Source organism: Bidens hawaiensis, unplaced genomic scaffold, assembly GCF_021521415.1.
Source record: "Bidens hawaiensis isolate Kalapana, Puna unplaced genomic scaffold, B.hawaiensis_p1.1 tig00019448_1, whole genome shotgun sequence".
Taxonomy (NCBI): domain Eukaryota; kingdom Viridiplantae; phylum Streptophyta; class Magnoliopsida; order Asterales; family Asteraceae; genus Bidens; species Bidens hawaiensis.
In genome coordinates this window covers 211,136-283,224 of record NW_027492956.1, presented here as the reverse complement: position 1 = coordinate 283,224, position 72,089 = coordinate 211,136, and the positions used below count along the sequence as shown (strand labels likewise).

The 72,089-nt window shown below is 36.2% G+C and overlaps 5 protein-coding genes and 1 non-coding gene across 7 annotated transcripts; 3 read left to right on the top strand and 3 right to left on the bottom strand.

Annotated features, from left to right (window-relative positions):
- The first annotated feature begins 3,106 nt into the window (after positions 1-3,106).
- On the top strand, positions 3,107-5,392 carry LOC143558398 (GATA transcription factor 11-like). The gene is made up of 3 exons (XM_077047245.1): positions 3,107-3,118; positions 3,819-4,061; positions 4,732-5,392. The coding sequence occupies exons 1-3, from the start codon at positions 3,107-3,109 to the stop codon at positions 5,386-5,388; spliced, it is 912 nt and encodes a 303-aa protein (XP_076903360.1). The 3' UTR covers positions 5,389-5,392.
- Positions 5,393-9,909: 4,517 nt separating this feature from the next.
- LOC143558393 (uncharacterized) lies at positions 9,910-18,580 on the bottom strand. Of its 2 annotated transcripts, none has more exons than XM_077047239.1 (18): positions 18,440-18,580; positions 16,336-16,439; positions 16,114-16,200; positions 15,909-15,984; positions 15,320-15,394; positions 15,148-15,201; positions 14,704-14,880; positions 13,953-14,047; positions 13,641-13,846; positions 12,959-13,056; positions 12,607-12,710; positions 12,351-12,516; positions 12,141-12,263; positions 11,935-12,017; positions 11,177-11,321; positions 11,073-11,102; positions 10,893-10,969; positions 9,910-10,782 (listed from the first exon to the last, which is right to left on the bottom strand). In XM_077047239.1, exons 1-18 carry the CDS (start codon positions 18,476-18,478, stop codon positions 10,137-10,139), a joined length of 2,385 nt encoding a protein of 794 aa, XP_076903354.1. In that variant the 5' UTR covers positions 18,479-18,580; the 3' UTR covers positions 9,910-10,136. The 2 variants fall into 2 exon arrangements, with proteins under 2 accessions (XP_076903354.1, XP_076903356.1); XM_077047241.1 differs by having other exon boundaries at positions 9,911-10,782; positions 10,893-10,963.
- Positions 18,581-25,025: 6,445 nt separating this feature from the next.
- LOC143558388 (CASP-like protein 5A2) lies at positions 25,026-34,555 on the top strand. Its single transcript, XM_077047236.1, has 3 exons — positions 25,026-25,228; positions 32,881-33,013; positions 33,905-34,555. Exons 1-3 carry the CDS (start codon positions 25,026-25,028, stop codon positions 34,094-34,096), a joined length of 528 nt encoding a protein of 175 aa, XP_076903351.1. The 3' UTR covers positions 34,097-34,555.
- A 3,536-nt stretch (positions 34,556-38,091) lies between these two features.
- On the bottom strand, positions 38,092-43,732 carry LOC143558387 (vacuolar fusion protein MON1 homolog). The gene is made up of 13 exons (XM_077047235.1): positions 43,232-43,732; positions 42,350-42,429; positions 42,095-42,166; positions 40,676-40,817; positions 40,471-40,592; positions 40,244-40,376; positions 40,072-40,163; positions 39,625-39,706; positions 39,405-39,469; positions 39,032-39,307; positions 38,843-38,934; positions 38,646-38,710; positions 38,092-38,349 (listed from the first exon to the last, which is right to left on the bottom strand). Exons 1-13 carry the CDS (start codon positions 43,730-43,732, stop codon positions 38,254-38,256), a joined length of 1,818 nt encoding a protein of 605 aa, XP_076903350.1. The 3' UTR covers positions 38,092-38,253.
- Positions 43,733-67,673: 23,941 nt separating this feature from the next.
- LOC143558407 (U2 spliceosomal RNA) lies at positions 67,674-67,876 on the top strand. The gene has a single exon (XR_013139736.1). It is a non-coding gene; the product is annotated as a U2 spliceosomal RNA (small nuclear RNA).
- Positions 67,877-71,482: 3,606 nt separating this feature from the next.
- Positions 71,483-71,926, bottom strand: LOC143558397 (protein S40-4-like). The gene has a single exon (XM_077047244.1). It carries the CDS (start codon positions 71,924-71,926, stop codon positions 71,483-71,485), a length of 444 nt encoding a protein of 147 aa, XP_076903359.1.
- Positions 71,927-72,089: the final 163 nt, after the last annotated feature.

Genomic DNA, 72,089 nt, shown 5'->3' with positions numbered 1-72,089 from the left:
GAATTTAAACCTAATATTAAATCTATCAAATGATATCGACATGTGTTTCATATCAATCGAAAACCATAAAACGAATATCAATACCGATACCGGTACCGATCTTGTTTAGTCGGTATTGATTCGGTTAATCACTTTATGTTGTTAAGTTGACATTGATTTTACAAGATAAAAATACTTTATTTTGAATACAATATCGTTTTTACTAAAATTTATATCATGATATTGAACTGTAAATTTAGTTTTTTTTTAATTCTTTTTAAAAAAATTAACAAACGGAGATTATTAAATAGAATTAAATTTAAATGATAAATAAAATATATTAAATAGAAATAGACCTTCTATGTAGCTACATGGCAGATTCTTATTGGTGATCTTACTATTTATGACGTTGATATTCATTATACATATAAATACAATGTTTAAAATTCATTTAGAAATACAGTTGATATCCTCTACTATTTTTAACCACACCGTTTCTTTTGTAATTTTTATTCTACTTCGTTACATATATCACATATTCACATGTATCTTTACTGTTTGAATTTTTTTATACTTATCTTAAACTATAAGAAACCGACAAATAATATAGCATCTTTTTTTGGTTGAATCTTGTTTCTTTAAATAGTTCATATTTCCTTGTATAAATGTTTCATAGATAAGGGTGACACTCAATACATAATAAATATTCCGTATAAAATGAAAATCACAAACACCATATAAACACTTATTTTATGCTAAAATCAAAGTTTTTAAAACCGGTTTTTTTTACTGTAACAGGTTGGATTAAGAAATGTTAGAACCAGAGATAAACTTCAACTGAAAAGTAATCTAAAAGTTATTTCATAATAAAAAAGTAATCGAAAAAGGTTCCTCAATGGCAATATTAAGAATAACTCTATTCGATGAAATTATGCGAAGGTTGACTGTAACTGATCGAAAGCCACTAGGTTAAAACATAAAATTGAGAGGTAAAAGGTTAATGGATGGACTACTAAAAAGTCTTTGATCTATAGTGTAAAACCCAAAATTTTACCTTGGCTAAAATCGGCACAACTACACAAACCAGTAACACTGGTAATCTCGTCTCTTCAAACTATAAACCATTCGCCCAATTTACAGGGCTAGTGAACGTACTGGACTAATAAACGGCAATCAGACATAACCAGTGTTACCGACCAGTATAACCAGTCTTGAAAACATTAGTTAAAAACTTACAATTAGGAAAACGTTGCTTTTATTTGTCAAAATTGAAAACAAAAAACAGAAACAAAAAGCCTTTTTTTTTTTAAAATAAACATATGTACTTTAGAGTTTAGAGAAAGAAACATTTTGTCCAGTATTTTAATAGGGGATGTGATCCTCCTACACTATCCCCATATATTTATACGGCTCGAATAGACCTATACGGTCGTATAGGCTACGCATTACTGACAGGGGGGCAAAAAAAACAGCGTTTTTCAACCTATACGACCGTATAGACCTATACGATCCGTATAGGTATTAAATGGCTCGTATAGGGCTATCTGACACATCAGAACACCTATACGGTTGTATAGGGCTATATGTCCGTATAGAAAAACCATTTTTTTCAACCTATATGACCGTATAGACCTATACGAGCCGTATAGGTATTAAATGGCTCGTATAGGGCTATCTGACACACCATAACACCTATACGGCTGTATAGGGCTATACGACCGTATAGAAAACTTTTGCAGAAAAGCCTGCCTGCCTTTGACCACTGTTAACCACTGCCGTATAGGATTTTGGCCAAAACATACTGATAAACATCTAGTCTACATACACAAAAATAAAAGTGCACCCCAAAATACATCATGCTCCAAACACATGGTCTACATGCATAAAAGTAAACAGTTCACCCCAGAATGCATCAAGTTTTTAACACGTGGTTCACATACATAAAGTTCATAATAGTGCACATACTGAAAATAAAATAAGAACTACTGTGGTGGTGGCCCCTGCGCCTGTGGCTCCGGTGCCGGTGGTGAACCAGGTATATCCGACACCATGGGAACTGGAATGCACTCCTCCGTCACCTTGCGAATCATCCAATCGATCATCCACGTGACCCTAGCTTCTGTCCGTCGAGTCCTATACGGCCGTATAACCCTATACGCCCGTATAGGTCTATACTGGCATATTAACGTATTAATATTTAAAATTTTCAAAAAAAATCGTCTATCCGACCGTATAGCTCTATACGACCCGTATAGGTCTATACGACTATATAGGACTATACGAGGCACTACAAACAATGAACGACAATCTCCGACACAATCTGATGTTATTCAGGTGCTATACGACCATATAGTCCAATGCGAGCCTTAGGGCCCGTTCGTTTTACGGACTTTTTTTTAAAGGATTTGGAATTGTAGTTGGATTTGGAATGGAATGTTTGAGAATCTCTTTCATGTGCTTGGTTGGTTAATATGTATTGGAATTGGAATCTTCTTCATTCTCGGGTTTTTTTTTTGAAGAACGAGGACAACGAAGGAAACGTTTTAGTTTTTTTTACATTTTTCGTTTTTGATTTTATTTTGAGTTATGATTTTTTTTATTAATTTTTTTGAATTTTTTTTTGAAGGCGTTTTATTTTTCATAACAATCCTTTAAAATAGGTGGGATTTTGAAATCCCATGAAATGTGAGATTTGATGGGATTTAGTTTTCATTCCCATTCTTTCATTTAATGAAACGAACATATCAATTCATAGGATTTAAAATCCCATTCTTTAGAATTCCTTCCAAATCCTTGAAACGAACAGAACCAAATGTGATGTATGAAGATCCAAGGTGGTGTGAGAGGATCGGCAGCCTTTTAATAGTGTGTACAATTAAGTAACATAAAATGTGATCAGGTACAACGCGGACCTCCATGTGCTCCCATGCACCTTCACCCCTATTATTATTATTATTATTGTTATTATTATTATTAATATTTACTTCTCTTATTACCTCCATTTTCTCTCTCTCTTTCTCTTTCTCTTTCTCTTTCTCTTTCTTAAACCTAAATATTTACTTCTTCTTCTCTCTCACAAACCCACAGTAACTGTAAAGTTTATAAAACTCGAATGGTGTAATCCGCCATGGCCTCACAGGTAACACATTTAGGGTTTCCTTCTTTTAAACCCTCCGACGTCGTTTTATCCCAACACCGCCGTTTTATTGAACCGTCCGACGTCGTTTCACGATATTATTATTATTATCCCTACGTCGTCGTTTTGGTTAACGGCCCCGCTCTGTTACGACGCCGTTTGATAATTAATTTTGAATTCGGGTCGACGTCGTTTTGATATGTGGCGGCGTCTCCGTTACGACGCCGTTTTGTTGTTAATTTTGAATTGGAAACTTTGACTGTTGACTGTTGACTTTTTTTTAGGGTTTATCTAATTTCAAATTAATCCGAATTAAGAGGGAAAATAAGCGGAAAGTATTCAAAAGATTTTGTCTCCGACAACAATTATTATTATTATTTTTTATAATTTATATAATAATATAAGATTTTAGGGTTTGCTAATTTAAGGTTTATGAGCCCTAATCAAATTAATATTCATTCAATTTGGGCTTTAGAAAATAAAAGAAGAAATTATTAGGTATACATATTTGCATTATAAATAATTAAACCCTTACAAGATAAACATGTATCTTGGAATATTATTATCCTTTAATGCTGTATATAAGTTTTAATTGGTTGGTGTTATGTTATGTTATGTTAGCCTCTTTCACAAGACAAACCCACGTGCAAAATTCATAATATGTTTTATTTTGATTGTTTATTGTAATTGGTTTGTAATCCAGCATAATAATAATAGTAAGATGTGTTCAAGTGCTGCTGGGTATGGTCATGGGGTCTGTGTTGAAGATGATGATTGTTTGGGTGATTGGATTGATAATATTCTGGATTTTCCAGTGGAGCCTTTGGATGGAGACGGCTTTACCGGTGATTGGGCTTCTAAATTCGGTCCTATTCCGTCTGAGGTGCTGCTGCGGGAGACGTTGCCACCCGTTGGATTTGGTGCTTCTGCGGGATGTGGTGGTTCTGTAAGTGTTCTTTGTACTATAGGGTGCTTGTGTCGGGTTCAATTGTTGAGCCCGGACAGGACACATGTTTTTTGTTTTATCTGTGTCTTAAAGCATGTAACTTGAACATGACCTGTTTAACTGATTTATCTAAACGAGTCGATTAGGCTGGTGGGTTGTAAGCAAGTTGTAAGTGTGTTATCCACTTATTCAGGTTGGAGGGTTGTAATAAACGGGTCATAAATGCCCTGTATGCTAACATGTTGGAGGGTTGTAATGAATGGGTTAAACGGGTTGATGTGGTGATTTGTTTAGTTAAATGGGTCAAACAGGTTAATCTGAAGAAACATGGCCCGTTTGTTAAATGTGTTAAAAGGATTGTCATAAATGGGTTAAACGGCTCGTAAACTTGTTGGCAGGTTGATTTGCTTAGCTTAACAGGTTAAACAAGTCAATCTGAACAAACATGGCCCATTTGTTAAACGTTAAAAAGTTGTCATAAGCAGGTTAAACGGGCTGTAAACATGTAGGCGAACATGTTGGCGGGTTGATTTGCTTATGTAAACGGGTTAAACAAGTCAATCCAGACAAACACGAACTGTTTGTTAAACGGGCTGGATTTGACAACACAAAACATGTTTACTTATTGTTCTTGTTCTTATAATCTTATATTTATACTTTTTGTGAATTTTCTGTGCAGAATATAGGAACTTATGAACCAAAATTCCAACCTTTTATTCACAAAGAAGTCCCAAAACTGCAAATACAACCACAACCGACAAAATTTTCACTAGAAAATAAGTTGTATCGAATTCCAAAATCCTTTGAAGCGCCGAGCCCTGATTCGGTCCTTGAACGCCGCACGTCCAGCTCAGGCCGAAAGTCCGTCTCGTTTGGAACCGAAATAGCCATTCCCGTGAGGACCCGAACCAAGCGCCCACATCTCCATTCACGGTCAGGTTTGACTGAAAGTTCATGGTCAAAGTCACTCCAACAGTTTCCGTTGCAAAAGGTGCAGAAAAAAAGGCGACGGCTTCCTAATCCTCAACATGATGTTAACGAAGTCAGGAAATGCAGCCATTGTGAGATAACGAAAACTCCACAGTGGCGGGAAGGACCAATGGGCCCAAAAACGCTGTGTAACGCCTGTGGGGTCCGGTACAGATCGGGCAGGCTGTTCCCAGAGTACCGGCCGGCTGCAAGCCCGACGTTCGTACCGTCTTTGCATTCAAACTCTCACAGGAAGGTTGTGGAGATGAGACAGAAGGGGGCTATGGATGGTAATTATGTTATGAAGAAATCTTTGAGTCCAAATGTTGGCATTCTAGAGTCTAGGCTTTGTTCATGAGTAGTTTATTATTAATCAACTTATTTTGTTTGGGACTTAGAAATTTAGAGCATTGTTATGATTTTATTAAAGTAGGTTATTTATTTTGAATTTTCCTTGTTCAGAATATTTTAAAATGGGTCAGCATCATGGGCCTTTTTGGTGGCCCATGGACTTGAACAAAAGCATCCTTGAGCATAAAGTGGGCCATTTGTAGCTTTATATGAAGGATGAATCATAAAAACTTTTCAATAGAGAATAAGTCAAGACATCCTTGAGGGTTGTCTTATGCCATGTACCTGGTTTTTTGCCTCTTAACACCTTTTTTTGAATGAATGATAAAAGGATAATATGGACTTGAATATATCTAAGCAGTCTCTTGTCTTGATTTAAGTTAGTATTCGGGTATGTGGTGGAACTAATATATCATGTGTATTGTTGAATCTATTCTACAGGCCAATATTGTTTGTTTTGTTTACATAAAGCTTAGAGCATTCATATCTTAACTATCAAATTTGTAAGTGTAGTTTTTATAATTTAGGTAGTGGTTTAGGGTGTTGTATGTAGGGGTGGTCGGTATTCGAATCGGACTTGAATAACTTGAAATTCGATTCGACTCGCATTTGAATTTGAAGGTTTAATTTCGACTTTCAATCATTCAAATTCGATTCAGTTCGAACTCGACTTTACTAATCGAATTTTGAATTGAGTACGAATATATGATTTTAAATTCGATTTGATTTGAAATTCGAATTCAAATTATACATTTTATTTTTATTATATATATGCATACTTATGAAAACATAAAGGGAAAACACTATAGAATAGTAACCAACTTTCAAGTTTGTTCTAATTAAGTCACTCATAGTTTGTTTTGTCCCAATTAGATCACTCAACTTTTAATTTGTCTCAATTAGGTCACTTAAATTTCAATTTGTGTTGTAAAATGAGAAGGACAACTACCATATTATCGTAAGTGATACATTTACTGATAAAAAATAAAAAAGTGTTGGTTTTAATGTCATTTAAGTTGTTTATAAACATATAATATGAACGTAAAAAAGATAGTTGAGTGACCTAATTAAGCTAAATTTGAAAGTTAAGTGACCTAATTGAGACACATTGAAAGTTGAGTGACCTAATTAAGACAAAATTAAAAGTTGAGTGACCTAATTGAGATAAAATAAAATATGAGTGACTTAATTGAAACAAACTTGAAACTTAGTTACTATTCTACAAAGTTGTATACATAAATCTTTTTAAGTTATAAGATTAAAAATTGAAAGATTATCGTTTTGATTAATAATCAATGTAATTGAACATTACCATTTTGAATATTTAGGATGTGAATATATTTATTTTATAGACTTGTACTTTTTGTTTTTAAAAAACTCAAATCTATAGTGGTTTTGAAATTGAAATATATTTTTTAACTGAATTCCAATTCGAACTACATTTTCGAATCGAATTTCGAATGAGCTATTTTGAATTCGAATCGAATTTGTCGAATCCATTTCGAATTCGAATTCAGCTTCAAAATTTAAAAATTCGATTAATTCGATTCGAATAAATTCGAATATTCGAAATTCGATTCGTTGAACACCCCAGTTATGAGTAGATGAGAAAAATGCAGTGATTTTTCTGTATATTTGAAAAACTGTTGTTCACCCCTTTATAAACTTTTAATATTTGTCGAAAGTGGTTGTGAGTGAAATAGAGAGAAAAGATGATGATATTAAAAAATATTATTTAATTGAAAAAGATAGAAAAAATGTAATGCTTTTATAGTATAATTTTGGATTTAGAGATGGTAGAGATGATGAGAATGACAATACTTGGATTGAGAACTTCGTATGAGGTTATTCGTTATGGAATTTCTCTCATTCAAGTATGCAAAACCGTGTAGTTCTCATATTATTCACGACGAGACACTGAAAGTGCGTTAGAGATTTAAGTCTAAATGCCACTTTTTACCCATCATATATTTTTATGCATAACATGTGTGCAAACCAAGTGAGGTTCGTTGTTCAAATTTTTAAGTTTGAACCAATCTACAAAACATGTTTCTGAAAAAAGTTGCTACCTATCTTCATAAAAATAACCAACATGATAAACAACCCTATTAACTACATTCACTTAGAAGAAGAAGAAGAAGAAGAAGAAAAACAATACGAAGATGTATTTTAACATCCCTTTCAACTTAATTCTCAAAACAAATCAACCATAATTTGATATTAGACATTATACTAAATGCAGAAGCATTCATTATGTGAAAGCAAGACAGTGGCGATATGTATGCTCTTTTAATATATGTATATTCAAATCGGTTATGTATTACTTGAGCAACTTCTAACAAATTAACATAGATCGAAGCAAAAGCATGGTGCCGTCCCATGTTTCCTCATTTTATCCCACATTCCATATCAGCCTTTTCCACTTTTTCCCAGTTTCTTTTCATTTATTCCCAAAAGCATGCTGCCGTCCCATTTCTCTCTAGTTTTTCCCCTTTTGATTTATTTTTAGAATACAAATCCTAATTATTTTAAAGTTAAAATAATATCGGACAATATGTAAAACTAAAAATAAATTCTCAATAAAAATAGAAATTAAAATTACAATAACTTAACTAAATTTATTTTATTAAACAATACGTATTCATTAATTAATAATAAAAAAAATACATAAAAACAATATTCCTAATTCCATCAATTTTTAACTTTCGTTTTCACTTCTAGCGTGTGCTTATCACGAGCGTTAATTTGTGTCATCATACTTTCTCATTTCAAATATAGTTGGTCCGTGTTACGATATGTTGATCCTCCCTCACACAAAATAATTGAAAACCCGTTGCCCAAAACCTAACAGTTTTTGGTCCATGGGATCCAAGTCTTCGGAAACATGGACCCAGACCTTTGTCAACGTTACTTCTTCGTAGCTCCATGTTTGTTCGTGACGTTCTCCTAATTCTCCATTCAGGAATGGGATTTGATTGCTCCATATAGATTTTTGTAATTTAAGGGTAGAGAGTTAGAGAAGGTGGATATATGTGAAAATATTGAGTAAAATGAGTGAATAATCCGTTGTAACCATAATTCCCCAGTTTATAACGAACGTTAGCATCCCAACTATGAATTATCCACCTTTAGTCCCTAAAGTTTCATAAGTAACGAAGACTTAACCAGAACCCCTTTAAATGACTTTTACTGAATGACATAAAAGCCCCCTGAACTTTGTTAAACACATATAACCATACTAACTGACCATTGACTATAGTCTAGACCCATTGATATTAGACTATCTCCACCCCGCCCTTCCCTCCCCGCCCGAAATCCACCTCAGACACGCCCAAATCTGTCCCTGCATTGGAGGCAATTGTCCGATCTTCGCCCTACATTTATTATCTCCTTAAAGTTTGCATTTTCATTACTATTCAATGAAGTGAACACCCAAGTTTGAGTCCAGTTTTTTCTTAATATGAGTGAGTGATATCTTAGGATGGACTAAAAGAGGAAATGCTCTTAGGATTGTTATTTTAGTTGATTTATTACAAAAAGTTAGTGTGATTCTTAATCAACAATAAGAATTATAAATATTGAAGATCTTTGTGCATAAGAACAAATATTTAATTTCATTCTCAGACCATTTACTCATGTTCTTATCCCTATATTATTTAGCAAACTTCGGAGTGAAGTTACTATTCACTTTACATTATCCATAAATTATACATTCACACCATTAATCAGAACCGATACTAGTATTCGTTTTTATGATTTTCAATCAATTTTAAACACATGACATGTCCTAGACATCAAAAATTTGTTTTCTGGGTTATCCTTTTGTTGCCATAACAAGGACCGGTATCATAACTAAAAAAACCGACACTAACCGAATTCCCATCACATTGTACGGTCTACATCTTGCTGGTTTAAGTGCACATTAGCGGTGGTAATATTACAGTAGTGACACCCAAAGCCCCGGCAAAAATGAAATCACAAGACAGTGAAAGCAAACTTATATCATGCTTGTAGTGGGTGTTACAATACAAATAATACAAGTAAAACATTTGTATGAATCTAACCTTTTCTAGAGGTGCACAAACCGGGTATTCTTAGGAACCGAAACCGGGTAGGAACCGGAACCGGGTATAGTCAACAAAAGTCAAAATCGGGTCCTGGTAGGAACCGGTTCCGGGTATAGTCGGGTATTTAACCGGGTTTTGACCGGTTCCGTCGGGTTTTTTTCGGGTTTCGGGTAGGGTACAACCGGGTTTTGACCGGGTATTGGTGGAACCGGTTCCACTGGTTCCGGGTCGGTTCCAGTTCCAGTTTCTGAGGGAAACCCAAGACCCGGTCCATACCCGCGGGTAGGATCAGTTCCGGGTAGGAACCGCCGGGTCGGGTCCGGACCTCTAACCTTTTCACATTAATCATAACAATTTTAAATATTTAACAAAAACTGTTAAACTTATAGCACAAACATGAAAGCAACCAACACAAAAAAGAGAGATGAAGAGATTAATGACCAGAAAAAAGTACCAAATGTATAATTTGTTACAAAATAAGGAATCAAACCTCCCTATAATCAGTCAAATATAACTAGAAACAAGACCCTGAAAAACAATAAAAAGTCAAAATAATAATAATTATTATTTTAATAACATGGTCAACATTTCAAACAAGACCTACACAACTATGTCCATTTCAACAAAATTATACTTCACTTTCACTTCACTGTACACCACTTTAGTACACAAAAGCATCACACCATTTTCATTCAGAAACCGCAATCTCTTGATCGACCCGCCAATAATTACTATCATTAAACTCTTTCGACTCGTTATCAGTCTCCTTTTCACCGTCACTAGGTGTAATCTTTCTTTTTAGGGCACCCGCCTCCCCCACAACACCCTCTTTAAGGGCTTTATCCATCGCTTTTTCAGACCCGTCTACTTCCACCCCCACAAACTCCACATCTTCTTCAAACATAGAAGGTGTTGACCCGTTGGATTGAACCGATCCCGCCCCCACTGGAGTCTTGATGTCGAGATTAGGAGTGCTATCGTAATCTTCAAACGGATTCACTCCCGACCCCACAATGGGTTCGTTCCATCCCACCCATTCGGGCATGGGTCGGTCTGCAAACAGGTCTTCGTTGTCGGTTGACTCAAATTTGAAAAAGTCAGCATCGGACGCGCTTGTTTTCTCGTTTGAAACGTAATCATCACTGAACGGGTTTGGGCTTCGAGTTGGGTTAGAATTGATCTCATCTAAACCGACCACCACGTCATCGTCTTTACCCGGGAAAGATTCATCTAAGTTAATCTCGTCCATGATTTCAGGAGGTGACGTGGCGGTCATTGGTGTGTCACCCATTTTATCGTCTTGGAATGCGAACCAATTTGAATTTGTAAACAAACTGTTCAAGAAACCAATGAGTAAATGATTAACGTGCTATTACAAACAAACGCATTAAAAGATAAATAATTAAAAACATGACCGTATGGACCGTTGAAAGTTGAAACTTGCCTGCCTTGGTCATCACCCAACCTTAGAGATGATATGACAACTTCAGCAGATTCATCATCTATATACCCCTCCTGCATCTCAACAATTATAAAAAAATAAATATACATGTATCGATATTAGTTAATTGTAACTACTTCCTAGATAGATTCAAACCGGATTCATTGATTATAATATTATTACCTCATCACCTTGACCAAGAGTTTCGTGTCCCTGCAATCAGAAAAAAGATATATTATTACCGAACTATAAATTTTGAAGAAAGTATAAAAGCGCCTGTACAATACCTCGACACCTTCGTCATTATCATAAACATTGTATCTAAATGCTTGGCTTAAATTATTTGCTAAAGCAGCAACATCATAATCTCGGTCATGATTAATGTCATCTTCATCACTATCCCTATTTCTATCATGTAGTGACGTTGGTCGACTGTAAATATAAACATATTAAGTTAAACAGATATTAGCACCTTGAATAAAAAATAAAGTGTTATTTAGCACATTAACGTAAAAGTTGAAGCACAATAAAGCTTATTAGGCACGTAAACGTTCAGTGAACCGTTTGGCGGGAAGTTCGTTTATGTTCATATATTTAATAAACGAATGAATATGAACAAAAGTCTCTTTTCACTTAGCACATGTCTCAATCATGAACGCTCGTTTACATTAGTTCATTTGAATTCGATTTGTTTATGTTTGCTTGTTTGCGTTCATTATGTTCATTACTTTTAAGTTTGATTAAGTTTGATAGTTTACTGTGTTAATATATTCATTGGAATTTTTTAGACCCGTTAGTTTTAATAATTTTTTAGGCCTAACACGTTCACGTTTACTTCTAATTGGTTTTAGCTCAGTTATGTCAGTTCGTCTATGTTTAGTTATGTTTGTTCCTTCATCTTCGTGAAAGAACGAACATACAAGTACACGAACATACTCATTTTCCTGTTCACGTCTGTTCGGTTTGTTTACAAGCCTAAGGCTTATGCTTGTTTAGTTTACACAGATATTCTAAGAATAACTCATAAAATAAAATGGAAGCGTACCCACAAACCCATCGGTACACATTTTCAACCATATTCCGCTCTTGTAGAGCTGTAGACTGCCATTCGTTCCATTCACTACTTTCCTAAATCACAAAACACGTTTTTTATTACATAAAGAACAAATAATATGCAGAAAGATATAACCAGCAAGCATGGTTTTAATAGTTTATATCTTTTAATCAATCATTACATAAATAGCAACACACCTGAACATGTATCTGAATGCGAGTATCGGTATTCGTTAGCTGCATGATTTTATTGGCAATACGAGTAATATGTCCAAGGTTTCCAAGTCGGGGTGGCTTTCTTCCAGTAGCCAGTAGCGTAGGCTGCATGAATAAAAGCATATATATTATCAAAAATTTTTAAAAATTATCTGTTATTTAACATAAAGTGAAACAGTTATACACTTATACCTGATTAGGTTCTCCAGAAAGGACGGGATTATTGTCGGTTTGAAGAATCTTGGTCAACAAGCCACAGCCTTGAAACAGATGGTCAATGATTGTATTGTTTGTGCTTTCTAAGCAAGAAAATATTATACTCTCGATGTGGTGGTGTAAAGCACTGTTATATGGATACCTTCATCAGTTAATAATAAAAGGAACTGTTAGAATATGACATCAAATGAATATAGATTCATATTAATCCATGGTTAATCGTTTGACTTACTCGAAGAAAAGGTCAATAACTCTTTGTATAGTACCAGAGCTGATTAATTCCTTTTCTGCAATTTCATTCCCGGTTTTCAATAAAACTGCAATGAACTCCACAATCTGCAAGCAGATAATACCATATTAAAAGTGCACTGAGAGATGAGGTGGCAATTTAGACCTGTGTCAACAAGTTAGTATGTTGACTTTGAGTTACTTAAGACTTTCATTATTCTAACATTCTTACACACACCATTAACTAACACAAGTGTGCTAGCTAGAATAACAAAAGTCTAATCAACTCAAAGTCAGCATATCAACTAACTCAAAGTCAACACAGGTCAAAAGGTCAAGACATCGAGTAAACTAACTTTTAGACGATGCTTTCCTAGAGGCGGTTTCAACTGGCCATATGTTGTTGGCAAGATTTTGTCATCTAGTGACACATTCAATAACATCAACAAGTCACCTGAAACATTTAGCATGTGATCAAAAAATCATACACCGTTATGTGCCTAATAAACCAATCTCAATTAACATAATTACCAGAAACTGTGAATATCAATCCCATGTGCGTGTTCGTTCGTTAACTTTAACCGAATAAACGATTGAACACGAACAGTTGAACAAACGGGGTTTTCTTGTCTGTGCTTATTCGTTAATAAAATGAGCGAGTTTGTGGTCATTTATGTTTGTTCGTTGTTAACGAACAATCATAACTGAGCAAACATAACCAAGCTAAAACTAATTAAAGTAAATGTGAACCACAATGTGTTGGGCCTAAAAAGTTATTTGATCTAGACTAACTTGTAATGTCCCTAATTTCAATGAATATGTTAACAAACGTAAACAACAAACTCTAAACATAAAACGAATTCAAATGAATGAACGTTCACAAACATAAATGAAAGAAAGGCATGTTCATGTTCATTCGTTTAACTAACTGAACAGAAAAGTTTGTTCATGTCAACCCATTAAATAAATGAACTTCCCACTAAACGGTTCACTGAACGTGAGGTTCGTTTGCAGGCCTAATTGCATGTACAAACTCACCAAGTTTAGGTAGCATTGCTCCTACAGTCTCCTGGTTGACTTTCACAGGTGCCTCGTATATATGTTGGCCTCGAAAAGAATAAAAGGGGGGCGAAGGAGCCGATCTTTTTGGATCCAACAAAGATATGCAAACGCACAATGAGCTAACAAGTCCAGATTTTGAATGTGAATCATCCAACACGTGACCAAAAATCCTTGAAACAAAACTGTAAAAATAAAAAGAAAAGAAAACCTTAAATATCACATACTCTAAAGAGCATATAAAATTATAAAGCAATAAACAGAAATTCCATTATATGGCATCATACAAACCTTGGGGTAGAAATTTTAGAGGCAAGTGGAGATGACATGTTTCTAGTTATAGTACATAAAGTTTCTGCTGCATTAGCATGTACTTCAGGAGTGCTCTGAAACAATTTCAAAGAATAACAGTTCGAAAATGCATTTAATATACAAAACAGTAAATAATTAAATATGTAATTAGGCATGTAAGTGAACCGAACCGAACGTTCAGTGAATCGTTAGGCGGGAAGTTTGTTTATGTTCGTTCATTTAATAAACAAATGAAAATGAACACTTTGTTCGTTTAGTTAAATGAACGAACATGAAGACATGTCTTGTTCATTCATTTATGGTCGCAAAAAGTTCGATTACGACCTTCACATTCGTTTTTTACGTTTGTTTACATTCATTTATGTTGATTTGTTTTAATATTCATTAATACTTATAGGCCATTATAAATTATTGGAGATTCTCGAAAATAAAATACCATCACTTAAAAACTTAGAGGTTTTATTAATTTTCAGGTCCAACATATTGATGTTCGCTCGTTTGTTTGCTAACATTCGTGAACTATTTGTTTTACTATCAACAATCGAACATAAACGAACAAGAACACACTCATTTTCTTAACAAACGAACATGAACAAGAAACACTGTTCATTTAATTGTTTGTGTTTGACTGTTTAAAGTTAAACCAGCGAACATGAGCATGCCCCGGTTGTGTTTGTTTGGTTCATTTACATGCCTAATGTACATATATTAAATATGAGGTTGTACTCACTGATGGACTCAATTTATCCACAATCATTTCCAAAAGATTGCTATCTGTTAACCACTGCATCACATCCACCGAATCCGAATACATATGATCATCAGCACCAACAAGTCTTACCAAAACCTCCATGATTGATGTAATTCCAATCAAATCAACCAGCTGTTGAAAAACTTGTTGATGGGCCTGTTTCCATGTAAAATTGTTAAATAAATACAGGTTCTTTAGTATTATCAATGTAATTGTTAGTATTGGTGCTAATTGTAGAGAAGCTTGAAACTTAATAAAGTGTGATGATAGATTCAGAAAAAAAATGTGTATTTAGGAATGAAAGTAAAGGCTGTAATATTAAGAAAAAAATAATTATTTTGAGTGTATATTGATTCTTTGTAGAGATAGTTAAGCAGAGCATGAATCAAAATACATCACCAAGCATAGAAAAACTATACTCACTTGAACATAATTCATAAGTGGAACCGTCTTCCGCAACATGAGACATATCACAACCTACAACACCACATAACTTATCTAAAACAATGGTAGATGATAATAGAAAATAACAACAATAATGGTAATAATACTAGCAGGACTCAATGCAAGAAATGTCTAGCAATAAAGAACATACCTTACTGAAATACCCCGCCAGCAGGGCGCTATGAGAACGATTTGGTTCCAGAAATGAGAAAAGTAAATTCATCAGCTGCAAATTTGTGGTTGAAAGAGGGACATCACGTTAGACTGAATGTAATGGTAAGGAACTTATATAATAACTCAATCCATGTGGTCGATATTGCCGATATATCGGGTCCATCGGGATATATCGGTTATCGGTCCCTTCGTAAAATATCGATCAGAATATCGGTGCCGATAATGTCGGCGATATTGACAGATATTTGACCGATATATCAGCGATATTCCTGATATCAGTGTTTTAAGTCTTAATTATCAATTTTTATTGTTCAATGTTAGTGTTTTAAGTCTTAATCAGTTCCTATTTGCTACGATCGAGTGTTTTGCAGGTTGCAAAAGGTTAATTTGTTAATGGTAGGAGAATATACTGAATTATTAATGTTAAATTGCTATATGTATGAATTTTACATGATATTAAAATTACCAATATCCCACCGCGATAACCGATACCTCAGATATCGGTCCGATATTTTTCCACATTAACTGCTTATAAATACTAGATATAACTCAAAAGTTCAAAATACCTCCTCTTCTTCCACTAAAGTTTTGAAGATGACATCAATTTCGCATGTAAAGATCTCACAAGCAATGAAAGGGAACCTAAACATGTACAGAAGTTATTAGAAAGAGCCAATTTTGCTCCAAAAGTTGTATATGACAAGAATATCCAAAATTAATGAAAAAACAATAATATTATTATATTAAAAGTTTTAATGGCAATTGACATACTTGAAAATACGTTTGCTATCGGCATCCTCTTGAGGCTCCTCTATGATGTATTTCAGTAATTGTTCAACCTGAGCTCTGTCCCGCAAGCTGAAAAACAAGCACTCTCTTAAATATTAACAAAGATTCTTGTCATTCTATTTGCAGTTTTAACTTACTAAACTTCAACGTGGAAAGCATCAGCATAATGTAAATAATAAATTACTAAGATAAAAATTAAATTACAAGTTAATGAGACGACTATTCAAAGATTTGCATTCTTGAATAATATCTTCCTCATCCAAAAGCTCCTCCAATGTGAAACCTTCCTTGTCCAAGATAGACTCAACCTAAACATACCATAAACCATATCTTAAAACAAAGTAAACAGTGTTAAAAATACACAAGACAAAATAAAACTGGCTCGATGCAATTTTGTAAGATCGATTGACGCATTTGAGATTTGACCCTTGCATAACACACAAGATAAAGCCTAATAAATAACAACACTCTAAATTTCATTTTTCACTTACTAAGTTCACCTGGGCTCCACTATTAATCTAGATTATCCTTCTTAATTAAACATGATTATCATGTTAAAAATGTCTTCCACGAACTACACGATCCGACTATCCGAGGTCAACGAAACAAGCACAATAAATAAGCAAATTAAATCATTCCAAAATCCAAATTCAATCGAGTTCAATAACATTAATAACTATCGAATAGCTTAGACAAATTAAAAACCTAACTTAACTACTTAACCTATCAAACCAAAAACAAATCATCATCAATCACATCCTTAATTACACAAACCAGCCCGGGGTCTCACCAATTCACCATAGCTATAACCTCTTAACAAATCCAATAATTAATCAATTAACCTACTAATTACAATCATCACCATACTATACAGAACCTAAACAACAGGATCAATTTCAAAATCAACACAAAATCAAAATAAATCAATTGACAGTTTCCATATAGATAAATGACGAATCGTATTAAATATATCTTCCGCGAACTACACAATCCGAGGTCAACGGCTTAAGCACAGTAAATATGCAAATTAAATTATTCCAAAAACCGAATTCAACCGAGTTCATTAGCATTAATAACTCTTGTAAATAGCTTAAGACATATTAAATGCCTAATTTAACTACTTATAACCTATCAAATTAAACACAAATCATCATCAATCACATCCTTAATAACACAAACCAAACCGTTATCTCACCGAGCCAGCTAATCACCAATTCACCATAGCCAAAACCTCTTAACAACTCCAATAATCAATTAATTAACCTACTAATTAACATCATCACCACACTATACACAACCAAAACAACAGGATCAATTTCAAAACAAAAACAAATCAATTGACAATTTACATACAGACAAAAGACGAATCGTGTTAAATATGTCTTCCGCGAACTACACAATCTGAGGTCAACGGCTCAAGCACAGTAAATATGCATATTAAATTATTCCGAAATCCGAATTCAACTGAATCGAGTTCATTAGCATTAATAACTCTCTAAATAGCTTAGACATATTAAATACCTAACATAAGTAACCTGCTGAATTAATAACAAATCACATCCTTAATTATACAAACCAAACCGGCATCTCACCAATTCACCATAGCTACAAGCTCCTAACAACTCCAATAATCAATTAACCTATCAATTACAATCATTACCACACTATACACAACCTAAAGAACAGGATCGATTTCAAAATCAATACAAAACCAAAACAATGACAATTAACACATGGATAAAAGGCGAATTGTGTTAAATATGTCTTCCGTGAACTACACAATCCGAAGTCAACAACTCAAGCACAGAGTAAATACGCAAATTAAATTATTCTGAAATCCGAATTCAATCAAGTTCATTACCATTGATAACTATCTAAATAGCTTAGACAGTTACACATATTAAATAACTAACTTAACTACATAACTATCAAATCAAAAACAAATCACCATCAATTACATCCTTAATCACACAAACCAAACCAGCATCTCACCAATCACCAATTCACCATAGCATAACAACTCCAGCAACCAATTAACTAACCTATCAATTAACACAATCGCCACACTATACACAACCTAAACAACAGCATCGATTCCAAAATCAACACAAAATCAAACCAGCTCAATTGACAAGTTACACATAGCTACAAGGTCTAACAACTCCAATAATGAATTAATTAACCTATCAATTACAATCACTACCACGCTATACACAACCAAAACAACAGAATCGATCTCAAACCAAATCAATTGACGATTCACACGTAGATAAAAGACAAATCGTGTAATAGACTAATCGTAACGTACCGGTGAAGAAGCAGAAAGAGCTGTGAGGTGCCAAAACATGTTGAATTCAGAGTGATTGTAGATCTGCAAACGCTAGGTTGGTATGGATTGACGATTGGACGGTGCGAATCGGTTAATGGTGCGGATAGGAACAAAAACCCTAGGTTTTTGGGGATGAAAGAGAAGAGTGAGATCGATTAATTTGAGAGAGGAAAGAAAGATATTATTATCATGAGAGGAGCTTCCAAAAGTTTTGGTTTGGTTTCAGGATGAGAGAGAGAGTGTGTGTTTAGGTTAACGGGGCAGGTTACAAAAGGACAAACACAGCCAGCCCTTTAATCCGTTAGATTTGATGATGATGATGATGATGGTTAAATCTCATGTGCTAGATGAGGTTCGTAGGTTTGAGTCTCGTGGGTTAAATAGAGATGCATAAATTGGGTTTTTCTAATATTCGGTTTCAAGATTGAATCAGGTTTGTGTTTGGATGTTGTCTAACAGGCTGCATGTTTTTATTTTTGGTATTTTTCAAGTATTTTTTGGGTGTAGATTGGGAATTTGAAAAAACTCGGTTTCAGATATTGAAAAAACCTAGTTCTGGGTATGAAACCCACTCCAGTTCGAGTGTTCTGGGTACAAATCTGGTCCAATTCTGGTACGAGCAAGGGCGAAGCTTTATGGGGACTAGGGGTGACCCCAGTCACTGCTCGTTTTTTTCGGTTAATAGGTAAATTTCGCAATTTTTGTTTGAAAATTTTTATAGGTATTGAACGTGGTCACCCCCGATGTATTCTCCAAAAAGCTACCGGTAGTGTTTGATTTTTTTATGTGTATAAAACCTCATATTTTTATAAACAAATAATAGTCGAATACTAAAAGCTTTGTTTTTATAAAACTCAATGAAGAGGGCTATTAATTTGTAATAATGATACACTGTTTAAACAACAACAACAAAAAAAAGGGGATTGTCATTGGGTTAGGGTTTGAAAACAATCTACCATTTATTCAGAACTCAAATTCACTGCCTTACCTAATTAGTGGAGACCACCGGCCACCACTAAGCACACACCGTCGTCTGCCGTTGTCGGCCACCATCCTGGAGACCACTAGCACCACACAAAAGACAACGCCTTCAACCTTAGAGACACCACACAAGCTGCAACATCGAGTAACCGCACCGTTCCTCTCGCATTATTATAAATATTTTAGGTCTTTGTTGGTTAAAAAGTTATCTAGTTTTTATTATTATTTTTTATTATAAGAACAATCATTTGTATGAATGAAAAAAAATATAGATTTAGATATCATATTGTTTGACCCGGCCCAAACTGGATCGGCGACCCGAACCGAAAATTTTTAGGTCTGTGTGATGCAGAATATCTCCAAATTTGAATTTTGATTTTTAATATCTTTTATTATTTTATGTTTATCTTGTTTCCTAATTTATCTTTTCCTTGTTTACTATAAATAGGGATCCTGATTATTTAGTTTCTTAGTTTTTGATATTGAAGTTTAATGTAAAAGAACACTGTTCTTGGAACCTTTGGTTCGATTTTATCGTCTTTATTAATCATGAGTCTCTCGAGCCATTGATCGCTTCCAAACTGCATCATTTGGTATCAGAGCTTTTGGTTCTCAAATGGCTCGACGTGATGATGAATACTATTTTGCTCGTAGATTCGCAGCCAGAGGCAACGACATAAGTATGTTTGATTCACGTGCCTACAGTAGAGATTGGTATTCTACTAGCAGAGTCACTGCAAGAGGCAGCAGTGGAATCCATCCCGACCCGCGGGATCTTAAGATCGAACGACTCCGACAACGAGTCTGCGATCTTGAAGAAATTAAACGTCTCCGACAACGAGTCCGGGATCTTGAAGAGATCAAACGGCTCCAAAAACGAGTCCGCGATCTCAAGTTACAACGGGAGATGCGCAAGGCGGAAACCTAGTCGAGCCCCGTCGTCTGGGATGAAGGTGGCGACGGAGAGCAGCATCCGTTTGGCCGTCACCAACCTTGGTTCTATGAACCAATCTATCATGAGTTGTCGGAAGACGGATTGAGGTTTGATAAAGAACCGAGGTTCGATGAAGACATAGTTGATTTTCATGTAACCAAGTATTCTAGGGAGAAGGAGCACCGTAACGTCGCTGATTTTTTCTATGCGTCCCCACCCATATATGACGATTATGAGGATGAGGAAGAAAATATGGTGGTCATGTGTGGTGATAAGACATTCGGTGATAATGGGAGTGACAATGAAGATTGTTTGGAGTCCATTAATGGAGGTTCTGTGGTGGTGACCGGTGTTCCAGCGACAGCCTTTGTTGAGCCGTCTTTCATGCCGAAAGAATAGAATGGATTAATTATTGGTTCTAAGTTATCGGGATATCAATTTGAAGGTGCTATGACTAATCTACCGATGAATGTGGAGTTTTATGATGGAATGAATATTCAAATGGAGAAAAATAAGGATACAAACAAAAATAGAGATTGCATGATTTTCATGTATAAGGAAGGAGATAAAATAATTAATTTGGATGCTAATGATTTACTTGGAAAATGCAATCACTTTCATGGTGAAAATATACGTGGGCATGAAGGTTTTAATATGCAGAATTCTTGCAGTTCTAGAGGTTTAAATTATGGCAAAGATTTAAAAACAGATGTTGAATCAGTTTTTGAATCGCTAATGAACATAAAACCAATTGATCCTCCCTTCGATCTGGGTGGTATATGTTCAAAGTCATGCGAGGCGTTTTTTAAAGTTGAACTGTTTAGGAGGGTCGTGATGTCGTTGAGTAAGAACGTGATTGATTTTCCTTTTGAATCCGGTGGCTTGTCTTTGAAGTTTTCAAGTTTGTTTTTAAAGATTTTCAAGTTATCTATTAACAAGAACAAAGGAGCCGGTCATTTATCTCGGGTTGTCAATGATTTTTTCGACGTTCTCAAGACTCGAGGACGAGTCTTTTTTGAAGACGGAGAGACCCGACAACCCAATAGACCCAGGTGGTGCGAGTTTAGAGTCGGGTGAGGCGGCTCGTGAAGTTCAATTAGTTGAGTGGGTAAAGTTGAGAGCAAACATGAACCATTCTAATGCTACATTCAATCGGGGTGGTATACGCTCAGAGTCGCGCAAGGCGTTTTGCAAAGTTGAATTGTTGGGGCATGTCATGAAGTTAATAAATAAGGAGCGCGTTGATGTTCCTTTTGATCCAGATGGCTTGGGTCCGAAGACAAAACTCGAGGACGAGTTTTTTCAAAGACGGGGAGTAAATGTGCAGTTTGGAAGCGATCAATGGCTCGAGAGACTCATGATTAACAAAGATGATAAAATCGAACAAAAGGTTCCAAGAACAATGTTCTTTTACATTAAACTTCAATATCAAAAACTAAGAAACTAAATAATCAGGATCCCTACTTATAGTAAACAAGGAAAAGATAAACTAGAAAACAAGATAAACATAAAATAATAAAAGATATTAAAAATCAAAATTCAAATTTGGAGATATTCTGCATCACTGTGACTTCGGTCACTGTTGTGACTAATCTCAAGCTTCGTCACTGGGTACGGGTTTTGATACTTAAATGCATACTCTGTCTGTACCCTACTGGTAAGATCAAGTACGGGTTCGGATATTAAAAACCGGGTCTGGGTTTTGTTTTGTTTTGGTTTTTGTTTTTGTCCGGTTCTAGGTTCGGGGTTTTTTTGCACATCTAGGGTTACCCCGTTGTTGGTATAGGGCTGGAAAAACATGTGTTAATGTATTAAACAGGTTATAGACGACGTTATTAACAAACATATCAAATGTAAATGCAACTTATTTAACTATTTTATATATCTTATTTATATGGCATAGTTATTTGTTTCATTTACTAACATGATAAATGATAAAGCATAACCTACTGATTTAAATTATTTCAGAAAAATATAAATTTACATAGTGTACTTTTATTAAACATGTTTAATCGTGTGTTGTAGATGTTAGGAATTGTCAGCTCTAATTGGTGGGGTTTCCGCCTCCGTAAGGTTTTCGAGTAAGACCTAAAGCGTTTAATAACTGAGGACGGTTGAAATACCATTACATGTATACTCGGGGAAAAAAATGTTGTTATGTATACTCGGGAAAAAAATGTTGTTTAAAAAAGGTTAAATGTTATCAGTTTGAGTTTTGGTTTACTTGGTTTGAATTTTTCTTATTTAAAGCAAAAAAAAAAAAATGAAACAAACTGAATTCGAAATTGGTTAAGGTTTCAATTTTAGACCTAAACACTTGAATGTTAAATAAGATGGGTGTGCATCGATTCGCATTTCGTGTGTCATAGGTACAGTGTTCTTGATTTGGTAATGGGTTATAGGAGTAGGAAAATCCATAGTCCGAAAAGTGTGTTTTGGGCCCCGGTGTTAAATAAATTGGGTTTCGTAGGACGGAAAATCGATTACCTAATGACCTCAGCACAAGAAGAATGGATGAGGATCCGAACAAGGTGGGATACAAATAAAGGGATAGAGTATTCCATTACATATAACTTGGTTTAGTTTTAAAGGGTTTCAGTTTGGGTTTTAGTGTTTGGTTTGAAATCGAATACTGGGTTAAAATATTCATTAGTCGAGCTTAGTTTAATGGTAAAGATAGTGAATTAACTTATGTATCTTACGTCGTGTATGAAAATCACTTTTTAAAAATAGTGTTTCGACTCTTTAGTGTGTTAGTGCACAAAGTCAACTTTGGAATACTATAGAAAACAAACACTAAAACATTAAAGAATAAAACTATGATTTAAGTAGTGTTGAGAGACACGTATGTTATGTAATATAATGTTTGTATGTTTTGATTGATCATTGTGTTATACCTGTCTATTTTTCATGACCAAGATGTTATTTCAATGAAGCAACACAAGTGCACAGCTATTTTTAGAAAGTAGTTATGTTTAGTTGCATACTTTCAATTATATAACATGTCAGTAGGAAAAGTATTTGTAACTGCCATTTTATTGTTGTGTTAATTGTTTTATTATTAAAGATGGAGTGGTCCGGTTAATTTTAATGAACACAAGAAAATGATATTCGAAAATATATAAAAAACACGAGTTTTATGGTTATTTGATAAACATGTAACAATTTACTTGGCGTAACACCAATGGTTCAAGAAGCTGATATGTGTTGCAACAAGTAACTTTTCTTGTTAAGTTATTTAGAAGTATTTTAATTCGTTTATAAATAATATTATTTTCATATATATTTATTTAAATGCGAGTAAATTACACGAGTGGTCTTTTAATACGTGTGTTTTAGGAATGAACATTTGGTACTTGGTACCGATACTGTACCGGCACCGGTAGCGAAATCGGTACCGATTTGGTACCTTCGGTACCGAATCGGTACCAAAGTTTTGAGTTTCGCGATCGGTACGGTACGGTACCGGTATTTCCCGAATTTTTACCTTCAATACCGGTACCGTCCCGGTACCGAACCGAATATTTCGGTACCGGTACCGATACCAAGATTTGGCGATTTTCGGGATCGGTATTTTCGACCGAACTCATCCCTAGCGTGCTTCATTGTTCTAGTTCTTTCTTTTTGTAAACTACAGATATTGGCTCCCCAACATAACACATTTAGTTCTTTTAACTAAAAGAGGTTATAAATATGTTATTTACACAGGAAATGGCCTTGATGATTATAAAATTAATGCACGTGAAATATGGTTACTATATCATATACGTGAGATATGATAAATTACATGTGAAAGACGTTTAAAGACGCAAAAACGTGTAAAATACGCGCCAGCTATGTTAAAAGACAACCAACGCACGTGTTAAACCCATAATTAGATGAACAATAAATGGTTGTATCTCCCTAGATGATAGAAATTGATTAAACTAAACATGTCTATTTAAATTGCACGTATCAGACATAATCTAGGTTACAAAACTAAATAATATCAATTTGTCTTTGATTTTTGAGTGACCTACTTACAACAGAACAGAAAATGCCATGACTCATGAGGCAGTAGCGAGCGTTGGTTCCGACAATACAACATTAAAGAGACGAAGAAGTGAAGCACGCAAAATTTTAAGGTTTGAGGGTATGTGCACTATCTTTAGCACGAGAAATCTCGTTATGAGAATCAACAAGTCTTCGTTCATTTTGTTTTTGACGCATTTCGATGCATTCCTTAACCATCAAAGCTACTACATATATAAAAAGAGTTATCGACACTAAAAGAGTATAACTTTGTTTTTAATATGATCGGTTTTGTCATTTAAAAAGAGACAGCAGCATAATTTGTTATCCGGTGTATCCCGTGTAATTGTATTATTTGGTTAGGTATTAATTAAAAGCGAGTATCTAATGGTGGTAGACTGGTAGGTACTAGGTAGTGCCGTAGTGGTATGTAATGTAAGACACTAATCACAATTAATTAATCAATCTTAACTAACATTAGGTCATACACCATAACTGTAACTCTACTCAACCAAATCGAATCACTGACTGTTCCAAATTCACACGATTGATTCATCAATCCAATCAAACCGTTAGATCTCCAAATTACACCTAACAAACCCAACCTATAGCTACAAATCACAATACGACGTCGTTGTAATGAACGTCAGCCATCCGTCAGTGCATCCGGTTGAAGCACCGCCGGCCGACGGCCGTCCGGCGAGAGTGAGGATGAAGGTTATCCAAGGCATGCCGGCAACCATCGGCGGTCTTAGCTTGCGCTTTTTTCAGTTCGCCTACGCCGTCGTTTCGCTTGCGGTTATGGTTTCCACTTCCGATTTTCCGTCAGTTACCGCCTTCTGGTAATTGTTTTAGGTTATTTTGGTGATTTTATTGCTTGATTTGTATTTATAGTGGAAGTAGTTGTATATAGATTTAGGTAGGTACTGGATTGTGTAATTAAGTTGGAGATTGGATCTGTATTAGGAAATTTAGAGACTAGAGATGAGATCGGTGAGTGATATATTATATACTGAATTTACTCTACTGATTGTTCCAACTCGGTACTGATCGGTATCAGTTTCATTAAAAATACCAAAGCGGAAGGGTACCGATACTGGTACTGATTGTGTTTAGTCGGTACCGGTTCAATATGGTAGCAATACGGTACAGGTATTTGGTAAAAAGTGTTCATTTCTATACGAGAGAGAAGCGTCTGGAATGGAAAACTACAGGATTTAAAATTCGTTAGTTGGAAACGTAATTTGTGTTCTAGAAAGAACTATGTTGCTGATTGATTTAGCTTCTGCATTTGAAAATTAAGCTAGAGATTGGAGCTGTATTAGGAAATTTAGTTGGTGTTGTGATAGTTACTGTGACAAGAGTATTTATTCTGTTTGATTGAATGAGAGTAGATTTGATATCGGACAGAGACCGAAAAAGAGTGAAACCATATACCGAATACCATACCGTTTTTTTTTGACTCGGTACCAGTACTATTAAAAAAAACCGACATCGAAGTGTACCAATTATGAAAACGAGTACCGATACCTATTGTGTTCTGTCGATACTGGTTTGGTAAGGTAAGTCGGTAACGATGTTCGGTACAAGATGCTCATCCCTAAGTGAGAGAGAAGCATCAGGAATGGAAAACTACAGTATTTTAATCACTGGTGTTAATTCATTATGAAAATATTAATTAAGAGGCTGCTGTGCAGTGAATGGTCGCATGGCGTTACTTACCGGTGCAATAATAAGATCAAGAGGCAATTAATTTAAATTATGGTGATTAAACATAGTATTGGTAGGGGTAGACATATTTATGAACTATGCCTGTGATTAAGATGGAGAAAAGTGGCATTTAAGACTCCTGCAAATACCTAATTCTGATGCTAGAGATAAGGGAAGACTAATGATATGAACTATTAGCGTGTATTGCATCAAATAAAATTAATTTTAGTAAATTTTACCCATAATCAAAATAGTAAATAATGATTAATTAAAGGCTATGTTTTTCCCTAGCGTAATTATGATTAATCACCATATTCTTGATTAGTGGTTTTTGATAGGATTGTTGCTGGAGTAACATCTTTGCCACTGTTCATAGTTGTCACTTGATTAGAGTTTATATAATGAAATCACCATAGGTGGTTGAGTATAATGAAAAGTCTAATCAAGTGAGTTCTTTGAATGTTGGCATGGATGTTGCTTTGCTTTTGCAATAATCTAATGAAGAACTGAATTAAGGTTATGGTGATTAATAATGATTTCAGTAGGGGAAGACATAGCCTTTTGAAAATCTTTAATTGTTATTTTGATTAAGATAGAGAAATGTGACATTAAAACTCCTGTAGTCCGGTGAATCCTTAAATTTAGTTAGATGCTAGAAGTAGGGGGAGACTAGTTATACGGACTATTATAGAGAATTTTTTTTTTTTTTGAAAATTGACTTTCATTAAAAACAAACACAACCAACGACTATCACCAAGACGGAGATAGACGCCGAAAGCCAAAAACCAATAACAACAATCACGTTACATCAAATAAACACCATCTTTTCCAATCCACTACCCCTATCTTAGATCTATTTTTGTACCAAAGAAAACCAAAGATTTTATATCCGCAACCATTTCTACCACCTTAGTGTTCTTGCCCGAAAAAATCTTTTCATTCCTAGCCCGCCAAATCCTCCAACAAGTAATGATGACAATGCCATGAATAATCAATCTCTTGTTCCCCGTCGCACCACTAACCTTATGCACTTCCACTAAATCATTGACATGGAAAACAAAAGATCTAGGGATGTTGCACCATGAACCAATCGCATTCCAAACGGCCATAGAAATGAAACACCCGGTTAACAAGTGCTCGAGCGATTCCTCATTACTCTCACATAAAGCGCAACTATGATCATCACAATGCAAATGACGCCTAGCTAAAGCCTCCTTGGTTGGAAGACAATCCAGAACGGCCCTCCACATAAAAATATTACATTTTTTCGGGACCCAATCGCTCCATTGAAAACCGAAACTCCCAGCATCCACAACGGACCGCACCATCCATCTTTTAATCGACGAAACCTCGAACTCTTTGCAGCTACCAACCGCCCAAGACCATGAATCTTCACGGTCAACCATCACCACCCCTTGAAGGAGATCTTCCAACTCTTGCTTCTCGATCACCTCCTGTTGGGAGCAAGGAGCTCTAAGCCAATCCCACACAATGCGACGAGAGGATCCAGTGACCACCAACCGATCTGCTAACAAGACATTTTTATGTTTTTCTACCGCATATAAGGACGGATACTTGTCCATAATCGGCGCCGAACCCAACCACAAATCCATCCAAAACCGAACTTGGCGACCATTCCCAACTGTGGCCCGGATCACTCTATTAAAACCCACACCATCAACCTTAAATTTGTTCCAAAACATAACACAATTCTTCCAAACCCCGGGAATCCCATTATTAACCGGAGCAAGCCCCAACAGCGCGAGGACCCGTGAATAGACAACACTACTCTTCTCCACATCGCGTGATGATTGTTTAGAAATCTCCCAAGCCATTTAGTAATCAGCGCTTGATTATTAACCTCTAAACGAGCGATACCTAAACCCCCTTCTTTTATAGGTTTGGTGACTACCTCCCAAGCCACCCATGACATCTTCCTCACTTCATCCGAACCACCCCATAAGAACCTTCTCATCAAAGCTTCTAAATCATTGATAACCTTCTTGGGTGCCTTAAAAAGCGAAAAATAATAAGTGGGAAGACTATCCAGCACCGATTTAATAAGGGTTACCCGACCGGCAATAGATAACGAATTAACTTTCCATTTAGAAAGCCTCTTCTTGAACTTGGACACAACCGGTTCCCAATTAACCACCCTATTCATGTTAGCACCAACCATAATCCCTAGATAAGAAAACGGGATTCTACCCGGCTTACAACCCATGAAACCAGCTTGGATATCGATCTCACCATCTTCTACACCTACTCCAAATAACACTGATTTATGGAGATTAATCTTTAGCCCCGAACACAAGTAAAATATGCGAAGAATACGTTTCAAGTTATCAAAATTAAAAGAAGACCACTCTCCCATAATCATAGCATCATCCGCATAAAAAAGATGGGATAAAGTAGGACCTTCATTAGGAAGAGTAATACCATGAAACGCACCTATATCACAGGCTTGTTTCAACATACCTGAAAAAGCCTCCATCAGAATAATAAAAAGAAAAGGCGATAGCGGGTCACCTTGACGAATGCCTTTATGACACCCAAATTCGAAAGTAGGAGATCCATTAACAAGAACAGATGATCTGGTTGCCAACAAAGTACCACTAATCCAATCACACCAGACCGAAGGAAAACCCATCTGAGAAAGAACCGACAACAAGAACTCCCAATTCACATTATCATAGGCTTTATCGAAGTCAATCTTGAACATAAAAATTCTTCTCTCCCTCTTCTTAGCCCAAGCAATAACCTCATTAGCCACCAAAGGGCCATCAAGAATATATCTTCCTGATAAGAAAGCCGATGATGCTCTGAGACAATCTTATTCATAACCGTTTTGAGTCGATTCACTAACACCTTCGACACAGTCTTTAAAATACAACCAATGAGACTTATCGGTCTAAAATCCCCCAAAGATGACGGATTGTTTACCTTAGGAATTAAGGTGATAAAAGACGATCCAACCCCCTAGCAAAAACTTTTAACACTATGAAAATGATCAAGAATATCCGCAAAATCCTTCTCGAACAACTCCCAAAAAAACCGAATGAACCTAAAATTAAAACCATCTGGCCCAGGAGCTTTGTCACTACCGCATTCAAAAACCGCCTTCTTGATCTCATGCACGGAAAAATCACTGATCAAAAAATCCGCCTCCACCGAAGACAAGACCGAAAACCCATATCCAATCAACCGAGGCCGATGTGTAATGGATTCTTTAAACTTACCAGCAAAGAAACGCAAAACTTCCTTTTTAATGAGAACCGGGTTTGTTTCCCACGCCCCATTCACTTCCAAACCCGAAAAATAATTTGAAGCTTTACGTTTATTAATAAAACCGTGAAAAAATCGAGAATTTTCGTCTCCATGAATCGCCCAATTACACCGAGCCTTTTGCTTCAAATCCCGGTAATAATGATTATCCAACTCGCCTAGCCGTCTTTTAATTTCGCTTAAAGACCATGTCTCTTCTTCCAACAAATCCCGAACCTCCATGGTTTGGTCCAAATCACGCAACTCTTCCTCCAATAAAACCCTTTCCTCCTTTTCTTTGGCTTTACAATCGATCGCCCATCTAGAGATAGCATCACGCAAAGCTTTAAATTTATACAACAATCTCGCGTCCGGAGAACCATGAAACGAGCCATCAACAAGCGTCTTCTTAACCAACGTCCCAAAATCCTCTCTACCAAGCCATGAATTGAAAAACCTAAACGGTTTGGGACCATAGTTCTTGGAAGAACCAATTTTCAAAACCAACGGACTATGATCCGGCTTATTCCTTTCGAGAGCAATATACTCCGCACACGGCCATTCCATAAAGAAACCCCAATTAACGAAGATTCTGTCAATACGGCTTAATTTATTTCCTGCAACAAAAGTAAAACGCCTCCCTTTCAAGGAGTACTCATGAAGATTCGAATCATCAATGAAATCGTTAAACTCATTGGCCTCACCCACATTAAACAAAGAATTCCGCCTATCCTCGGCACACCGAACCGAGTTAAAATCTCCTGCCACAATCCACCTCCCATTACCCTCCCCGATCAAATCACGAATTTCCCTCCAAAGTGCTCGTTTAGTAACTAGATTTTGAGGAGAATAAACATTGAGAATATGAAACAAGCTACTCTTTCCTTTCACAGTGCCCGAAACTAGAAGCCAATTATTATTCTTGACCACCCTTTCCATACGAAAGACTTGGGAATCCCATATCGATAATAACCCACCCGACCTTCCAGACGAAGGAACCCAATCAAATGAATACTCACCATAACCCCAAAACCGTCCCACATCCACAGAATCCAAGGAAACAAATTGCGACTCTTGTAAAACAATAAAACTAACCTCATGATGGACTCGAAGACCTCGAATCCAATCGGCTTTGCTAGAACTCCCTAACCCACGAATGTTCAGAGAAAAAACATTCATTGAACACCTTCTTGATAGCCTTCGGAAACAAGAACCTCTTTAACATTAGAAACAAAATCTTGCAAATTCTTAACACCTAACGCCTTACTCAACTCAATGGTCTTCTCCAACTCCACCTCAATCGGACCTTGGTGTTGCACCTGATCAATACCTCTACCAATCATCGAGGGCTCCGCAGTCTCTCCCTCGATGTCTCGAACCACCTCCGTATTAGTAGACTGCCCTTTGTTAAGATCCGGTGTTAAGAACACTCCTTCAACACCTGTCTCGATACCCCTAGTAACATCCGAAGGCCTATCAAGATCAAAATATCTAAATCCTCCCTTGGTCTCTTCTTAGGACGCTCCATAGAACCACTACCCCCACTCCGATTAGAAAATAAAGACTTCCGTCTGAACTTCTTATGTCCCTTGCCTTTCAACGCAGAAACATTTGTACTATCACCGTTACCATTCTCGACCGCCTCCTCATTAGAATGATCATAAGAGTTCGAAAACTCACCGACCATCACGTTAGAATTATCGTTCACACAACCATCCAACCCATTAACAACATGTTCCCTGACATAAACTTCATTAGCTTGAGAACATTCGCCCTCTTCACGATGCACATTATGAAACTCATCCTGCACAATATTATCATCACACTTATCCTCCTCCGGTAAAACGGAACCATCATCCTCTTCATACTCTACTACACATTCCGGTATCCATTCCCCAACATCTTCATCCACCCACACTTTAAAAATTTTCCCCTCCAATTAATGTCCACCCGATCCACAATCCGTTTGCACTCTTTACTCAACACACCGATGAGAGTATACGATAAGTTCTCTTCAGCAGATAAGGAAGCCGATTGAACCACCTTGCCAAATCTGCTTCCAATTAAATCGAATACCTCGTCTAACACCAACTGAGCCGGAACCCCATGAACCTGGAGCCAGGCGATCCGACCCTCCTCCACACTAGTTCTATCAGACCAAGGTTCTAAACACTCAAACCAGTCTGACCATTTGTCTTTGTCATTCAGGAAGGCATCCCTATCCCCACTAACGTAGAATACCAACACCACTGAAAGCCCTCCCAGATACTTAATATCTAATGATCTCCAACCATGCTTCCGAACCAACTTTTTCAAAGAAGTTAACGTGTGAAGATTCACCACCCTCCCGGTAAGAGCACATCCCTTCCAATGAGAAAACCGTTCCACCGAATCATCCACCTTAATCTCATCTACTTTGTTCCGATTTAACAAAGAATCAACAAAGGAACGCCCATTACCAACTGATGCATAAGGAACCCCATTCCTATCGGATCCTTCGGAACTAGGGTTTGCTTGACCACTAGGTTTTGCATGGCTATTAACAGGAACAGAAGCCGTCTTCCTCCTATTACCAGAATCGGGTCTATCTATATTCTCACCATCCACAAACCGAGCAATCGCAATAAACAACTTATACGAACCGATCCATACATCTGATAACTCATCTCCCAACCGTTTGACATCTTTCACCTCGGAAAACGATACGAAAGCAAACCTCTTGCCCCATTTATCCAGCTTCCTAGCTATATAGGAACCTTCGTAACGACCAAAGCTACCCATAACATCTTTTAAGTCTTGCGAAGAACACTTTGGGGGAAGATTTGAGACAAAAAACTTCGATAAAACCTTGTTATTACCTTGAGCCTAATGATCATTCCGTTTCCCTTTCCGATTACGTGGTTGTTCCCATTCTTCTGAATCCATGCCGCCGTGGATCGCCCGAGATTTTCGGAGCTAGGGTTTTCTTACGTTGGGGGACTTCATATCATTATTTGGATGACCGCTTGTTGATGGATATGGACAATAGGTCGGCGGATGCAGGTGGTGAACGGTGGCTGGAGGTGAGCGCCGACTGTAGGGGAGCGGCGGCTGGAGGTCGCCGGAGGTGTAGGATGCAGGTGGCGACGGCACGCCGGAGGTGGAGAGGCAGGCGGTGGCGCACTGGAGGTGGAGGAGGCAGGTGGCGGCGGCGGCGCACCGGAGGTGGAGGGTAGGGGTGACGGGAGGTGGAGGCTAGGGTTTTTCCGGTGGTGGGTAGGGGTGACGGGAGGTGGAGGCTAGGGTTTTTCCGGTGGTGGGTAGGGGTGACGGGAGGTGGAGGCTAGGAATTTTAGTTATATAAACTTAGCTTTGTCCAGCAATAAATTTGATATTATAGAGAATTAGTGTGTAAGTTTCATCAAATAAAAATGACTGCTTTAGATATAGCACTTTATGAATATTCTGCACATTACTTTCTATAAATATGTATTCTTGAGTTATTGTTGAATTAAAATCTTTTAATTGTGTGCCATGTCAGCTACCTTGTTGCTGCTGTTGCCCTTCAGAGTATGTGGAGCTTATCACTTGCTATTCTCGACATACATGCCCTTTTGGTTGGTCGGACGTTGCAGAATTACAGAGTTGTTAGTCTCTTTTCTATCGGTGACGGGGTACGATTAATCACTGCTGATTATTTTATTATTGAGATTGATCATTGTATGCCGTTTATCTCTAAATAATATATGCTTCATTTAGGCCTTGACGCCTTGTTAACTCCTAAATTAATAATAAACAGTATATTTTTGCTTTGTCTCACGTTAGTTCATGATTTAACCATAGGAGAAGTCAAAATGTCAGATTAAGCGTTTTTGCTTTATTTTATTTGAATTTAACAAAACGATTCAGAATTTTTTTTTATATCTAAGTATAGTTAAGATGGCTTCAGACTCATTTCACCTTTTTAAACTTGGTATAATATCACACTGACTCAATAAGAAATAATCATAGAATTGGATAGAGGGGTGCATGGGTCGGTGTTGGACTCAAGCCGAACCAAAAACCAAAATTCCGTTTTTTGAGTTTTGAAAACCATTCGTTTTGGTTTTTCAGTTCGTGCCATTTGAATTTTGAACTAGAAAATTTTGAGCAAAAAAAATTGGCCAATAAATCTGGGACCGAATCTTTTTGTTTAATATTAACTGATTATTATACATGTTGGCTAAAATATTTGGGTTACACTATTTATTAAATTCTTTTGAATGACTTAAAATTCAATATAAAAAATGAAAATACATAAATTTGGTTTTGTTTTTCGAAAACACAAAACCAAACTGTTGGTTTTTGTGTGGGGTTGGTTCGGTTATTTTGGTTTCATGCACACCCCTATCGATATCACCATTCGGGTATGATTGTCATATTGTATCCTGTGTTAAATGAAATGGGTAAATATTAAATATAAATACTTTTATAGGAGTGTCTGATAATAATTATTTTAGTTGTGAAAATATGATATTATATATATGACTCATTTAAGTTCAAAACCATTTGTCTTTAATTTTCAGGTGACATCAACTCTTACATTTGCAGCAGCATGTGCATCTGCTGGTATTACAGTTCTTATCAGTAATGATCTCGGTTTGTGTTCTCAAAATCATTGCAAGCAGTTTGAGACCGCTACTGCTATGGCTTTCCTTAGCTGGTTTACTGCTTTGCCCTCCTTTCTTCTCAACTTTTGGTCGTTGTCGTCTCGGTAATTGTTAAATAAAACTGTCAATTTAAAAACACTGTTTTTTGTCATCATCCCGCCATTTGTGTTTCTCTGTGTAGTTGTGTTGTTTTTATTGGTTTTTATAAAGAAAGAATCACGCTGATGTCGTGGGCTCATTGATGTATATACGCGTGTTTAGTTTATACATTTGAATTCTTCCACATAGTAAAGTTTGTGTTTATCTCTTGACAATTGTTATCACACATCTAAATTCTATACATTATGTTTTTCGTTAACTTTTATAAAGAATTTTATTAAAGTAGTCATTTTTCTTAGTAGATTATAACTTCAATGATAAAACAGTTTTTCTTTGTAGATTTCAACTTTGACGATAATAACAATTTCACATCACATGTATTACACTAGACCAGAAATGGGTTAAGATGACCGGACCAGACTCAAAACAGGGATTTGATGAGACATTGGACTGGAAAAACAAAGTATAAATTTGCAGCGAGTGTGTACGAGGTACACATGTAATGTTTCTTACTAAAGCTATACAAAAACGTTTTAGCTGTTTATTTTTCTTGATTTTGTACACTGCTGTGGACACACAAAAAACGATATGAAACATAAGACGCATAAATTTGATTGCATGTGAAAGTAATAGCCATTAATGTGGTTACCTTATTTTGAATGGCAAAATGCAAAATTAATGTGGTTATTGATGTTCATTTTTGATCCAAGCAATGCATTAGTAAACTGTAAATTTTGATTCAAAAGATGCATGAACAAAGTCATTAACAAAGCCAACTCTTATCCAAGCGACGCATTAGCAAAGCCATTAACATGAGTGCAAAGCCACTAATATGGTAGATGTCCGAACAATGCATGCGCCAAAGCCATTAATGTGATGGTTGGCGTTTACAAAATAAGTCTACTACCAGTCTCATTGTAGATCATCACTCACAAATTCTAGTTACAGAATTCGCATATATGACCATGTGAAGTCGTGAAGATACTCATGCCATACAGTCATAATAAATACACTTAAATATTAAGTAATTACAGACTTAAAATCCATTAAAATCAGAAAAACCGGTCATCTACCAGACCAGAGAGACAAAGTATACATTTCTAGAGATGATCAAAAAAACCGGTTCCGGAACCGGAACCGGTGGAACCGAACCGGACCCGAACCGGTTCCTACCCGATTTTTGTAGGAACCGGACCCTATCTGATTCAACCCGATGATCCGTGACCGGTTCTTGCATTTCTGAGTGGGGGCGGGTAGGAACCGGAACCGGTTAGGAACCGGTTCCATCCGGAACCGGTTCTAGCCGTTGGATCGAGTATAGCCGTTGGAAATCGTTTTTTTGGCCGTTTTTTGACCGTTGGGGTCAAAAATAGCCGTTTTTTGGCTCCCCCAAGCACCCCACTACTAGTATAAATAGGTATTTGGTGTCATGGGTTCATCACAACACTCAAAACGCAAACCCGAACGCAAAAAAATACAAAAAAAACGTTATTACAACGTTTTGAGTTCTCTAATCTCTTGTTTTCTCTTCTTCTATATTCATATTTGTTGTTATGGCTGCCTCACAATCATCGGTTGGTCAAGGTTCCAACGCCGAACCAAGTTTCGTTCGTATTGTACCTCATAATCGTAATCAAGAGATTTGGTGCAATTGGGATTTGGTTGAATTGAGTGACCATTCATTGAAGGCTCGGTGCAAGTTTTGTGGGGTTTATTTAAACCCACTTTCGAATTCAAATTTGAAGAAACACATCGAAAAACCGTATTGCAAGGCGTTGAAAAAGAACGTCGATTCGCAACAAACGCAAATGGATAGTGAAGGCGGAATATTTACATACCAAATTGATCGAGTTCAAGATCGTATGGTGAAGTTTGTGATTCAAGAAGCTTTGCCGTTTAGCCACTTCGACAACCCTCGCTTAACCGCCATGATTCGAGATACGCTTCAACCACAATACACTCACGTAAGTCGTCATACTCTTAAACGTTATTGTTTAAAATTGTGGAAGAAGGCCAAAGAGGTACTAATTGCATATTTTGAAAATATAAATACGGGAATAAACTTAACTAGTGATGTTTGGTCGGCTCCACATGGTCTACCCGAATCTTATCTTTGTGTCACCGCTCATTGGGTAGACCCGTCATCGTGGGAAATGATGAAACGCACCATTGCTTTCGAACTCTTTGAGTATCCACATACGGGAGATAATTTGTTTGAAATTTTAGATTATGTTATAAAAACTTATAAACTAGAAAATAAAATATTTTCAATGGCATTTGATAACACGTCGAATAATACATCGGCGGTTGATAAATTAAAATTAAAATATACGCCGATTTGCAATGGTGTATTTTTTCACTCAAGGTGTGTTGCACATATCATTAATTTAATCGTGCAAGACGGACTTGCTTCGGATGAGGTTACATCGGTTATAAACGATTTTAGACTAATGATACATGAAGTTTTTAAGAAAAGTAAAAAAAGACAAATGGATTATAGAAAATTTTGTAAAGATACGGGAAGAAAAGCTTTGGGAGCTAATTGGGATGTACCTCATCGATGGAATTCCACTTGCATAATGTTTCAAAGTGCTTTGGAACAAAGAGAAACTTTACAAATGTTTCATTCTAGTCTTGCCGAGAATGATTTGGCAATCCCCTTTTCAAATGAGAAATGGGAAATTATCAATGACTTATCGACTTTTCTTGAAGTTTTTAAAACATCAACTACGAAACTATCGGGAACGTATTATCCGACAAGTCCCTTGGTTCTTTCGAAGTTATTTTTAATGGTTAACAATCTTAAAGAATTTGAAAATAAAAGTCCAATGTTTTCAAACATCATATTACCAATGAAGTTTAAATTAAAAAAATACTTTCTTGAATTGCCACCGGTTTTTACTTGCGCCGCCGCTTTAAACCCAATGTTAAATGTTACGGGGGTTGAATGTGTGATAGACGAAATTTTTTCAGCCTTAGATATGCATGAAAATTATTTTAACTTGAATTTTAAATTTATGTATGACTTTTATTTAAATAAATATGGGTCAAACATACACATGCCTATGCCGGGGGGGTCTTCATCAAGTTCAAGTGCTACTAGAGTACGAGATCCCATGATTAGCCTTATGAACACCGTTCGCAACGTAACGGCTAAAAAACAAAGGGGTAACACCCCTTCAAGCGAACTAGGAAGGTATAGTGCAAATGATTACTCTACCGGTTTATCCGAAGAGGAATATGGCACTTTTGATGTTTTGACTTGGTGGAAGGTAAAGGAAACCGAGTTTCCGATTCTTGCCACCATGGCCCGTGATTTACTAACCGTCTAAGCTTCTACGGTAGCTTCGGAATCCGCTTTTTCTCTTAGTGGCAGTGTAATATCGGTGAGAAGAACAAGACTAAATTCGGAGTCGGTGGAGATGTGCATTTGCTTAAAGGATCACTTGGACTCAATCGATCGTATTCAACACTTAACCACTCTCGAAGATGAAACACCACTTGATGTTCGAGTGCACGACTAACAAGAAGGCATTTCTACAAGTAATTCCGAGGAAGAAGTCGCCGCTCAATAATTACGACAAACAAGAAGGCTTTTCTAGAAACAATATGTCACAACTTTATATTTATAAGTTTAATGTTTTGTTAGTTTGTTTTTGAAGATTTTAAAACATGTAACCTTTTTTTTTGAACTTCTTAAAGTAAATAAAATGAATTTTATGTTAATTGTTTTGTTTATTTTTCATGCTATACAAATACGAATCGTAGTTTAGAATCCAAATCGCAAACGAAAAACGAAAAAAAAAAAAAAAAATTTTACACTGTAACCGGCAGGAACCGGTAAGAACCGGTTCCATAGGTTAGGGGTCCGAGGGTGGGAGAACCGGTTCGGTTCCCTAACCGGTTCGAGCCTAGAACCGGTTTCAAAGGGGGTTTTGAATATAGGAACCGGTTAGGAACCGGTTCCGGTTCCTAGTCCCAAACCGTTTTGAACATCAGTCGGTATGTAAGTAGGAGATACAAGTGTAATGTTTCTTACTCAAGGCTATACGAACACTTCTTAGCTATTTATTTTTGTCAGTTTTTGTACTAAATACCATTACACTACAAGAGCAAAAAAACAACAAAAAACAGAGGCACAACACATTATGTTATTCGGGAGATTATCACCATGAAAAAGGGCTTGCTCCCAACAAAAATATTTCATTTTCCACATCTTTCACCCACTGACATACCCGGTTGCATATCCGTATCGCCACACTCTGCAAACATTAACTTACCAAACTTCAGTTATAAGTTGCATATATAAATTACCCTATAAACTCATCTAGACTTGCACAATATCATATTAACCTAAAAAAATCACATACCCTAAAAAATTATAAAAATTCTATAATATGAGTATTATACCATTCTCTTTTGCCTTACATTCCATACTCTTCCACAACGAAGGGTATGAATGTCGTAAACTTGAAAATTGGTATATTTGATATTGTGATTTTTTGTTGGGTAATTATGACATTATAAAATTATCCATCAGTCAAAAAAATTAATTAACCTTATCTGCAAGGGGATCAAAAGCTGCATAAAGTTCAAAATCTTGTGTAACCCAGCACAGTAAAACTGCAGAATGGAATAAATTAACTGTAATTTTAATACCAACATTAATCAAGAAATACCTTCTGTAATATTAGAAAAAGAGGACGCAAATATATAAATAAAATTGCTAGAATCTGATAGATTAGAATACTTTACCATAAGTTTCATCTCTTCTGAGCTGAGTTTTATGAGGGCCCAACCCTTTATCATGCATTGAAGCATAAAGTCTCTGGTATGCTCTATACAATCTACAAACAAACAAAAGAAAAAAAGTCATCTGTTACTCAAAAACTATAAAATATAATCAGGGTAAGTAGTGACGTGGAATTTAGAAAAGTCAAAAACCTTTTCTGTTGTTTGGGTTCTGTGATTGGAGGGGCAAACTCAGAAGATACATATTGATCGAGATATATGCTGCGATATATGAAGTGCAAAAGTCCAGCTGGACCGCCTATACCTACAACCGTTTCAGGGGACCGTCTTTGATTTAAATGAAATAAAGACCCAGACCGAGCAGAAGGGTCAACGGGTAATTGGTCAATGCACAAGCCTCCTTGTGACATGGACCTTTGAACTTCATTTAGAACGTTTGACTTTGATAGGACCGTTTCAACTCGTATCCTATGAAGCGTAGTTTAAATGGAGTAGACAAGATGATCATCATGACTTTATTACAAAGAATGATATTGGAATATATACTAAGAGAAGAAACACTTGCCTGCATTCTTTAAGATGGAAAAACGCTTGAGAACTTGTCGTGAGCAATATCAAGTACGTATCAGCCTGTAAATATATATATTGTTGAACTCACTTAATCTCCCATATAATATTGTAGAAAAACATAATGTAATAACTAATAACATAAATTAACAAGATTGCGTCATGTAAGCATTTAACTTGTGGGAGGATAATTTTATAGAAAGTTGTGATTGACTCACATCAAAATAATGAACATAAGCATATAGAAACGCCATAGGGTTGTATCTTGGCAAACATATCGGTGAAAAAGATTCAGATGTCCTGCGATACAGTTACATATTTAGCAACGTCAGTACCGTAAATCAAGTTTTGGGTTGGCAAACCTAGGCCGTTTAAAAACCGGGTCAGGTTTGCATTGACTTGTTTAACACGTTAAGTTAAATAGGTCGACCCACTAACCCGCTTATGACCCATTCAACCCATTTTTCTACAACCCACCAACCCAATAAACACATTTACAACTTGGTTATTGCCTGCCAACCCACGTTTAGATAAAAGGGTTAAACAGGTCATGCTCGGGTTACATGATCTTAAATGTGTGCGAGATGGGTTGATGTATTTACACAAATAAAAATATGGGTTGTAACACGATTGACATAAAGAAGAGAAAAAAGAAATAAACTTGCCTGAATGATTCAGATGACGTGACAAAGTTGGCCAGCAGCAACATATCATCAGGATGAAGAGATGATTTCTGCAAGCCCACCAAACTAACAACCTGCATTTACCTCTAGTTTAACTTAACTAGAATATAAATTTATTTATTTATTTGTAGGTGTATAAGTAACGCTGTAAAACCTTATCTTTGCACATCAATATTGCAAAAACAACACCTGTATCAGCAACATCTTGCAAAATAGCACCAGCAGCTTGCCTGGTAGGATAAGCAAGAGGAAGACAAGTGTATGCATGAAGAAAAGTAGCAGGGTTCCTGACACAAATAGTTAATCGATAAAACTTCTATATATAATTATAATGGATTGACAATTTTCTATAGAAAGTTGATCAAAGAAAAGAAAACAAACCGGCTGAATGACTGAATGAGTGAAGAAAAAACAGCATCGGTTCCCCCGAGCAAAGGAGTCATGTCAAATTTTGGATTTTTCTCGAAACATCTATCAACGGATCTTGTAAGTATAAGTATCATCTGCATTAATGTCAATCATATAATGATGTACAAGTACGTGATAAACATTTCAGACAAACCAAAGGGTAGTAAAGTAATTTTACCTGACCATAAAGAAGCTCAAGCTGCCCTCGTAGTGATTCATAAGATTCTTCTGTAGAGCTAATGCAAACTAGATAAATTGGTCCTTTAACTAGAAAAACCACCTGGTGTTTTCCAGCCCTAACCAATTTGACTCTATCTCCCCTGAGAGATTAAAAAAGTAAATATGCAATGATAACTGCAAATTACATACACCATTTGTGTGAAATGCGAGAAGTGCTCTAAAGCGTTGAAGGTGTGCCTAGCACCCAGACCTTAAGCACAAAAAAAGGGCCCGCTTTTTAAAAAAAACGCACATAATTAAACAAAATTTTAAATATATTAATACTGGAAACAAACATTTATTCTTGAAACAGTTCATAGAACAACCAAATATTGTAATGGAAAATATCACCTTTTTCAAATTCCCAAATATTTCAAGCCATAATCCTCTAACATAAAGTACCAAAATCATCTAAAAGGCCAACAATCTAAATTAAATTTAAGTTCAAAAACATGTTAACATGTTGCATGATGACAATTAGTAAATAAAACACACTATATTAAACTTTCAATTATGAAAAGGATGCATCTTCAAATAATACAAATAAAAAAAATATGAGAATCGATCACTGTTGACAGAACTAACTTTACTGAATCGTGTTCTTTAATTATGTTAACCCATTTAATTTTAGGTAAGTTGTTTAAATGGGTTAAGTGATAAGTCAAAGAAAATCAAATAAAATAAAGCAGAAAAATAAGCAAAGGACGACTTTTCTCCTAAATTAGCGCCTGTAATTAAGGAAGGTGGTAAACCACCGCGTCGCTAAAAAACGCCTAGGCGGTCAGGCGCTGCGCTTTTAATAACTATGGTTTAAAATACATCATTATGCAACTTAGGCGTATTTAGATGAATCCATGACTTCTTATAACTGTTTCTTTGATTTAACTATAGTTTTTTGACATTGGATATATATTTGTTTTAAATGCTTACTAATATTTTCGTTCAACTGTCTTTTAAACTATATGCATTATTGATTACCATTGATTACTGTAAGACAATATTACTGTAAGTCTATGATTCAACTAATCGCGTAGAATCCAAATAGTTTACTAAGATAAATCGTGTGAAGACATGATCTGTATTCAGAGCCGTTTAATTAATATTACAGAACATGTTGACACGATTCCAAATAAAAAACGAATTTTATCAAAAGAAAGGTGAACTGTGTGAAGACATGGTCTACATGAATTTAAATGTCTTTCTAAAATTCATTTACTTTTCTTGCAAACATCTACTAGTTAAGCTGACGATCATAACTAATTTTCAAAACAAATATCAATTAACTATTTTTTTAAATGATAGCTATAACCAAAGTCTTTGACTTCGCTTTTGTAACGAAAATAAGATTTGCATTGCCAACAAATACTAAGATATTTACCCATCTTCCACAAAGGAAATGATAGCTTGCAAAGTTGCTGAAAATCCTGCTAGCTTGTGCTCATCTCCATATCTAGAAACCAATTTTAAAAGAGAAATCACACATGTCAAGTGTAGTAATAAAGAGACTAAATGATACATGCAAACTGATTTGAAGCAAATCATACTAATTACCATCTCGTAAACAAAATCGACTAATGTGAATAGAACTCATGTGAATGAATCCTTTATTTGAAATGGTAAGAACTGTGCATACCTTGAATATATTGGCTTTCCAGAGTGACTCAAAATAAAGAAATGTTTCTTCCTTTTCCTCCAAGAGATAGAATTATCATCCTGCACTTTATCCATTATCAGTTACAATACATTAGAGACAATTATGGATGTGCATGAAACCTAAAAGACCGATCCGAAACCCGAAAAACTCAAAAAACCAAACCAAAACAAAAACTGACAGCTTGGTTTTATGTTTTTGTAAAAACCGAACTTACGGTTCAGTATTGGTTTTGCATGAATTAAAAACCCAAAAAACCGAACCTAGTTTATAGATTTTCATTTTTTCCTTTGTAATTTATATAAATTTAATAAATATGTAACTCAAATAGTTTAGCCCAAATGTATGATAATCAATTAGTTATAAATTAACAAAATGATTTAGGCCCAAATTTGTTATTGTCATTTTGGTAATAAAAAAATCCACTCAAATCTACAAGTTACATGACAAAACTGTAAAAACTGAAACCGAATAGTTTTCAAAATCTCAAAAACCAAAGTTTCTGTTTTAGCCAAAAACTGTATCACCAAATAGTTTTCAAAATTTCAAAAATTAAAGTTTCTGTTTTAGTACAAAATGCATTACTTTGGTAATAAAAAAAAATCGATTGAAAATTTTCAAGCTAAAACGGCAAAGGAGGAAAACCGAAACGAAAAAACCCCACAGTTTCCAAGCATTCAAGAACCGAAGTTCACGTGCTAGCCCAAACCGAACCGTGCACACCCCTAACTACAACCGTTCATTCACTACAGGCACTATCAACATATATGTTATCAAAACAGAGGATAATAATAATAATAATAATAATAATAATAACAATAACAATACACAAATTAAACAAAACTCTGCATGCAAGAAGAACACCTCATCATCATGTCGTTTACCGCGAACCCACTGCGCTTGCGAATTCTCGACGGAATTCAAATTGAGTCCATCATCAGCAACCGAATCACCGTTAAACTCCTCCCTAATAGCATCAGAAGCAGCACTAGTAACACTTCCAGCACCACCACTGCTACTTCCTCTCACACCAGCATATCCACTGCTGCTAGGGCTTGACATTGCTCCATCCTCCACTTCCACCTCAACCTCCAGATTGTTCGTATAACTACTCTCACCGATCGAATGATTATTATTAATGTTCCTGAATGTATCGCTAACGGTGTGTGTTAACGGTTCGTTAGTGATGTCTGAGACGGTGACGTCATGGTGATTGGAAGATGACGGAGTAAATTCGTTGCTGAATGAGATTGAAGAGAGTTGAGTTTCGATTGCGTCTAGTGACGTGTCGATTGAATTGTTGGCGATGGAATTAGATTCGTGTTCTTCGATGGAGGATGATGACGATGGTGAATCGGACGTCATTGATGAGAAATTGGAGAATTAGGGTTTTGAATTTAGTTAATTTGGGGGAAATGAAAATGAAATGAATAAGAAGGTTCTTCCCAAAGTAGGATCCGATTAACATGGATCGGGTCTGTTTCTTGGTAGTCGGATCCAGTGGGGTATTTATATGGCCCATCTATACATTCTAGCCCATCAAGAGGTTTTAAACGACTCTCCAATATGATTCAATGGAAAAGAATCTCATATGTCCATAATCACATTCAGCACTAGTACCGGGTCGTCTAGGTTCATCATTTTCAATTAAAATCTTTACTTTCCTTCCGATGTTAATCGAGATAAAGCTCGTGTTAAACTCTCTAATTTATTCAAACTATTTATGCTAAAATTCTAATTGATTGAAACTATTTTCTTTTACAAAAAGCCTTCAAAAGAAAAAAAAATATTATGATATGAGCTCTTTGTCTACGAAAGAACGCATGGTGAACGCTTTTGTTTAGAACAGGTTTTTGAGTAAAGAATGAGAGATGTGTGTGTGTTTAACCTGGTTTTTGAGTCTTCTATTGTGAATGGTCTCGTTTACAATTTTATGTTGCATTTCTTACTTTGAAACATTAGATCAAAATCGAATGACAAGGGATGGGGGTGCTGAGCAGAGGGCCCCAATTGATATAAAAAACCCACAACCCCTTGGGGGTATACTGCACTTGGAAAAAGAAGTTGAAAGTGCACGGGCTCAAATCAAATCAAAACAACATTGTGAATTTTTGGTTTTTGAGTTTTTGAAAACCATCTGGTTTCGGTTATTTCATATATTTGTTTGGGTTATGTTTCAGTTTTGCAATCTGGGCCAAAATTAATAAATAATGAACTTGGGCCTAATTTTTTGTTGCTAGTTAGTTATTAGTTGATTAGTATCCATTTGAGCTAAAATATTTAGGTTAAACGGTATATTAAAGTATTATAAATTACTTAAAATTCAATATGAAAAGTTTAAATCTATAAGTTCAGTTTGGTTTTTATTTACACGAAAAACCCAAACTAAGGCGAAAGTTCTTTTTACAAAAACATAAAATCAAACCATCAGTGTTTATTTCGGTGGATTTTTGCGGTTTCGGATAGGAAACTTACATCTCTTTATCCTTTAGTTGGAAAAAAAACATTGAATTGAGGCATCTCTTATTGCTCCTTTTTTTATCAACTTTATATTTATTTAGGTTAAGGTAACTCCAAATATTTTTGTATAAGTTTCATGTCCATTTTGGGTTATAATTGTAAATTAAGGTACACAATTATAAGTTATGGTATCTAATACTTGTACTAATATTATGTGATGTAATTGGATGGTGTATGAGTATGTTATACATGTCACTACTCACTCGTTAATTATTATTATACAGTATTGAAATTTTTTTCTGTTTTTGATGTTGAAGATTATGGAAAAACAATATAGATATACATGATGCATTAATTTCCGTGAATTTTGCTTATATATAAACTGGTTAGTTACCATTGTTTCGCTGTGGTGATGCCTAATATCATAATATGCGTCAAATTGTTATAATCAAGTCAATACTATAACTTGAAACAAAATTATCAAGTAACTTAAAGCGATTATATCACTGCGTAACATGCAGGTGGCATCATTGGAACTTGCACGTCTTCCTTACATGTATATAGACATTGTTTAATTTTCAATTCACGATCGATCGTCTAACTAATATATTAAAGCAAAACCATTTTGTTCACATGATGTTGGAACCTATTCCGAAAGGGTAAGGTTCCTAACAAGCTCAAGAGAGAATGGAGATCGGTATTAAGTTGATATACCAAGAAGTGAGTGAGTATTATGTTCTATTTGTCCCCTTATTACATTGTTCTCCTCTCCTCTTTTATAGAGGAAAGTATTATACACATTATCTACCGGATACACTAGTATTACACGAGTCCCTCGGTCCATCCTGCTTTCCTTTGGTCCGACGAGTTCGTAGATCTTTATCCCACGGTTCCTGCCTCTTATCCCGGGACATGCGTGCATCGGGCCACCCGCTGGATCAGACATGTAGCATGTGCGGTTTCCCTCGCAAACCGTTTCCCTCCAAGTGAGCTTCTAGAATGTCTGGGCTACCGGGCTTCTTGTTGTTGGGCTTGTTGTTGTTATTGGGCTGGAGCCTGCTCATGAGACCTGTCTCGTGGGTAGGCTCTTCAAGTCCCCCAATCTATTGCCCTTGTTATTTATGATAAGGGTAATAGACTCAATAACTATTGTCACTCGTGTCTTTCTTCACTTTCTTCTTTTTGGGCTTTTGGTACTTGGCCCGTTGTGTATTCATTAATTTGTTGGTTTGTTTTCTTGGGGCTTGTATTTCTTTTCTCCCTTCAGCCTTGGCCCTTCTTTCTTGCTTAATGGGTTTTAGCTTCCCCTCGGAGCTCAATTCCGAGGTAGGCTCTTCAAGTCCCCCAGTCCATTGTGCTCGTTATTTATGACGAGTATAATGGACTTATATCAGTTATCCGCTATAATTTTATGCCGACACTCTTTTTTATCCTCCGGAAGTGTTTGCTTATGTTGTTTCCTCTGTTAACCCGATTTTTGTGTTATCTTAAACGACTCAACACCTCTCTATATATTTTCTAAAGACATTTTCCCATCTTCACACTTTCTTCATAAGGTTAGTGCCGGTATCCTTTATCGACATCACCATCACCTTACCGGTTGTTAAAGTAAGAATGATATTATTGGGTTCCTTTCTAGGGTAGCTTCATCAAGTTTCCCCGTCTATTGTAAGGGTGATGAACCAACTCGGACTTTTCCTTGACTTAAATTATCCAATCCCCCTTTTATTTTTTCAGCCCATCGCCCGACCCATACGTAAACTGGCGATAGTTCTGAAAAAGCTTCTCACGCTCCCCAAAGATTTGATGACACCTTTCGACTCGCCAGCCTTTCTCATCACTGCTTTTTCCCTTTTCTTAGTTTCAAAGTTGCATTTCCTATCTCCTTCTTTCCTGGTTGGTAGGATGTTTGGTTGGAGTAACTAGAACTCCCCAAGTATTTTGGTTTCTTCTGGCTTTCCTAACTTGGACTCATCATGGGACTGAGTTCCATTTTCACAGCAGGCTTTGCAAGTCCCCTAGTCCTTATTCTGATATGAACAAAAGACTAATGTAGTCCTAGCTCATCTATCATATACGGGATAGGTTCATCCCTTTTAAACCTACTCATTGGACCAGTTTCGGGCGAGATCCTCTTTTAATATTTTGGTTGAGGTAGATGATACTTAGTTCACATGATCTTGATCCAATTATCTTGATAATTTAAATCTACCTTGATAGAAACACGCGGTCCTTCTTCTGTTTTAACTTATCAAATTTGTCCCCAGCATGGTCGAGATGGAGAAGTCATGGATGCGACAAAGATTACACATCTCTAAAATCATCCCCATACAATAGGCCCAATCCTGGAATTACCTCTTCAAGTCCCCCAGTCTCTTATGCTAATTATTTATGATTTGGATAAGGGACTTTTAAGCCCAAAATCATCCTCATAACTAAAGCGTAGACCATTCCAATGTGATAATTAATAATGAAAATGTATCAAACCACTAGCATTAATCATGGTGATCTTTCTATATGTTTCTTATGCAAGTTCTTGTCATTTAAGATGAATAAATCACATTAAAGATGTGAGTGGATATTGCATTTTGACTCCACGGTGCATTTGAGCACATTTTGGGTTATACCTCCTGCTTGGGGGAGGGGGTTTAAGTTCCAAACCTTTTAGAATGAGCTATTTTCCTCTGGGGAAATTATAATTATTGAGCCTCATAGATGGGGCTATTTTGTATATGGATCCAAGCCCCTCAGCCGGGCCTTCCTTTCACACTCATGAAGGAGAATTTATGTCATTTTCCCATTACGGGGAATTATATGTATTATGCCTCTTAAAGAGAGCTTTATCCCACATAGGGGAATTATAAGTATTGTGCCTCTTAAAGAGGGCTTTATCCCACATGGGGACTTATAAGTATTATGCCTCTTAAAGAGGGCTTTATCCCGCATGGAGGAATTATAAGTATTATGCCTTTTAAAGAGGGCTTTATCCCACATGGGGGAATTATAAGTATTATGCCTCTTAAAGAGGGCTTTATCCCACATGGGGGAATTATAGGTAATGATTGACCAATTATATTTGTTAGTCATAAATAAAAAAACATATTTTTAATATACGTTAGGAGTCTTACACATGAAGGATGATGAAAGGGGCTGACGGAAGGGGCTCAATCCCTTATGATAAAAGTTAATATTGATGTGGAGGTTTCTTGGGATGCTAAGTGCTGTTACAGGAGGCTTTTTTCTTTCATGGAGACTTTGTCACTCTTCAGAATGGGACTCTTCTTCTGTAAAAGGACAACTCTTGAAACATGAGGTGATGCTGTAGAAGACTTTCATTCTTCTTGGAAGGGACTTTCCAATACCTCTTTCATTGGAAATGGACTATTTTTCTTGGAAGTCTCTTTAAGATGGCGATTTCTTTATGAGATACGTCTTTATGCATAAAAGCTTATGTATGGGTTCCCCCTTGCCTTAGTAAAGAGACTCTAATGACGAAAACCCACGACACAATGGTGCACTGTCAAATTAGTCCCCAGCTCCATGTTGGTGTAGGGAGGGTGTTTCTTCTGAGTGGGATCGACCTTTCACGTGTGTCATCCCCTAGACGGGGATTTTTCTTCTTTCTAGAAAACTCTTGTAGCATGGGATGTTGTTGATGTAGCAAGCAGATTTGATGGAAAGCGGTACCTTTAAACATTCCATCCCTTGGACGGGGGTTCTTTTAAGAAGAAGAAATTCTTGTAATGTAAAAAGTTGATGTATAAGGCCCTCCTTTCTCACGAAAGAGGCTTCTCGAATACGTCGTCCAATAGAATGGGATTATTCTTCATGAGTGGAAGATCTTGTAATAAGAGATGTTTCTATAGAAGGCTCTTATTCCTAATGGGAAGAACTTTTCAAATACTTCCTTCATTGGAAAGGGATGTTTTCCTTTGCAGAGAAATCTTGTGCAAATAATATTTTTTCTTTCTAAAGGGAATTTTTGAACACCTCATCCCTTAGAAAGGGCATCTTCTTTTTTGAAAAGGTTCTTGTAATATGGCAAGGGGCTTCGGTATGGGTTGCCTGGGAGAAGTGTTTGGGAGAAGCATCGTTATGAATGGACTGTTTTGAAAGGAGGCTTCCTTCTTGGAAGGGGCTTTGTTATGACTTGTTTGTCTTGGAAGGGGCTTTGTTATGAAAGAATGTTTTGAAGGGGGCTCTCTCTCTTCCATTAAGATAATACGGATATAAAGGTTTCTTCATCATAAGAAACTTTTGAAATGATAAGTGTTGCTGCCGAAGGCTTTTCCTTTCTTCATCGATAGAACTTTTCGAATGGCCATTTGTTGGAATGGGATTACTTTTTTTAGTGAAAAATCTTGCAATATGAAACAATGTTATGAGAAGGGGATTCCTCTTTTATGGAAGGAACTTTTAAGCATGCCCTATCATGGGAGGGGATTCTTTTGGAGAGAATTCTTGTAATATGGAACATTGCAGTAGAAATAAGGTTCCTTCTTTGTGGAAAGAACTTTTTCATTCACCCCGTCTTATGGAAGGGGGCTCTTCTTCTTGGGAGAGCACCAAATATGCGAGACGTTATGATGTTCGTGAAGCTTTGTTTCGACGTGTTCTTTATTTCTTTGAGACGGTACTAACAGATTAACACTTCTTGAAGTTACTTTCCATATCTGAAACTTCCTTTATTACTTATGAGCTTTATATTATGCCCAATAATTTGGTGCTGTCTTGTTTGACCGAGTTCTTTAGAACGAAAGTTGTCATCTTGATGCTTCAAAAATCATATATCCCAAGTATTCCCATCAAGGTTGAATGTGGTTTGTTGGAGTCAGTCTTGCTTAACTAAAGTTGGTGGTGCACCTTTGACGGTGGATAGTGATATGGCTTCCCTTTTCTGGAAGGGACTTTTCAAATTCTCGATCCCTTGGGGAGGGTGTTGTTCCCCTCTTTACTCGCAGTACCCCAGGAGAGATTCTTTCTTCTTGATAAATACTTTCAAATATGTAATAATTTGTTCATTAAGGCTTCAAGATTTCCTGCATAGCAAACTCAAGAAATTGTCTCCCCTATGGGATATCTAAATATACACTATAAGCCTTATAATATGCAAAACTTTTACGACCTTATTTCAGATCTTATCCCTCCCCCCCCCCTCTTTTTTTTAAATAAAAAATATAAAAAAAGATTGTTAACTTGACAATTGTTTCCAGTCATGTTATATCATAGGCTGGTATTAGTTTAATATGCAAGGATATTGTTTTGGTCAAAAATCGACAATGGTAATTACGTAACCAAATTAGTAATTGGGACTTGGTGCTTATATGAAATGAACGTAAAAGTGCTTGAACACAAGGATTTGTTGTAAGGACAAAACCCGTTATCCTTAGGATAACAAGCAAAAAACCCCGGGCGGTGAAAACTATCACCACCGGTTTATTAATAACAAAGGTGATTACAATGGTGGAGCTCAAACTTGATCGTGATTACAGATAATGCGAGTACTAGTAAGTCTCGTGTGTCTAGAGTGTGTGTTTGATCCTTTGTTTTGAGCTCTATTTATAACAAATTAAGTCTATCAAGAAATCCTATATTTAAGGAAACTCCTAGACTAAATCAATTAGTCGTTAATTCTTCTTATCAGCACGTTTCCTTATTGGTCACGTCCTTATAACAGCAAGTGTGAGTTCTCGGGTGATCAAGCAACCGTCTTTGACCTGGTAAATATGGAAAGTAGCAAAGATCGTGTTAGTTATATAATGTAATTAGGATACCAGTTACCTTTGACGATTCTGCATCCTGAATTTGCTCTAAATAATGTTTCCTGAGAATACCGGAAATCCGTGCCCTAACAATTGTCCCCAAATTTTAATAGCTGTAGATATGCCTTACAGCTGTTAAATTTTCGAAGAATTTGAAATTTCTGCATGTGCGGTGGATTGTTGATACACGTGTCACTTATCCATCCTTTGGGTAAACCCTAGGTTTGCTTTATAACTATCTGGATAAATAACATCTCCATCCATATTCTTCTATTGCTAAGGTAAATTCTCTCTATTCATTCTTCTTAAATCATGAGTCCGAACGCATTGAGAATTTTGTATCACAGAATCTCCTTGCTAGTCCTGCAAGTGAAATATGCATTTTTGGTGATGCAGACATCGCCAACTTGAGGTCTCGAGGATGTTTTCCTCCGCGAACAGTTTTTAGGCCTTTTGACGCCATCCTATCTTCTGACCATGTTTCAAAAACCTGGATCTGTTTTCCTTTTTTGCCATTCAAAATTGGTTTTTCCTATCCATTTCCTACCTTTACCACCGAGTTCTTTTCAAGAACTGGTCTCAGCTATGCCCAAACCATGCCCATGGTTTGGAGGACTTTGCTTGTTTTGGAGAGACTAATCACCGACCACGCTCTTGAATTTACTCTCTCGGAGCTTGCTTCTGTATACGACCTTCGTAGCCATGGGTCTTCAAGATATCTCCTTAAGATCAAATTTGGTCAATCTCCATTGGTCTTGAAAAACACCCAGAACAATGACCAGTGGAAGAGACAATTTTTCTTTGTTCGGAGAGATTCTTTTCCACAGCCCAATACTCTTCCTTATCTCTGGGTTTCCAAAAGTAGGATACTGTATCTTGAATATATATCGATATCTTTTGTGACTGATGTGTTTTTCTTTATTTTTGCAGCTTTGAAGTTCTTTGAGATCGCTTCTCCCACCGGAGAAACTAAGGACAGGCTTGCATCCTTCTTTCTTATTGACGAGGAGGTAAGGACGTTTCATCTTCAGTCAAGCTTTCAAGAGCCATATCCATCCTCGAGTTCCGTTATGTCTAGTAAGAAACATTTGAGATGTTAGTATCAACATTTTAAGGATTAGGGATACTAACCTATGTAATTGTAGGCAAGTCTGCTTCTGCTTTTGCCCTTGAAGATATAGAAAGCATGGTATCCACTCGAAGCGCTATCAAGAAAGAACCCACATCCAGCTCTATCCCACGTCCAGAAGGCAGCCGAGCGAAAGGCTCTAAGAAATGGAAGAGCCAGGAGACCAGCGAATCCGTTCCCGTGCACGATGTTGATTTCCACGATGCCATGAATAAGACTCAGCATGTATCTTCTTCATTTGTCGTGATTTCTCATATCCTGAGAATAACTTATATTGGAGATTCTTTATCCTTGTAGGGCCTCGAATATCTTTCCTCTCGGTTTGCCGCCATGAGCCTTGAACTCCATGAAGCCCATACTCGTATCTCTGAACTGATGAAGATGGGGGTGACAAAGACCAGTCTTCTTAATAAGAAACCCAAAGAGGTAGATGACCTGAAGCTGGAGTTATCACTGGTCAAGAAGGAGTTGGTTCATCAAGAGGCGGAATGTATGATAAAAGTTTATGATGCTATGGAGGGGGCAAAGAAGTCTGCTGTTGTTTCCGTATTCTAGTCCCGGCTTAAGATGGCTAAAGAGGCGAAGGATGCTGGTCTGGACACTCCTTTCTGGGATGTAGCTGGTTAAGAGAAGATACTGGCTGAGCTTGGTGGGGAGAAGGTGGAGGATGCTGGTCCTAGTAGAGCGGAGAAGGTTGCAGAAGAGGCTGTGGAGGTGGCTATCATGGGTGCGGTGAAGGCGGTTGGTGACGAGGTGCAATTGGGCGATGATAGCGGTAAAGAAAACGCTTGAGCCCAATTTTTTATGTGTTTCTGTTTGTTGGTCTAATATTGGGTTGTAATGGCTGTTGAACAATTTACTTTTTTCTGTCTTGAAAAATGGTATGCTTAGGATATTAGGATACATGGGTGGAGGGATCTTGACTTTCCAAGACGAAGCCCATGTAATCTTAACTTTTGAACATCTGGCAGTACTTGGGTGGAGGGATCTTGGCTTTTCAAGACGAAACCCGGGTGTTGCCATTCTAGTTTCCTGCACTTTATGATTAGTAATGATATAATCTTTTGGCTTTAAGTATTGTGTTCAATAACTTGTAATTTTTAGTTGGAATATTAGATGTCTTTAAATTTTCTGAAATAACTTATGTCGAGGATAATATATTTTAAAACATGGTTCTAAAATATTTTTACCATTTTGAGAATAATGAATCCTGATCAAGAAATGTTTTAATGATTATAAGTTTTTAGAAAACATAATCAAAAGGATTATCAGGAACTGATAAAAAATATCTTAAGGATAATGTATCCTTATGCCTTGTGTGAGTTATCACAATCAAACCAAAAGATTATATTTTGAAGTATAAATCGAGTGATAAAACTAATGTAAAGAGTACCTTTGTGGAGATCATTCATAAATCTAATGGGCTTACATGTGATGTTCCCAATTGTTGATCTTTTTAAGTATCAAGCTTCTGGGATTTTGTTAAGTTAAAAACAATTTAGTAACCTTTTCAACAATCTGTCGAAACAAAGTTAGACAATTTTGGCGACAAGGCCCATTAACTGGCGATAAAGCCTTTTAACTGGCGACTAGGCCTTTACTTAAGAGACATGAAAATGTCTAAGCTTGAGATAAAACTGGGGAAGGTCCCAAACGCATGGGCATGATTATGCCAAGACTTTAGATAACACGAAAGTGTTATAAACCTTAGATAACATGAAAATGTTATAAATCATTTGTGTGACACGTCTGCCACTTATCTTAAGGATTCGGTATATAGCCAACAACAGACGGATTGTCAGCTGGTCTGGTCAGCCTGCCTCGAACTATACCTGAATCATCATGCGCTCAAGCGTCGTTAGAAAGGTGAAGACCTTTAAACCATTTGAGATATCCGGGATATCATATTCGTGCGCCCCTGGCGTTCGTTGGAAAGGTGAAGACCTTTAAACCTTGAGGGATATCAGGGATATCATATTCTTTTGGGAGGTGATTAGCCTCTGACTGTTGTCGAGATAACATATTCTTAGGATAACTGTAAAACACTAAGCTCTTAATGAGGGGTGGGTGTTAGCCTGGCTAACACCCCTCCGATGCTTAAGTCAGTAAACTTGATTTAGAAATAATAGAGTTAAAAAATGTAAGAATAGATAAGGAAACATATCTTCCTCTTGAGGATACCAACATACCAGTTAAGTATACTAACATAAATACGCCTTGAGGTGGATAGCGTTCCAGGCTCTTGGTATAGGAACACCTTCCATAGTGATTAACCTGTAGGCCCCTTTACCTGCTTCTGAATCGATTAGGTAAGGGTCTTCCCACTTTGGAGCTAGCTTTTCATCTGCTGGGTTAGTGGTATTCTAGAATGCCTTTCTTAACACCATGTCTCCTACTTGAAATCTTCGAATTCTGATATTCTTGTTGTAGGACTTGGCTATTTTTTGTTGGTATGCAGCCATTCTGATTCTGGCGAGATCTTTGAGTTCATCAATGGTATCCAGATCTTTGGTAAGATTTTTGTTGTTGGACTCAGTATCCTGGATGCTGGTTCTTGCTATGGGGATCACTATTTCTGTTGGGATAACAGCTTCAGCCCCAAACACCAAGGAGAAGGGTGTTTGTCCCGTTGCATTTTTTGAAGTGGTTCTATCGGCCCAAAGAACAAATGGTAGTTCTTCAGCCCATTTACCCTTCTTGGACCCCAATTTCTTCTTCAGATTGTTGACAATGATCTTGTTACTGGATTTTGCTTGACCATTAGCTTGAGGATGTACTGGAGTTGAGGTCACCATCTTGATTCCCCAACTTTCACAGAAGTTGGTTGTTCTTTTTCTGATGAATTGTGATCCATTGTCACAAACAATCTCTGCTGGGATACCGAATCTTGTTAAGATGTTGCGTTTGATGAATGAGATCACATCCTTTTCTTTGACTTGAATAAATGCCTCTGCTTCGATCCACTTGGAGAAGTAATCCGTCATGGCTAGCATAAAGACTTTTCCACCAGGAGCCTTAGGCAGCTTTACCACAATATCCATTCCCCACTTCATAAATGGCCATGGGGAGATGATAGGATATAATGGTTCAGCTGGTTGGTGTAATATGTTGCTATGTCTTTGGCAAGCATCACACCTCTTGGAGAAATCCATTGCATCTCTCTTCATTGTTGGCCAGAAGTAGCATGTCCTTAGTATCTTGGATGCAAAGGCTCTGCCCCCAGTGTGGTTTCCACAATCGCCTTCATGTATGTCTTTGAGAACTTCTTGTGCTTCTTGATATTCCAAGCATCTCAGGTATGGACCTGCAAGTGATTTTTTATACAAAACATTATTTAAGACAATGTACAGGGTTACCTTCATTCGGAACGCTCTGGGATTTTCCCCTTCTGGGATCTCGTTATCCTGAAGATACCGTATTATGGGATTAGTCCAAGACGCTGGGTTATCCTTAGAATTCGAAGTCTCTAAGACTTCGAGGTTCTCCTTTGTTGCTGGAGTCAAGATATGCACGATAGGTATCTTGAGAGCTGATGCCAAGTTTGCTAAGGCATCTGCTTCAGTGTTCTCTTCTCTTGGTACCTGCACTATGTCAAATGTCTCGAAACACATAGCTAATTGCTTAACTATTTCTAAATATTTCGCTAAGTTCTCTGCATTCGCTGCATAAGAGCTATTGAAGTGGTTAGCTAATAACAAAGAATCAACGTAAACTTGAAGATACCTGACCTTCATATCCTCAGCTAATTGCAAACAAGCTATTAAGGCCTCATATTCAGCCTAATTATTAGTAGCCTGAAATTCACAAGATATAGATAGAGGTATAATGTCCCCCTAAGGCGATTTTAGCAGGATACCTAGGCCTGTTCCCTCTTATGTTGGAGGCACCGTGTGACATTCGTCAATTTCGGGTCTTGTTTGTATTCGTTTTTGTATTTGTTTATTATGTAAACCGACCCGATTTATAAACCAAAGCTTATGTTATAATCAAAATGATGGATTTATGTTACAATATTGTTTCACACTTGTTGGGTCTTGAAAACATCATATTTTTATTTTTATTTTTATTTTTATTTATTTATTTATTTATTTTTTTTTTATTTGTTGTTTTGTATTTTTGTCTTGATCCATTTTGCATGAAAACTCTTGTGTCTCACACCCATATTTGACCACCAACATTACCCTATATATACACCACCTTTCCTCTTCATTTTCCCTTGCTACAACTCTAAAAAAAAAAAAAACTCTCTCAAACATCAAAGATTCAAGGTTATCTTCTTAAGTGTTCTTGAAGGTTTTTAGTCTTTCATCTTAATTAGTTTATGTAGCCTTATTAATATTTGTTTATGGTTGTGCAACATATATATAATATACACCCCTTGTTTACCTTTGGTAGTTACTTCTCTGATTCCGGTCGGTGAGGTTTCGGACCTCATAAGGCAAGGCTTCATGGAGGACTTCGTGTCCTTGATATATATACATCTATATAACTTGTTCATATATATTAATCTTTCTTATTTTAGTTTATTGGTCATGTTTACAAGTTCCATGGTTATGGGTTTTTAAGAGTCTATGCTTCGGTTTAATCGTAAATAGCTCTAAACCGTAAACCGAACTTTGTTACTAGTTTTGTTAAATAATTATTTAAACATACTTATTGTTAGATCTAAGTTTCTAAAATCTTTTTTCAAATTCTATGGTTATGGGTTTGTAGAATCTTACCTCGGTCTTAACCCGAAACACGATCCGAACCGAAAACCGAACATTTGTTTAAAGACTTTATTGTTAACTTTTGGTTGTAAAACTTAAAGTATTTTTATTTGTACATTATTATACAAGTTCTTTAGTGTTTGGACATGTGGAAACCATCCATGAACTTGTTGTGAGATGGAAACCGAACCAAACCGATTCTTACTCGCTTAAGACACACAAGTGTGTTTTTTTAGCCATCAAGACTTGTATATTTCTTTAAAAATAGTTACAAATTGATTTTTAAATATTTTCTTAAGTACTTAGAAATGTTGGATCCAACTTGATCTCATAACAAAGTTTGGACCGACAAAACCGAACACTCGCTTAACGTGCGTTGTTAGTTCTAAAACAATGGAACTACATACTTGGTTAAGTTTTATTAAATTTTATTGAGTTATCTCATAACATTCAATATTTTGGAAAGTTGACTTTGGGTTTGACCAATTATCAAGACCCGAACCGACAACCCGAACACTCGATAAAAAAACCCGTTTTAGTATCTTTATTCCAAAGGGATTTGCATTCTTGCATTTTATCCACCTTATTACTTAACATAGGTTGAGTAAATATTAAGGTTAGATACTTTAACTCGGTTTCGAGCAAACTTACATTTTTAAAGGGTTATTATTATAAATTCTTAAATAGTTACATTTTAAAACCTTGAACTTTAATTATTTACATTTCTCAACATTTATTTTGTTTAAAGACCTTCAAGACAACCTTTCTAAATTCAAGACTTCTTTTCTTTTTAGGCATTGTGCGTTAAACTCGTCGTTCCGACAAATCTTCAAATTATCATCTTTCAAGTTTACTACTTGAAGGTGAGTACTTCATACCCCATTTTTCATCTTTTATTTTAGGGGTGACATTTCATACTTATTCAACAAAATGCTTTATATTTGAATTTTAAACCACAAACGTAGTTGTATACTTTACCTAAATAATTGCTCCATTTGGTGTTCTATGCTTATATGCCTATGTGTTTATCGCTTTTGGTTGGTGGAACTATAAAATCCTAGACTATTTGGCATCCCCTTATAGCAAGGTGTCGTTAACGTAATGCAATTAACGATAACTATAAAATCCTAGACTATTTGGCATCCCCTTATAGCTAGGTGTCGCTAATGTGTTTAGCGATATCTATTTATCCAAATTACCACTTTTATTTATCGTTTCGTATGCAAGTTTTGTGGCTATCTTTATTATATACTAATATGATTAAACTTATGAATTGCTCACCAACATTTGTGTTGACAAACTTTATTTTATGAAATGTTGCAGGTTTGCATCTTGGTTGATTTATGATTGTGAAGAAAACGACATCAAAGACCTTAGGATATTAGTAAAAATGAACAATATCAAATTTGCCATATTTTGTGATATCTTGTTTATGGTTATTTTATGGATAATTGTAATGTGACATTTTCGATGTTGTGAAATGAAATGAGTTTATTAAATACTGTCACTTTAATTAGTGTCTTGTGCTTATGGACAATCGTTACACCTCGGCATGTTCCGCCGCCTTTGGTCGGGGTGTGACACACCGTTAGTATGTAGGGTCCAACTTTCCTTGACTTCCAATTGCTGAACTTCTTTTTCAACTTCTTCAATTATATCCTGGCTAAAATCAGCCACAAAGTCGGCAAGTGCTTGAGACTTGATGGTTGTCCTTGGCTCATACAAGATATCATATGCGCTAAGTTTTACAGCCCACTTTGCCATCTTACCTGACATCTCTGGTTTTCTCAAAACAGCCTTGATAGGATAGTTAGTCTTTACGTGTATAGCATGAGTTTCAAAGTAATGTCTAAGTTTAGTATAAGCCATTATAAGTGCTAAAATTAATTTTTCAAGATAAGAATACCTGGATTCAGCATCTAGTAGACTTTTACTTACATAATATATCGGATGTTGTTGACCTTCATGATCCTTGACCAAGACAACACTGATTGCATTCCCGGAAATGGCTAGGTACAGGGATAATGGCTCACCATCAATTGGCTTCATCAGGAGTGGTGCTGAGGATAAGTATTCCTTCAGGGATACCAATGCCCTTTCTTGCTTCTCTCCCCATTCGAACTTTTGATTCTTCCTCAGGATATCATAGAAGTCTTTACACTTCTCTAAAAATCTTAAGATGAATCTGTTGAGAGCAGCTATTCTTCCGGTTAATCTTTGGACATCTTTGACATTTCTTGGTGATTTGATATCCAGGATAGCCTTGATCTGCTCTGGGCTTGCTTCTATCCCTCTTTTGGTGACCATGTATCCCAGGAATTTTCCTGCTTTGACCCCAAAGTGACACTTGGCTGGATTCAACTTCATGTTGTATTCATCCAGGATATCAAATGTTGTTGCCAAGTCTCTCAGATGATCCTCGGTCTTCTTTGACTTTACCACCATGTCATCTATGTAGACTTCCATCGTGTCCCCCAGTTGGTCTTTGAACATCATGTTGACGAGCCTTTGGTATGTTGCACCTGCATTTTTAAGTCCAAAAGGCATTGCAGTATAACAGTATATACCTGTGGGAGTCATGAAGGCTGTGTCTTCTTGATCTGAAGACTCCATTTGAATCTATTGAAATCCTAAGGATGCGTCCATGAAGGTTAGCAGTTCATGGCCAGCAGTTGCATCCACCATTGAGTCAATGTGCGGGAGTGGGAATGGGTCTTTTGGACAGGCCTTATTCAGGTCTGTGAAGTCCACACACACTCTCCATTTTCCATTTTTCTTTTGGACAACAACTAGATTGGCCAACCATTTAGGATATTGGACTTCTCTTATCATCTTGGTTTTGAGCAGCTTCTGCACCTCTTCTTGTATGATAGCGTTTCTCTCAGGAGCAAACTTCCGTCACTTTTGATGTACTGGCCTGAAAGATTTGTCTATACTAAGTTTATGAGTGATAATAGATTTAGATATACCTGTCATATCTTCATGTTTCCAGGCAAAGGTAGAAGCTCTTTTCTTTAGAAAGGATATCAATTCCATCTCGATATCCTCAGGAATACTTGTTCCCAACAATACTTTGACTTCAGTATCCTAAGGATCCAAAGATACTTCCTTTACATCCTGCTATCTTGCTTGCAGGACCTTCCCTGGTTGTTGCTGTAATTGCTATGCTTGAGTAGGCTTTGTAGTCCACTTCATTGATGAAGCATAACATTCCTTGGCATCTTGCTGATCACTTTCAATTTTGATGACTCCCCAGGGACTTGGGAGTTTCACACACTGATGGTAGGTCGAGGGTACTGCCTTCATGCTGTGGATCCAGGGCCTGCCTAAAATCACATTACAACAAGATAAAGAGTCAATAACGCAAAAATTTTGTAGGGAGTTAGTTCCCTCAATATATATTGGAAGTTTGATTTCTCCCAAGGTGTTCTTGGTTTTGACACTGAATCCGACAAGAACTGAGGATTTCGGGATAATCTCTGTTTCTGGGATATCCATTTTCTTCAAGGCTTCCATCTGGATAATGTTCACAGAGCTTCCTCCATCGACGAGTATCCTGCGCACAAAACAGTTAGCTATACATAAAGTAATTACCAAACCGTCATGGTTGGGATCCACAAGGTCACATCTATATTCCTCATCGAAGGATATGATTCTTTGAGTCGTCAATTTGAAAGTACGGAGAGGTCTTTCTCCGTTGTCCATTTTTGTTTCTCTGGAACGTTTCTTAGCCGCTGAATACGAGATTCCGCAGATGTCAGATCCTCCCGAGATGAAGGATACCACCTTAGCTCCGGGTGGTGGAGAAGATGTCTTTTCAAGTATCTTGACAGGATCCTGGCTTTCGTTCTTGTTTCTTCCAAATAGTTCCTTCAGGTGTCCTTTGCTAAGAAGGTATCCTATTTCCTTCCGAAGTGCTATACAATCATCAGTGCGATGGCCAAAGTCTTCATGGAATGCACACCATTTTGACTTGTCTTTGTTTGATCCAGGCTTCTCATTCTTCTTAGGCCATCTGGCCTTGTCACCTAAATCCTGCATGGCACAAATTACACCACCAATATCAAGGTTAAAGCAATATTCAAATATTTTAGGATATTCTTCGTCGTCTTCGTCTTCTTCCACAGCATTGATCTTGGGATTATCCTGCTTGGAATAAGGCTTCGGTTTGAAGAACTTTTGTGGAGAGTCGGATACACCTATTAATTTCTATCAAACTTCAGAAACCGAGTCGGTTTAAGCACGGCCTGTCATTCCCAAATAAACGATCGATCGGTCGAACTATACAAACATTAGAAGAATCACATTATAATTGTATATTAAATTTTGGAGAAAATTAAGACCAGCCTTTTTTCCATTGACCTAATCCTCGTATTCTAATAATTACCATAGTATTATACGAGCGACACTATAGTTGGTACGATACAAGCAAGAATATAAATTTTTACCTTAATAGGCTAAAAGCTAGCAGCGCTCAAAATACAAAATCCTATTTGAGTCCGGAAACCACAAATAAAACTCGTAGAAATCAAAAACAAACTGAAAGTCGTATAAGACTAATAATAGAACTATACCGATGTACGTAATGAATTGTTGACCTTTAAAAAGTGTTATTCGAGTTGAGGAAACTGATACGTTGACATCAACATACATAGAACTGTACAAGGTTGTCTCAAAAATTAAACCGTAACATAATGAATAAACTATCTCAAGAATCGAGTTCACTCTCGATTTTAGTTCTATTGACAAATTTCTTATATACCAAAACAAACAAGTGTCTTATAATGAAGCGGAGATAGTACCACTTGAAAACTCACACATAACCAAACTTGCAAAGAACCCGTATAAATATCAGGCAGGAAAGTCAAACAATTACGACTTAACAGAATTTCAATGGTCAAAGTTCGGTAAAATACCTTATAACGGGGAATTATATACAATTGAAAACAAAATCAAATATTCTTGTTTGTTCCTAAAGAAACTTTTAACTGGCATATTGAATTTCGGGGATGAAATTTCTTAATGGGGGGAGAATGTGACATTCGTGACAAAACCGGATACACCTCAGTATTTACAAACTGAATTAGCAATTAAACGCTTATTACGTAACAAACGAACGATAACCGAACGGGTCTAGTTATGACCCAGATATCTCGGGGGGCATCTATAAGTGATATACGATTAATATAAGCTAATATATTAATATTATGGCCTTAGTGCGATAGCAAACAAGTTAAACGAATACATGCTCGTTTAACTACCCGCTATAGATTTAAATGCGAAAGATAGTTACAAACCAAGCATTGTATCATCCGTTAAGCCGAAAAAGATTTACAAAACACTTAGTGGAAATTTTTTTAAGCAATCCGTGAAAATATTTTCGATTTTTACAAACGTATAATAAGTTTTTATAAATTTGTACAAAAATAGGCGAAAAACATTCGTTTTCGCACTGTTTGTCGTACCCGATATATTTTTCGTGCCAAAAACCGAACCCAAAATAAATTTGGACTTGGGCTTTCATGTAAGGGCTTATAAATCCAGAGTTTGGGCCAAAATGGGCCCAAAAGGAGCCCATTTGACTCCCGGTCGCTAACTAGAGGACTAAACCCCTTTTCTTAAATTCCTTGGTATATTATATTGTATGTTGGGATATTCTTACTTCCTTCAACGAAACTCAGCTGGAATTCTCTGGATTTTTACTCAAGCCACACAAACCTAAGGTGAAGTGCATATACTGATCATTTTTAAACATGTTTAAACTTGATTAATTTCATATAAACATAGTTTGATTACCAAAAATCATTCCTAACCATGTAAAAATCCTAAAAATGGTCCAAAAATATTTTTTTGATCAAACACATGGTTAGGAATCAGAATCATACTCTTTTTTGGCCATAAACCCAGATTTTTTAAACGACGTTTTTACGGTTCAAAAGTTCATTTTTATACCCTAGCCGAAACCCTAAGTTAAGGGGATGTTGTGTTGATGAAACTTGCTTCGTTTGTGATATAGGACCTGTATCTAGCTTGCATAGAGGCCCAAGAGCTTGAAAACTTGATTAGAAAGGCGGAAACGAACCGAAACCGCTAAGGTAATACCGAAACACTCGATTACGGGCTGTTTAGGATTCGATTGTGATGTGCATATTTTTAGGTTATAAAATTTTCCAGGGACATCAGGGACCATATCATTGAGTCCCTGTTCAAATTTGGAAATTTTTCGACCATCCGAGAATATTTGGCGAATTTATTACCGAATTGGGCCGTTTATTTGGGAAAAATAGTTAAAATGCTTGAAAATTATGAACATTTTTGGGAAACTCAGATTTGGTATATTTTGATCACATATGAAATTTGGAAGCATTTTGAGAAGCCTAAGTAGGTTTTGTTCATTTGCGTTTATTTGAATTTTCATTGTTGTTTTTGGCTCGGAAATGATATTTGGAAAGATTGTTTTTGGAAAATTTTTCCAGGTTGTTTTGGGACAGATTATGATCAATCATAAATTTTGGTGGAATTTTTGGAGATCGTTTGGTATAAACGGACGATTTTCGGGGCTAAATATAGTTGATAAAATGAATTTTTATATATTAATAAATCAGTAAATAATTCCAGAAATATTTTTATAAAAATATACATATTTTATTTGATAAGTAGCTAAATTTTCATAATTTAATGATTAACGGTTAATTAATTATGCTAATTTGAAGATTAAACAAACTCAATTCTGATAAAAACCAGCAAGTTTGTGATTAACGAATCTGCAGGAATATCAGAACACCCGGAGTGATCAAAAATCATATTTTTGGATTAATTAAGTAAAAACGAGCCTTTTTATGAGAAACCTGGACAATCTGGATATATTGTGCGCGTTTCTCCTCAAATCAAACTGAATAAACGGAAACGAGCCCCGTAGCGAATCCGGAACCCCAATGTGTGATCTTTCTTTATAACTTAATCATGTTATCGACCAACACATTTACCCAAGCTTACTTCCCCATAACTGTTTTCTGAACGCATAGTCGAACAACTTGACCCAGCTGGGAAAACGGGGAAACTGAGCCAAGTTCGGTTTTAAGTAATAGACATCGAACAACATCACAATCTAAGCCTATTGACACTTTCTGGGTGTTCCAGCTATACCCAGATTGGATATACAGCGCAGTCTAGTATTGAGATTATAATAATATTAAAATATTAGTATTATTATAATATTCATTATAGGGACTAATGATAAGAGTCAAACGAACTGCGAGCCGACGCTGTACTGAATCCCGATTAAACCGTGAGTTTCATGACCCCACTTTTAAATTGTTTTTACGAACTTTCGAGGTGAAAAACATGTTAATACATATATGTATACTATGAAATGTTTGATGATGGGAATTATCTAAGTGCTAACACACGAAAGTCCCCACGAACACAATGATTAACTTCGAGCCGGTGGCTTGTGAATAGTACTATTGGTTTGACAAACCCAAACAGAATCGGCCTGGTTGCCGTGTCACATAGCGCCGTTTGCACTTGACCATACTTATACAAACAGGCTATGTAGTGTTAGACATAGCTACCGGGGCATGTTGTGGGCGGAAGGGAAGCCACAATGGTTGATTGGGCGTGGGAAATGGATGCACGCAGCACAGACAGTCAAGGCTTCACTGTAGCTTAGTATAATTACATCATAAACAAACAAACAAACGTACTTGTGAACGTACATACATACATACTTGCGTATTTACAAACTGTGATTGTTGTACGCACAACTGATTTCTTGAAACTCGTGAAACTCACCAACTATTTGTAGTTGACCTGTTTTAACATGTTTTTCAGGTACTGGATTGGATTAGAAAGTCAATGTGCTACGTGTTTGACTTGCGATCAATGCTGGGTGAATTAATGCAAGTGTGCTAATAGGAAGTAAAGCCGCTTAACGGGCTGGACTTAGTTTGTATCACCTAGTTGAAATGAAGTTAGATCAATGTAAAATATTGTAAAGTAGTTTGTATTGTTCACTATAAACTATGTGGTTGATATCAGAGGTGTCTGTACATTTCCGTTTTACGCTTCCGCAAATCGCTTAACGGGGTGTGACAGGGCTTCATTATGAAGGAATGTTACGTAGGGAACTTTTTTCCAAAGGTCCTTCATATTAAAGTAATGGCCTAGGACACCCCCTAAGAAGAGGCTCGCCTTCAAACTTTAAAAATGTTTAGAATACAAATAAAGTTCAATAATATATGGGGCAGATAAGGCTTGTCCAAAAAGATGTATGCTTGTGGGTTAAGTCACATCAACTTTTAAAAGGCAAATTTCCCATCATCCTTCCTTGTTAAACGAGAAGTTTGTGTTTGAAGAGTCAAACATACATGCCTCTCCATGTGACCATGTCTCCTCTTTTGCAACATATTAATATTAAAGTAATACTTTACAAAAGTGACTTGACAACCTTTTATAATAACAAAGACTTTACAAAGTAGGTAATTGTATGATTTGACCTCACTTTTCTTTTTTTCTTTATTATTTTACTTTTTATATTTCGACACATTTTTTTTCATATAGAAATTCATGCTTTGGATCTGGTGGAACGTCAAGATTTATTTACAGTATAAAAAAAATTCTTATAACCTATATGGTGTGTTAAAGTAACTTAAACAAGATGAAGAGGCCAAACCGATTACTTTCATTAGGAGTGGAGATACCGGTTAGGTGTCTCTGGCATCACCGTAATAAAAACCAATCCGCAATATCGCAAAGCTTTTCTGTCCCTTTGGAGAGAGTCCAACTAGAAGACTTGTTGTCCTAACTAAATAGGCTTGAACGTGCGCGGATGGGTGCTCCAAACTGAGTTGAAATGGCGCAAACAGGGGCAGAATGGGCTCAAATCGAGCTTATTCACTTCCCCATTTATGCTAAACATGTGTAGATCTAAATATCATGTAGACACTTGATGTTTTCTTCATACTCTTGCTCTTCGACGCTTACTAAGCGTCTCGGTGAGTTCGTATGAACTCCGAGGTTATCTTGGGCCTTTCGGCCGTATTGTCTTCAACCTCCATATCGTCTTCATTTTCGAACAAAACTGGTCCATCGGTGTTCTTTATATCTTCCCGGTATGGATTTTCACTTGTGGGCACTATGGACTTAACGACGGTGCTAGTTACGATGGAACCAGGGGTGGCGGTTGCGGTGGCATGTCGCCGGAGTGGCTGGAATTAGTAAAAAAAAAACGAGCATGTGTCTTGTTGGTTGAAAGCAATCGTCATGTCTGACTTCTCAAAACTCTCCGGAGGATATTTCCAGATCCTTGACTTCACGAAATATTCCGAAGAGTCGGGAAAAAGATTTCGGTGACGGATATAAAACCGAAGACCCTGAACTAGGTTGGTGCTTGTTTACGTAAACAGTGGACGGACAAACCAAAACATTTTACCGGTGAGACAACGGTGGTGGCGGCGGATTTGATTGACCATTCTTCTAGAGATTTAAATGAGACCCGTGATCAAGAGGTCCCATGGATGGCGCCAATGTTGGAACCTATTCCGAAAGGGTAAGGTTCCTAACAAGCTTAAGAGAGAATGGAGATCGGTATTAAGTTGATATGCCAAGAAGTGAGTGAGTATTATGTTCTATTTGTCCCCTTATTACATTGTTCTCCTCTCCTCTTTTATAGAGGAGAGTATTATACACATTATCTACCGGATACACTAGTATTACATGAGTCCCTCGGTCCATCCTGTTTTCCTTTGGTCCGACGAGTTCGTAGATCTTTATCCCACGGTTCCTGCCTCTTATCCCGGGACATGTGTGCATCGGGCCACCCGCTGGATCAGACGTGTAGCATGTGCGGTTTCCCTCGCAAACCATTTCCCTCCAAGTGAGCTTCTAGAATGTCTGGGCTACCGGGCTTCTTGTTGTTGGGCTTGTTGTTGTTATTGGGCTGGAGCCTGCTCATGAGACCTGTCTCGTGGGTAGGCTCTTCACATGACATTCAATTAGACCCTCCACATAGGTTGTGATCATTTATCTAGCTAATATACTAAAGCAAAACCATTTTGTTCACATGGCATTCAATTAGACCATCCACATAGGTTGCCAAGTGTACAAGTTTCCATTTTTACAATTTACCTTTCATGAATGATAAAATGAAAAACATATTGTTAGTGAGAATTGAACTCAATACATTGATTTTAAAATGTTTATTGCTTACCAACTCAACTAAGATGAATTGATGGTAGTTTTCTCTTTTCTTAATTGGTATAGATTCACAACCTTCCATTTTGATTTCTTATAAAATACAAATACAAATACAAATACAAATTATTTTTACTAATCTATGTGTTTTATGAAATTATTTATATCTTATGAATCTATAAGATATGTTATTATGTATATTATTAAATTTAACTTTTTTGTTTTATATTTTTAACCACCCATGTATCACACGGGCTTTATCATAGTATAGGAATAAAACAAAATGTCTCACATGTATCAATAAGAAAATGTTTCAAAATTGATCACAAATCTCTCATGATAAATTCACGAGGAATCATCTATGTATACTAACCAAACTTGCTCACCAATTAAGCTAAATCAAATAGCTAACAGATAGGAGATAAAACTACTTGTTTAATCCTAATCCCTTAATCAAACCAATCTTGTTGACTAAGTTACATTAAACCGATGCACTAATTAACCAACCCATTGTTTTAATCAGCCCAACTCGCTTCAACTTAAGTGGGTCAGATATATACTAGCCAATCGGGCCAACAGTTTTCACAATTTGCTTATACATATCAAGTAGGTATGCTATGTTATCTTACCATGTTGGATTTGATTTTCTCTAGCACTTAAAAACAAATTCTGTATGTGACCAATGGATATACGGCGATATAGGTTCTTAGAAAACCAAAGCACAAAAACTAATTCGGTCTTCCTAGCAAAATATTCAGTTTATAGTTGGTAATTTTATGCATCCCACGTAAATTTCCTTCAACAAAAACATAATATTAATTTTGAAACTTTATTAAGATGCCTTTATAAAGAGTGTTGATATCATTACAGTTAATTGGACAATAATCAGCAGTACTTTATAATCCCTAAAGGCTAGGTTTTATTAGATATAAAATTTTGAGAGAGAACAACTAAAGAGAGCAAAGGTAAATCAAAGTCCCACATCAGTTAAGTGGAGAATACAAAAATGAAAGGGTTGCATATTTAAAACACGGCCTATGAAGGCGTAAGGTATACCTTTCTCGGCTTTTTGGCTAAGATCAAGTATTCAAGTGTAATATCTATTCTTATCAGTTTAATATTTGATACGTGGACCATCGGCTCACTTGATATTAATCTTATTTTTATGGGAAAAGACCCATTACAATTGCTTGTTATTTGGGTTTTTGAGCGTCACCTTGGTGTTGCACTACTTCCTTGGCTTGGTGCGCCCCTCCAATTTATAGTTTAACATTTTATGTTATTTTATGGCTTACATAGTTAAATAGTTTAATTATTTATTATATGGCTGTGAAGACATGCATGCAACTCTTCAAGCTGCACTTTTCATAATGTACTGCTTGAGAATACATTATACATAATTACATATGCATGTAAATATGGACTGTTATCTTGTTTAATGTTTCTTAGTTTGTTTGGTTTTGGAGATTGTTTATTACATCATATCAGCTTTTTTACTACTTTTTTCTGAAATAACTTGAAATTTTCAAAGTCAAAACACATAACAGAATTCTTACAAATTATCTCAACCAAAAGTTTGATGTTCCAACACATAACATCGTTGTCACTCCAATGTATGGGTTTAAGTTAAAACTTATTTCGTGGGTGGTTGAAATAGAGGGTCACATGATCCATTAGATTGTGACAATTGGTGGCTTTTTTGACGAAAAGTGAAATAAGAATTCGAGATCCTAATATAAGGTTTTTTTTCCCTATTGAAACTACCCGATTCATCTGTTGTAATGCTGTCGGATTACACCAAACAAATATGTAGAAGTTACATGCGTATTCGTACAAGTGTGGGTCTACATGTCTCATTTTTGTATCAAAATGAAGGTGGTTACAAGAATAATATTTTTGCCATTTCAATTCGTTTATAGTTGCATAATTAAACAAAGACATACTTGATTATCCTCAAAAAGGGTGATTGTAGACAAGTTGATAATAATATAAACTAACATTTACAAAAGTATGATAGATTATATTGTAGTTTATTAATAAATTTTAGTTAAATGTTTGATAATAACAAGTTGAAAACTCAGGTGGTTGAAGCTTAACCTTTTACTTTAGTTGTTTCTTTTAAAAATTTTAATTTCTGGTGTTGCACATAGGCCCAAGATATAAGTTGGCCTTTTACGCTGCATGGCATTATAAGGCAAAACTAAAATAGAAAAGAAAAAAAAAGGAAGTTTTACATATTTCCCCTTCCTAACATTTGAAATTACATATTTCCTCAAAATACAAGTTGTTAATGTAACATATACAATGCTCTTTAGTATGGTTTGGGAAAATATGTAATTTTAAAGTTTAGAAAGAAGAAATATGTAAATACCCAAAAAAAAGGAGTTAAAAAAAAAGTTAAATTCTAGCCAGACCCGTTAACCAAGTTACTAGTCCACGCCTTCCACTTGTGTGAACTGGCCAGCCCAGAGAGGTACCATCCAACACCTAACCAACCAGTTGTGGGTCCTGAACTTGCCCGGTTTTCGAAACATCGGCTAGGTTGAGTGGATGGTCTAAACAATCATTTTTTTGTTACAGAAAAATGATCAATATTTATGAACATTTCTAATAAACCCTAACGTCTACAATCAGGTGACAAAAAAGATATTGGGCATCTACTTCGACTCTTTTGACCTATTTCCATTATATTTTCCGGTATCTTTAACCCATTTTTGTTAAGGGTAAATGTCAAGCCGAATCAATCCATTCCCTAAATACATTTTTTAAACTAATATAGTTTGAAGCACCATTTACAACTGAAGCATAAAAAATGAATTCTATTTGCTATGTGCTATGTTTTTAAACACCATAGGGTGAAACAAAATATTAAATATAAAAAAGTATATCAATAATGATCAATGTAACTTTTAATAACTTAAATGATCGTTTTCATAACTTTAAGTTACGCTTTAAAATTGGATTGATATCCAACAAATGGAATTGTTATTAGCTAAATCCAGCGAGGAAATTTAAATACAATAATGGTCCTCAATTAAATATTATTAATAAGCCACTTCTATAATTAACAATGGTGTTGTTTGTTTGTTTTCATACCATCATCAAATTATTTAGTTATTAAATAGCTGTTTAGAAAATTAATTTTCTTGATTTGAATTGGTACTATCTTTCGATTTGTCTATTTGTATTTCAATTATTTCACAAAAGAATTTGTCAAAAGTAAGGCTGTGTAAATTGGACATAAATGATTGTTGGAATCAAAAACCGTCTACTAGTCTGTATAGAATAACAGGTATAGACCGGGTTTGGATAATCAGTGGCGTGTTTCAGTTTGTTATCAAACCAATGTCCGATTTTAAACCCTATTTACTATATAGATTGTGTTAAAATTGAGACAAGTTGATCAGCATTAGACCTAAAAGATCCACTTTTGATGGCTAGACGCTTTAATGGTTCAGTTTCAAGCTCTAAGGCAGTCGCCTAATCTTACCTGCCATTTAACTTTTATTGTTAATGAACCTTTTTCATTGTTAGGGTTGTTTGCCAACTTTGTAATGAGTCATTAAGATATGTGACTGATTGAGAGATAGCTTCGGAATTGGTTAATATGTTTCTAAAGCTTACTTATTAAAAGATTTCATTAACCATTAAAATATGTCTTTTAAGTAAACCAAACACATTATACATTCACCCGATTAAGTGGTAGCCTCAATAAAATCATTAAAATTTCAGAATTAAACATCCCCTTAGTATGAACCAAAGGATCGTTAAACTTTTGTTAATATACTTCTTTTTATTTTTGAAATACAACTCTATGCTTGATGTTAATCGAGCATTTTAACTTTTATTATTAATGTACGTACGCTTTTTATTACCATTTAACTTTTATCATTAACATGCACTTTTCAACCACGCTTAACCTTTATTATTTAGCTTCTATTTATTTTTAAAATATTGTGTTGTTCTTCTTTGAACAGAAAAAAAGCCAAAACACTCGTGATCAATCTGGCCTTCCCCAGATCAAATTGCTCTAAACGAGATTTGAACTCACAACATTGCATAAGGAAAACCATGAGACTATCGGACCAAATGGCTTTTGGTAGTTTATGTGTATTGTTCATCTTTCTTAATTTTAAAGTTTTAATACAAGACAATTGATTTTGTGAAAGAAAATAAGTTAAACCTTCAAGCCGTTCAGGCAGAGCAACCGACCCAAATAAGTAGTTCTCTGTAGCTATAGTTAACGGTTTGGCTTAAAATTCTTCTTTTATCAAAAACCGATGATACCAAAACGTAGAAATCCATCCAATAAACCTGATCACAAAAGCAAATTAGACTTGGTCAATAGTCAACTATTAGTTTGACCATGAATTAGTCAATGGTAATTCGGTAACCGGTAAACATATAATTTCAAAGTCATCACAAAACTCCCAAACCTTACCAAATTTTGGCTTTGAAATTTTCTTCCATGTGTTTTTTTTTTTTTTTACAAAGTACATATCCAAAAGTGAATGGTTCAAAACAAAATCCAAAATGAAAACAAAATCTGTATCAAAATAAAAGATAACGTCGCTATTACTATCTGTATAGAAAAACCGAGTCATTTAAAAGTAATGAAACTGTCATAATCAACAAATCAAACTACACAATTCAGTCTCAAAATTTGCAAATTTGCAAATTGCATTTCTCAAGTACATATTAATCCGTCTAAAAACTAAAACATGTTAATCGATAGTGTAGACAAAATCTGGATGAACTATCATCCAATGATACGTGTCTGAGCCCATGTCACTGTCAATAAGGAACCAACTTGGTGACCTCGACTCAGACACGTATCAGCATATTTCATTTCATTTCGGTTTCAATCTTCAAATCCAATTTTCTTCCAAACCGCGTCACGAACCGTACTCAAATCTCTTCCTTTCAATGTCCTCCCAAACCCTTCTTGAACCGAAAAGGACGCCATTGGACCTCTCGCCAAATACTCATGAGGCGGAATCAGCTCATCTCCACCGTACAAATCCTCATCAAAATCATCATTTCCCGCCTTACGCTTCTCTTTTAATATCATCGACCAGTCCGGAACATCGACCGGGACCGACAAGGCTCGATTCTCCATAGGAACCGGTTTCTTCAAGTTTCTTGAACTTGATAAGGTTTTGTGTAGCTCGGGCGAAGACACGACGCCCCAGACGTCGAATTTGGAGAATTCGAACGTCTGGAACGTCGGTGTAGAGATGGGTTTTTCGCCGGAGAAGTACCGGCGGTAGGGTTGTGTGCCGGTGTAGGTTGTGGAGGTTGCCATTATTTAGATTTAATGTGTGTTTGATGAGTTGTGTTGTGTGGGCTTTTATAGACTCACTTCATTCTTTTATTGTTGAATTTAATTTTCCATGCAAGTTTTGTCGTTGGTGATATAGGGTTTATTATTGTTATTATTATTAATTTATTATTGCGCCCCACATATT

Coding starts and splice junctions, on each gene's coding strand:
- LOC143558397 (XM_077047244.1), bottom strand. CDS start 71,926: ATGGCAACCTCCACAACCTACACCGGCACACAACCCTACCGCCGGTAC.
- LOC143558393 (XM_077047239.1), bottom strand. CDS start 18,478: ATGTTTTGGCACCTCACAGCTCTTTCTGCTTCTTCACCG. Junction 15,985..16,113: donor GATAGCAAACGTATTTTCAA/GTATGTCAATTG, acceptor GTACATGTTTAG/GTTCCCTTTCATTGCTTGTG. Junction 14,048..14,703: donor TGGATAAATTGAGTCCATCA/GTGAGTACAACC, acceptor AAATTGTTTCAG/AGCACTCCTGAAGTACATGC.
- LOC143558387 (XM_077047235.1), bottom strand. CDS start 43,732: ATGACGTCCGATTCACCATCGTCATCATCCTCCATCGAAGAACACGAA. Junction 40,377..40,470: donor CTCATTCAGTCATTCAGCCG/GTTTGTTTTCTT, acceptor TATTTGTGTCAG/GAACCCTGCTACTTTTCTTC. Junction 39,308..39,404: donor TTCCATCTTAAAGAATGCAG/GCAAGTGTTTCT, acceptor TACGCTTCATAG/GATACGAGTTGAAACGGTCC.
- LOC143558398 (XM_077047245.1), top strand. Junction 4,062..4,731: donor CTGCGGGATGTGGTGGTTCT/GTAAGTGTTCTT, acceptor TTTTGTGAATTT/TCTGTGCAGAATATAGGAAC.
- LOC143558388 (XM_077047236.1), top strand. CDS start 25,026: ATGAACGTCAGCCATCCGTCAGTGCATCCGGTTGAAGCACCGCCGGCC. Junction 25,229..32,880: donor CCGTCAGTTACCGCCTTCTG/GTAATTGTTTTA, acceptor GTGCCATGTCAG/CTACCTTGTTGCTGCTGTTG. Junction 33,014..33,904: donor TCTTTTCTATCGGTGACGGG/GTACGATTAATC, acceptor TTTAATTTTCAG/GTGACATCAACTCTTACATT.